Source organism: Mustela erminea, chromosome 13, assembly GCF_009829155.1.
Source record: "Mustela erminea isolate mMusErm1 chromosome 13, mMusErm1.Pri, whole genome shotgun sequence".
NCBI lineage: Eukaryota > Metazoa > Chordata > Mammalia > Carnivora > Mustelidae > Mustela > Mustela erminea.
In genome coordinates this window covers 48,322,778-48,393,650 of record NC_045626.1, presented here as the reverse complement: position 1 = coordinate 48,393,650, position 70,873 = coordinate 48,322,778, and the positions used below count along the sequence as shown (strand labels likewise).

Below are 70,873 nucleotides of genomic sequence, written 5' to 3'. Positions count from 1 at the left end.
CCTTGTTATGGGTCATATAATTTCTTTACAGTTTGCCACCATTGGAGATAACGTGGTCGTGTTATACAATAAACTCTCTGACTAGTAAAGCTGATTATTAAGTTGCTTTCCAGAAAGATTATATATACTTAAACCCACTTGCTTGAGCACTGTAGATTTTAAATGTTGACAGTTGAGAAACAAGGGTTTTGAAACGACTTCTTTCCTTTTAAACAGCTTCCAGTGTGATGAGAATAAGCTAGCTTTTTCCTGCAGACTTAATTCTGAGCCCCTGTGAAGGATAGGGTAAATCACAGGGAAGTGGATAATTTGGAAAACATGCCTGAAGAGAGCATTAGCCCTTAAAAAAAAAAAAAAAAAGCTTTTAGGATAAAGCAAAGGAGCAATAATATCCCAAACAGAGTGATTAATAACACAAAACAACTAATATCATTATGCTCATTGTTGACACTTAATTTATGCCCCAAATTTGAAACTATTTTCTCTTTACAAAAGGTAAAATCATGCCAGTGAAAACGAGGAAATATCTGGGCTAGAAACTAGCCGAAAGGAGAGAGTACTTTAAAAAAAATAAATAAATAACATTCAATAAATGAAATTTTAAAAATTAAAAAAAAATGAACATTCACTTCTGAGGAATAGATGTTTCATCCTGAAACAAAAACTTGATTTTCAAAAATAATATATAATAAAAGCCAAAAGATTACATAGGAAAATAATATATAATAAAAGTCAGAAATTATTTGCTATCATCATAAAAAAAGTTCATTCTGGTGCTTATATTTTTCTTTTTTTTTTTTTTAAGATTTTATTTATTTATTTGACGGAGATCACAAGTAGGCAGAGAGGCAGGCAGAGAGCAAGGGGGAAGCAGGCTCCCCACCAAGCAGAGAGCCTGATGCAGGGCTCAATCCCAGGACCCTGGGATCATGACCCGAGCCGAAGGCAGAGACTTTAACCCACTGAGCCACCCAGGAGCCCCTGTGCTTGTATTTTTCTACAACTGCTTAGTCCACCTCAGAGACTCAGAGACTGGCTGACCAGACTGGAAGCTTTGCTCAGTTCCTAGTACAAGTTCTTTAGCTCCTAACTGTAACGTGTATACATCTCTTTATTAAGTCAGCATTTAAAATGACTATGAGCCATTACAAACATGTAAAGTATTATTATTGCAATAAAAGAGATTAACTATTTAAAATTTAACCCTTGGAAGGACAATTCTATTTCCAGGCTTCCAGTCAAGCAAAGGCTGCAGTACTCATGGAAAGCTCGAGAGATAGAGCTCTGGGCTCTGAGCCAGTCACGCAGTGGGAAACTACTGTTTTAGAAAGTGGGATTTTTGGAGTACGGTGGGAGTGGGACTGAAATCAATCTTCATGTGGGACAATTTTGCTGAGAAGCCTGAATAACTGACCCTTTCTTTATTTTGTGTTTTCACTGATTGTCATGAATCCCAGTCCAGCTTGTTTTCCAATCACAAGCCTATTTATTACATTTTACAGCTTCATGGTTCATGAATAAACACTGTAACCGCCACCAGTCAAAAAGAGGATACTCTGTAGAGTTGGGGTAATGTTGCTTTTATTACTGTGAGGTAGTTGGGAAAGCAGTATTGACCCCACTTTCTTTGTACATTGCTTAGATAGTCTCATGGTTGCCCTTGTCATCTTAGTGCATGATGGGCTAAAGACAGATATCAAAAGTGGAATAAAGCCACCACAGTTTTGTCTCAAAGCATCCCAGGAAGTCATTGGATACCAAAGCTATTTTGTCAAGAGACAAATATAAGTCATATTTCTAGGGCGCTTATGTTTCCCTTCAACAAGGAAGTGGAATGGAGAGGAAGATGAAAGACACATAACTACTACTAAGCGATGCAAGATCTTTTTTTAAAAAATATATTTTATTTGAGAGAGAGAGAGAGATCGAGAAAGCATGAGGGTGGTGGAGGGGCAGAGGGAGAGGGAGAAGCAGGCTCCCCGCTGGCAGGGAACCTGACTCGGGGCTTGATCCCAGAACCCTGGGATCATGACCTAAGCCAAAGGCAGGTGCTTAACCGACTGAGCCACCCTGGTGCCCCAAGATACGCTTTTCTATTGACATTTTCCTTTCTGTTGGTGGTGGTAGATTTGAAAGTTCTAAGCTGGAGTGAAGGTCTAAGTAGCTGGGATTTGGGATAGAAACTGGTGATCTTTGGTCTGGGGCTCCTAAAGGATGGAGATAAATTGTATTCTAGGATGAAATGAACAGAAGTGGAACATTTTCATTTCCATCCTCTGATCCCCACACCTGTATGCCCGCCCCTGTTCATCTAGCTTTCTTAGCTGCCATGCCACATAATACCTCCCTTGGTGGCTGGGGCTGGGGTCAATGGAGAAAGATGGTTTAGAGGATATCGTTGGTGTTCTGCCCATTTCTCCTCTTTACCCAGCTCAATGGACCATGTTTTCATTTTAGTTTACGTCATCACCCATGTATTCTGAAGTGAGATACTCTCAACCCCAACTCTTAGTTGACTTAATCCGATCAGCCCATTTCACTTCCAAGGTAAGCGCACTGGTCTAGGTGTGGGTGTATGGCTTATAGGGTCGCATCAAGGAAATCTCAGGACTCCTGCTTAAAATGCTATGACTAGGGTGCTCTCTTTCTCCGTTTTGTTCCAAGAAGTATGGAACCATTGCAATCCTTTTGCTACCTGATAGAAATGACCTAAGAATGAAGTCAACAGATGGGAGAGACACACACAAGGGAGTGGCCGAGAAATGGAGTGGGAGCTCCTGGGTTAAAATTACACTGAAGCTTGACCCACTCTGAACTTCCAGTTACATAAACACATGAATGTCCTCATTGTCCAAATCAGTTAGAGAAGATTTTCTGTGTCTTGGATTCTAACTATTTACAGAGGGGTGCAGGTGTCTGGTATGTAGGCATCGTAAGGGATATCTCTAGGGACATTGTCTCCCTTCCTTTTTTTTAAAGATTGTATTTTTAAGTAATCTCTGGGAGGCTTGAACTTACAACCCCAAGACCGAGAGTTACACACTCTACTGACTGAGCGAGTCCCAACTGTGTCTTTCTTCTGACATGATTATAAATGGTAGTCAATCACTCACATTAACCTAGAATGTAGATTAAACAGTATACATTTGCAGTGAACAATGCTAGAAAGTAATATTGTTCAGGTATATACAATATTGTATAACAAAAGGGGGAAGGACAGTATTTTTTTTTTAAGAATTTATTTATTTGACAGAGAGTGAGAGAAAGAGAGAGAGCACAAGCAGGGGGTGCAGCAGAAGGAGAGGGGGAAGCAGGACCCCTGCCCAGCCGGGAACCCGATGCAGGACTCGATCCCAGGACCCTGAGATCATTACCTGAGCCGAAGCAGAGCCTTACCCCACTGAGCCACCCAGGTGCCCCGGAAGGACAGTACTTAGGCTCTAATAATCATTTATCACATTATTTCTATGACAGAATTTACTCTAAGTCCAAAATAAGTGATTACGAGTGAACTTTTAGGAATCCTCTGGAGATCAGGTTTCTCACCAGGATGTCACAGTAGATGAAGTTTAAGGTAACTTCTAGCTTTAACATTCTATGATTCTTTGTTATCAGTTCATTTTAAGTTAGTAAAAGAGAAACCCAGTAATAGGGCAGCATTCTTGACTAATAGGGCATTTGAAGATTGTCAGCAAGCTGAATCTCGTTTGTTTTCACAGCAGTTGAAGATTTGCCATCATTATTTTAGCCATTTTTGAAATTCTAGCATACTGTTCACATCTTGCCCTTAAATATTTATATGCAGAGTACTCATTTTTTGATTTGTCAGTTTTTGGAAACCTGAGAGATCCAAACAGGCTCACATTTCTAAGAGCAAATAGTAATTTCCTCCTTCTCTACTCATGGATTTGTCAAAGCAGGGACTTTTTATAATAGTGAGGTATTTGCCATCTTTGGATGGTTTCAATCCAAAAATGTAATGGTTCAAAATACTTTTCCTTCAACACTTAAGTAATAATAGATTAAAAAATAAGTGACTAAGTAAGCCAGAGAGTACCCTGAAATAAACAGATCCAGGCCTGGAATTGTGATTAGGTGAAAACGACGTTACCTCTAGGTACGGCAGGTAATGGACTTCCTTGTGGAAAATAAATGTTACTAAGAAACTCCTCCCCCAAATCTTCACAAGAACTTCAAGAATTTGGAAACTCATACAAGCCCACACTAAAACAACTGTATGTGACCTTTGATGAGCTGGTTATTAGTCCACTGACTTCTGGTACCACACCAGCTTAGATCAGCCCCATGGCCACCTGCCTGGGGGTGGGCTGGTGGGAGAGGGAAGAAGACACAAAGACTGACTGTGGGGTAGCCTGATGACAGCCCCTATTGGTTACACGGCGCTAGTTATGAGAGACCAAAGATGATTTGACCCATTTCAAACTGTTGTCTTAGGCTTTCTCCATGTATCTTCATTTTCAGGAAGTCAATAGATCTCATTATCCTTGAGTCTCAGAGGGTGTGGATTGGAATAGCTCCTTTTTCCGACATTATTCCCATTCTCCGCCCTTTGGTTCCCATTGTACAATCTCCTGCAAAGCCCTGTTCTGTTGCAAGCAGCTGCTCTGTAGGTAAGAGAATGGTTGTTTTATATGCTGCTTCTCTCCCCTGAATGGTGTACTTATGTTATGTCCAGAAATAATGCCTCTTCGGTGAGCCCCTGAGTTGGCGCATGGAGGGAGGAAGTGAGAGGTCTTTTGCTTCGTCCTTATCTCTGGCCCACAGTCCCTGTATCAGTGGAGAGATGAAGCAAGTAAGAGAAAATGTGATACTGATGTTTGTTTTTGATGTTGTGGAACAAAAGCAGCACAGCTGAACTAATGTGGGTCTGGGACTGTGCAGGGAAGTGGGATATTTTATGGTGCAATCCCTTAAAAAATGATTCTGGAGGCAAGGACTTTTATCTATAGGATTCTTGTGAGATGCTCCACCTTTTGTGGTGGCGTGTGAGAATGCATTGGACCTTAATTTCTTTAGCAGGTCTTGCCCTATTTCCCATGTACTTGGGGGCTTCTGCGAAGGGAGGACCCTCAGTGTCAATGATGGCTGGTTTTCTTCAAATAGGGCACCGGGGATCACGCTAGGCACATCCCCTCCAATGAAGAGAAATTCTGACTACTCCGAACAGCACAGTGGTAAACATAGATGACAGTATTCTTAAACTGAGTTCAGCAAAAATGAAAGAACTTGACATTGTATGTGAATGAGCCCTTCAGAAGTGACTCTTGTTACTCTTTCCCCCTTTTTGGTGTGAACTTACCCTATTTTATTTTTGGTGTGTGCCAGTCATAAGTCTGTTTCTTTATGTGATACTTAATGGCAAAAGGCATTGCTCTCAAGACTGAAATTTGTTCCTTTAATACTGGCGTGACAGAAACAAAAGATCTCTGCTTCATGTTCATGAAGACACTGAAGATGCTGCTGATACTTAATAAATTCTTCCTGATTGGAACAACTAGCCATGGATTCTTTTAAAGTGCTCATTCCAATTGGCTTAATAAATTAATGGCTAATACAGAATTCTGAGCACAGACAATATTCTCCCTCTTTTTAAATATTTTATTTATTTATTTGACAGAGAGAAAGAGACATCTAGAGAGAAGATCAGGTAGGGGGAGTGGGAGGGGGAGCAGCAGGCTTCTGGAAGAGCAGGGAGCCCATGTGGGGCTTGATCCCAGGACACTGGGATCGTGACCTGAGCCAAAGGCAGATGCTTAATGACTGAGCCCCCAGGCACCCCTACAGACAATATTCTTAAGTGGCTGAATTAGAGGGGGGAAATGTGGAAAGTATTCTGAAGTTGGTTGGTAGTAGAATACCATGGAGTATCCAGTCCACAAAAACTCACGCAAAGCCTCAGCTTCTTTGAAGAGTAGCCAATTTCCACAAGCTAGTAATGATTTGTGTGTATTAGGATTATTGGATCAGAAAATGACTCATATAGGTATCATTTGATAATCAGCTCTACTCAATATAAAAATCACCTGCAAAAGTTGATGTTCAAACATTCTGGTTGAGGATTCTATTTAGGAGGAGAAGAAAAAAATGGGATTTTAGGAAGTCATATAAAGAGATCGCCGTTTTCAGTGTGGAATGATGTGGTGTTGGTATTGCTGGATTTTATGCTTTGAGTTTGGAGCCTTGTACCTGGAATTTTTGGTATTAGCAAAGGTTACTGAGGTTACTCAGTGTGTATTTAGCCAGTGCTTTGTGCTAGACTTTGTGTGTTAATGGGGAGACAAAAATGAACGAGATGTGATTTGTACCCTTCCGCTCTCACAAACTAGAGGAACACAGGGATGTAGTAAAGATGAGCCACCTGTGACTCGATACTGTGTCTCCATGATCACAATACTGTCTGGCCATAAAGGAGGCAGCGGTAATCATGGGAGTGCCACTGGGTGGGCGGCGGAGGAGAAAGAGGGCCGGTGTGTGGTACAGACACATTGTGATGGTCTTTGCTGGTTTGGGGATAAGCTTTACAATCATTAGAATCATGCCAGTCGTGACTGCGGACACAGCCTAGGAAGCTCATAAGGACAAAACAGGTGCAGAAACCTGGGGCCAAGTGCTTCCCCAAGTGAGAAAGGCTACTGATTTACCAGAAAGAAGAATCTTTTTACGTGTTAGACATTAAAATATTTGCACCCTGAAAGAGTTTCATTGCCTCTGCCACCTTCAGTTTTGCCTCTGATGTAAACATGCTATGGTGGGCAAAAGCTTAGGGCTCCAGGGGTGCCTGGGTAGCTCAGCTGGCTGAAGGTCCGACGGTTGATTTTGGCTCAGGTCATGATCTCAGGGTTGTGGGATTGAGCCCTTCGTGGGGCTCCACACTCAGTGCAGAGTTGGCTCGTCTCTCTCCCTCTGCCCTGATGCTCCTCCTGTGCCCCTGCATGTTCTCTCTCTCAAATATACATACATAAATCTTAAAAAAAAGAAAGAAAGAAAGAAAGAAAGAGAATCCTGGGACTCCATTCACAGAATTGTTGGCACATCTGTCACTGTGAAGACAGCATACTGGAAAGTACTATATACAGAAAGAGTGAGTTTATGATCTTAAATAATCCCGAGTAGGAAATGGCTTTCCCCCATATCTTTAGATTTTTATGCCTTTGATCACCTTCCTAACTTTTTGAGCCCTTGGTACCTCTGCTCTTCCCCCTCTTCTCCCTTCCCCCAAGAGATGGCCTGAACTAGAATGTACATTTTTACTTATTAATTAAACAGCTCAAATCTGCATGTTGAGCCAGGCACTCTTCTAAGCACTTCATAAAAATCAACTAACGGAGTCAACTCACATTTCTTTGGGGTGGCTACTGTTAGTACCACCCTTTAGAGAAAAATGAGCAGTAGAGATCTTTAAAACTCCCTTAAGAACACAACCTCAGAGAGCAAGCTGAAGAGCTGGGATTTGAACCTGGAGACCTAAGCTCTCAATGTTCACCTGGGTGCTTAGTCCAGCCATAGCACTAAAGCGGGGATTCGTCCTGCCTCGGGCCCACCTGCTCAACCACTTGCTCAACCACTCTGTAGGCTCTTTGCTACTTACTGAAGCCTTTTCACTTTGGCCCAGAGCATGGGGAGCTCTTTACAAAAGATGCCTTTGAAATGCAAAGGCTGACAGCTTCATTTGTGGATCCTCACCCTGGCTTTTGGCTGGAGTCTACTGGGCACTGGCTATTAAAAATGGTATAATATTCACACTGTTTTTGTTGGATAATTGCATGCTTCTAATTTGTGGTATTATAAACAGACCAGTAATCTCGTTTAGGAGTAGCCAGAGAAAGTTATTTGATATCCATTAAGTCAAGCTGCTATTTTTATTCACCTCTGTAGAGGTGAGTATTATTTTGGTCCAGAAAAAGCAACATTGTAATATAGTCTAATGGATACCTCCTGACTGGATAGGTTCAGGAACAAACAAACAAACAAACAAACAAAAAAGAGCCTTCTGAAGAAGGTAGGGAACAATTTTGCTTACTTCCCTAAAAGGTAAGCCCAGTTTTCCCTTTAGGTATTACAACAGTTTAGCTTTTTTTACAAAATGAATTTTTAAAAGGGGGGAAAAATCCACACCTTCTTTAGTTCATGGATTTGGAACAGTGATTTTTCTTAAAGACCTCCTTCAACCACAACTGCCTAAAATGTTTACCTTACTCAGAAAAGTCTGCGAGTTCAAGAAAAGTGAAAGTATTAAATCACGTAAAACCAATTTAGTAAATGCAAAGTCCATATAGGAACCATATTATAAGTAAGAATATTCATCATCAGTGGTTGCTTTTCATCAATGTCCTGTGATTTAATTTTATTATGTATCTATAGACAAATAATAGGTTGTTTAGATAGCATCTCCCATGTGAAGACATTTCAGTGGTTTGCAAACTTGAGCCTGAGTTAACTGTTCAGTCTTTGGAGATGAATCATTCCTTTTGTTTAGCCCATTGGTATAGTACTTAGATTAACTTGTAGGTTTGTATTTAACCTGACAGAATCCAAAGAGCCAGATCAGACATGTGCTGGGCAGTCTTTTTCCTGGGGCCTGGACAGAGCTACATGCAGGGAAGAGGGCCTGAATCATTAGTTTGTGATTAATGTTTGTAGAAAAGTAATATTTCTACCATTTTATGGGTGGAGCAACTGAGGCACTACAAGGTTAAGTGGCTTCCCCTCAATCACAAAGCTGTTTAGAAGATCCAGGAAAATCAGGCACGAATGGAAGCTAACCATGATTTTGTACTCAACTCTCACCAATTTTAAATCTTACAGTTTTGAGAAAAGTTCTAGTTCCTGTACCTGCCCACAGGCAGGTTACAAACCGGAAGTTGAAACTAAAATGAGAGGATGTTGCCAATCATTTTCTAGGGGAAGGGAGGGACCAAGGAAGGGTTGCTTTGGCTAACAGCTGCCTTGGGGGCTCTTATCCCCATGGACCCAGCCCTCTCGGACCGGCTGGCTCTCTGCTGATCCCTGAAGGCATCTGTCCATGAGGATTCAATCAGGCTCAGGACTGCTGGCCGGGGTGGGGGGCAGGGGGACTGTAAATCTGGGAAAGCTCCAAGTATTCAGGGTCTTGAACTTTATCAGGTTTGAATGTGTGATTGTGAAAGTAAAGAGCAGAGAAATGACAGCACTCAGTAAATCAAACATAGAGAAGATCAGGACTGTCAAAGACAAGAGAAAAACAGGCTCTGGGCACAAGACCCGCTGAAAACCTGCAGGCAGGCAGAAGACTTTTATGTTCCCTCCAGACTGTGCCTTCTGAAAAACAAATCTCTTCCCCTGTCATTTTATCTAGAGAACGGTATTCTTTGTTTTGTCCCACAGATTTCTTTATGTTTTCATTACTGAAGCTGAGATCCTGTTTTAGAAGATGGGGTGCTACACGGAAAAAACAAAAACCAAACAAATCAAACCCCCAAAACCAACAACCCAGAAAGAAAATCAGTTGAAAAATGGCTGGAACGATGTAGATTTTCCTCTATCAATAATGTGTTCCGTAACTTCTAAGTGATCTTTATTTTTCTATTTCTTAACAAAATGGGATGTTCAAGTTTCCTGCATAGACAGCAGTATCAAACTGAAAGGTACAGAGCATGGGAAGAGTATAGAAGTATAATCAGATGACCAGGTCCATTTAATGAGGCCCCACCCTCCCTTTTATCTAATGCCAGCCCACAGGTTGCTCTCCTTCATGGTCCCATCTGTTAACTCACTGCTGTTGCCAGAAGTTGTTCTCAGGGAGGGGTGCTGCTGAGGACTGGGATACTTTTCTTAAGGATGAGCCTCAAGATTACTATCTTTGTCAAGATTACTATCTATATTGTAATAGACTCGCGTGTACTACAGCAGATTTCAATTTCTTGTGTGACCCAACTGTTCCCCGGAGCTAATTAATTTCCAGGAAAGAGGATGTTCGAGTCTGCTGCTGGCATTTGCAAAGGGGAACGACAAGGAATGTTTCTTCTTCAAAGGAACCAAAAGCCAAGTAAAGGATCTATGTTTGTCTCACCCCACCCCTTTCTACTATAATGCAATAAATAAAATCCTCACTGCTGGTACGCAGAGAATGCCTGAGACCTTTAATGAATGGCAGGACTTAAAGTGTGCTCAAAGTAGTTCTTCCCTGGAAATGAACCAGCTCCGGGGAACAGTTGAGACACACAACAAATTGAAAAATGGTGTAGTACAGGAGTCTAGTACAGTATAGATACTAGTAATCTTTTAATCCCCTAACAATCCTGTAAGGCAGGTACTTTTATCACCCCCATGTTACAGATGGGAAAACTAAGGCAGAGAAGTTAGGGAATTTGTCCTGGTCATACAGAATGTGGCGGAGTCAGGTTTGAATCCTATCTCAGTTGCCTCAGTCTGTGAGTCAGAGTGACTCCCTTCTTCACAAACTCACTGTGAAGCCGACACGACAACATGAGGCAAGGATCAAGCATCTTCCTCCATCTTTGAGGCTCTACAGAAGTGCCAAACTTCTAGACTGTGAATACTTCAAAACTAGTTGCTAACCCTTCTAGTTCTTCTTTGGGCAGTGTACATGCAGTGCTGTGGAGCAAGTGCAGGAAACCGGAGGGCTACATATGGGTACAGAACTCTTGGTCCTGATTCTCTGCATATTTGTAACATAACTGAGTGCAGAGGTCATAGTTCTAGGGGCAAATGCAGTTATTTTTTTATTTGGGGGCACTCCCCCCTTTAATTGACTTGAGGAACATTACCTACTTAGCAAACGTCCAAAAACTTATCTCCTTTTCCGCTTCTCCTTAGCAACACCTAACCAATGCCCCCCCACCACCTCCTAAGAAAAGAAAAAACAGGTCTCTGAGCAGAGACAGCTCTGGGGCAGTGGCATCTGGACTCTGACCCTGGAATTGGCATTGTCTGCCCATCTAGTGATACCAGCAAACTCCAAGGAAAGCCTGGGGCCTGTCTGTCTAGTGTGTTGAAAATTTCTGTATCTCGTTCCCCTTTTGGGGAGTAGAAATGGTCTTTCTCCTTCCGATGTTCTGAGTTTTCCTATCCCAGGAGGCTGGGGTGGGGGTGGTGGTGGAAGGATTAGATAAGACAGCTGGTTTTGGAGTTCACCTTATTTGGAGCAGGGCAATGAGAAGAGAGGGGCAGATTTCACTTCCGGGGCCCAGACCGCGGTGACAGAAACTGAAGAAGTTGGTTTGCCTTCGGAATTCTGACTCCTGTCTCCAACTTCACCATAGAGCACAAGGGGATGGCAGAAGATATGGGGAGAATCTCCCCGGCAGGGAAGTCAGTGCAGTCTCTGATCTACCACCCTGAGGTTCTTACCCACACATACTACAAAGAGGTAGGAAAGGCTTCCATGTGTGTTTAGAGTTAGAGGGGAATGCTACCAAAGAGGAAAAGAAATGATTCAGTGCACAAACTCCCAAAACAGAGCCCCTGGCTCCCCAAGACCACTTTCCAGTCCTGGATCAGGAAAGTGGATATTCCCTGCTTCACCTTTAGTGATCGGGAAGGGATCCCCGCAGGGGCAGGGCCTCAGCCAAGCTGGCAGCCCTCAGCTTTGTGTAGTGATGCCAGTAGTAATTAATAATGATAATAAATACCACACTTCATAACCAAACCCAACCTGGGGATGATTGAACGGCCGGACCTCTGCCTCCCACCTGCGCGCTCTTACTCTGGGAGTCCACACCCTCCCCATTAGCCTCAGTCTAATTTAGCTGCCCAGTTCCACCCACCAGGTTCTGACCGGGGTTCAAAGGGAGTTCTGCTCCCAACGCCCAGTCATGTGAAGTTAACTCGGACCCTCGGCAAACCCGCAGGGAGTGAGGGTGGGGAAGGCAGGGGTGGATGGCCTACAGTAGTATTCAGCATCAGAAAATAATCAAAAGGGATAGTAATTCAGGTCCTAATGAGCTCGGTTTAGTTTTTCTGCTAAGTGCAGGGGGTCTGTTTTCGGAGCCCAGCCGGGTCAGGCCTGAATTTCCACGGCTCCCGGGACCGTGGGGCCTGGCACCCCCAAGCCCGGCCGCCTGGGGACCTCCGCATTCCCAGGCGACGGACGCAGGTCTCGCCGGGCCCGGGGAGATCTGGCCAGCGAAGCGGAGATCTCAAGGCGTCAGGACGCAACCAGGCCGCGGGGAGGGAGGCCGGCGCCGTGTGGAATGTCTTTATCGGGATCAGAGAGCCACAAGTTTCTCCTTCGCTGCTTTAAGCGATCACGGATAGACACCTTTCGATCTTTTGTCAGACATCTTGGCCCTTAATAGCTAAATTTATTTGGTTTAAAGCGGCCGTGGGAGAAGCCGGGAGGGAAGATCTTTCGTCGGTCATGGGTGGCCTAGATAACAGGCTTTAAAAGAGGGAGGGAAGAAGAAAGTAAAAAGGTTAATGGATGAGGGGAGGGCTAGGAGGCGCCCAGCGTGGGGCTTTTACAGCGACCCTCCTCCCGCCGCCCCCTTATCGCGGCCCTAACTTACCCGCGGCGTATGAAATACATTAAATCACGTAAACAGCGCGCAGGGAGGAATGCCACCGCGATGACCTCTCGCGCGCCGCCGCCGCGAGCCCACCTCCGCGCCGTGCTGGCGGCCGCTGGCTGGGGGCGGCCCGGGACTGCGGGGCCGGGGGCGGCCGGGCCCGGCCTGCAGCCGCAGCGCGCCGGGACGCTATGCCGACCGCCCGCGCTCGGCGAGTTCCTTACCCGAAGTGACAGGCGGCGGGAAAAGGGGGCGGGGGACGGGGAGCGGGGGGGGCGGGAGACCCAATTTTCTAGGCTGCGCCGTTTTCGTGCCCCCCCAACCCCTGCCACGATCTGATATTTCTAACGTATATTTTTGGGCTTTCAAGAATTAAAACAAAACAAAACCACCCGCCGCCCTCCACCCCAAACACCGTCAGGACTTTCCGCAAGCGCCTGCACTGGACTGACAGCGGCTGAGTCCGAGAACAGGCCGCCCCACGACGATTGGGCCCGGAGGATGGCTGGGGTGGGGGGACACCAGGGTGACCCCTGTCCTTCGGCAAAAGCGTCCCAGGGACGGTAAGAAATCCGGTATAGGCGAAAAGGCCCTAGAGATGTGGCTTTGTAAAAACTCAAGTAAGTCACAAATTCTCAAGTGTCGCTGGAGCAGCCGGGAGCTTTGGGGAACGGACGGCGTAATGAGCTTAAGTTTGCAGGGGTCAAGGCGTGTCGTTATGCGGGCCCCCGCCCGCGTGTCACAGCTCCTCTGGAAAAAGAGCGTGGCTGGGTCCCCAAACATCCCTTCGCATTTAGCAACAAAGCCTCCGCCCCCTGCCCAATTGGCTGCTCTATTCTGGCTGGATTCGAATCGCGAATAGTAGTGTGGCGGCGCGCCCCAAATAAATCAGCCCTGGGGACAGGTCGCGCCCCAGAGCCAGCAACTCTCCGAGGATGAGGAGGTGGGCTCGAGGACGGAAGGCATACTCCGGAGGGACCACTCCTTGAGTCTAAATAGTCGGGAGAGAAAGAATTTCGTTTAAGATTAGCAATCCCTCCACCCCCAAAGGAGATAGGCAAAAGAAAAAGGAGAAAGAAAAGGAAAGGAAAGGAAAAAGAAAAAAGAACCACGAAGAAAATAGAACTGTTAAGAGCCTATTTACTGGTGAACTATGGGGGGACTTCTCCAGTTCTTGGGTTCCTCCCTAGTTTAGGGTACACTTCTTTCCTCCGCGTTCCCTATGATGCCCGCCTTCCCAAACCAACTGGGGTACTCAAAGGAAACTCACAGCGCGGGACCTAGGAACCCCTAGGGGGTGGCTTTGAAAATATGCCACTCCTCCCCAACCCGGGGGAGTGGAAGTTTTCCCCGGGGCCAAATCCAGTGCTTTAGGAAAATGGTAAACTGGATGGGTCAGGCTTTACTTGCCTTTCCGCCTGAAGAAACACTGCGGATTTAAAAAGTTTTAATTTTTAGTTAACTAAAAAGAAAAATATTTTACTATCCATTCTCTCCTTTAGTTGGTAAACCAATCTAAAAAACTGCTACCGTACAAAGGAGCAAATTACAACCTCCCACCCTTGCTTTAGGCAGTGTTAGAGAGACTGGAAATCGGGAAAGTTAAAAAAAAAAAAAATGCCGGGTCCCTTCTTGAGCCCTTAGAAACGACAGGCTATAGTCAGCGTTTGCCCCGCTGCTCACCTCTGTCCCAGCGGTCCCAAGGCCAGTGCACCCTCTCACAACCGCTGCGAAGCTGCGGGAAAAGCAGGTCCCTAGAGCTTTAGCTGTTGTCCAAGGAAATTCACACAGACACCTTCATACTTGCTAATATAAAGAAATACAACAGGAACCAATTTCGGAGCTAGGTCTCCTCGGGGCTCAGGCTTGGAGGCTGTTCACAGCTTAAAATCTAAAGAGAATTTTTAAAAAACTCATCTCTATTGGAAATCACCTCACTGCGATAATTAAGAAAAAAGCCAACTGCTTTCCAGAGTAAAACCGAAAAACATTTCAAAAACAGCTGAACTCAAAGGAAAGTCAAATGTCCACAACGTTTCCGTATCTGCTGACAAATGAGCTTCTGAAAAGCTCAAAATTTGGTCGGAACTCAGGCAAAAGCCAAAAGAGAAGGCTTTGGAAGCCTTGGTTGGAGTTAAGTGGGAGGTGGACACCGGGTCATCTCTTTTGCTAGTTCCATTCGATCGAATTCAGGTTAAATTTTAAAGTCCTGAATCCTGCTCCAGTGCCAATCTCTGTTCCAGAGTTTTCCACCTTCACTCTTCCAGAATTGTGGCCACATTGAAACTGGGAGCCACCACAGTGATGGGGAAAAGCAAAGAGGAACGTAATAAAAGTGACTAAACTGGATGAGAACGGTTTATGGACCGCCGTAACAGCAGTTTAAAATTCAAAAGTGTTTAGCAGCAATTTACAACGAAGAATGGAAAAAAAAGATTTCTCGCCAACTTCCTCGATTTCGCTTTCTTCTCCTCACTGCCAGGCCCTGTCCCCTTCTCCCCCTAGGATAGACAGCTTACAGTTCACATTTATGTTGAGAGAAAACATACTTTTAACGACGAGGTCTCACAATCTCTCAGAATCATTATTTTACATTGTCCCTACCTACTTACGCCGGTTCAACTCTGCTTAAACTCCTCTCCCCTCCCCAACTGGAAAAACGCAGAATCAAAAACAACACAGAAACAAAAACAACACCCCCCCCCCCCAGAACCCAAAATGCTTCTAGGGAGACTGACTTTTAGAAAATCATTTAACATCGATTTACCTGGGAGAAAAATGTAAAATCCATCCCCACAAAGCAACTCCTGCTGCCCTAGTTAAAATTCTCTCTCCGCGGCCTTCTGGGGTCGCGTCTGTCGGAAGAAATCTTTTTGTGAGCGAAAGGGAGCGGAGACATATATCACTACTCCTGCCGCGGACGAACCCGCAGCCGCGCGCCTCGCTGCTGACAGATCCGCGCTGATAACCCCGCGACGTTCATTTCCAGTCCCCTTGCCGGCTCAGCACCGTATCAGTTTGTACACAGTTGTGATAACCATTTGGAGGGAGCGAAGAAGGGGTGTGTATGTGAGGGTGAGGGTGGGGGCGGGGAAGCGGTATTTCCCGCTGGGTCCAGGGAAGGTGAACCCCCTCCCCCCTTTCCAACGACTTATCCGGAGACTTACCTGAAGTTTTCTCCAGGATAAGCTCAGAGCAAACGGGACACGAAAACTTGGAAAGCACCTTGGAACGCGACTGGGGTGTAAGCCCTTTTCATTACGCGCACCTTTGGGGACTAGACTTTACGTATACCACTACCCCGAATTAAAAGTTCCCCAAGGTTAGCTGATGTGTCGACGTAAACGTCCCGAAACCTCCTAGGAATTTAGTCTGTTCTTAAAAAGCAGGGCAGATATAGGGAGCTGGGCACTAGAGTTCCTTCTTTCCCGTATCTTTGGAACCTCGATCCCCGACGGTCACCACGACCCAGGGGCTCGATTAGAGGTCGGTGCAAGTTTAAGGTAGTTCACATACAAAGGCAGAGCATTAAAAGCTCTTTTAATATGGACTGAGGAGCGGGGAAGGCCCGAGGAGCAAAGCACTTTCCCCCTTATTCTGGAGGCACACTGACCCGAAAGCTGGAGCGTCCCTCCCGCCTCGATGGTGGCGCTGGGCTGTGCACTGCCAACTCCTCTCGTGCCACCCCCACCCCCCCCGCCCCCGTGAGTGCGTGTGTAACTGGGGGCGGAGGAAAGTGCTGGGCCGGGTGGGTGTAGGTCGCCAGCCAGGTCAAGCGTTCCGCCACCTCGGCGGTTCCCCGGGTGTCCCAGGACTCGGCGCCCCCTTGATGGACTGGCCCCCCTCCGTGGAAGGTACTCGCAGCTCGGCCCACACCCGCAGGCTGCGCGGCGCTCATTGTCTGTTGGGGTGGCGCGCTCCCCTCCCCCCGCCGCCCGCGATCCCCTCCCCACCCTCTTTTCTCTCCTCCCCTCGCTCCCTCCTCCTCCTACTCCTCCTCTTCACCTCCAGCGCCCAGCTGCTCTCACAGCGCAGTTCCGACCCACAGCCTGGCACCCTTCGGCGAGCGCTGTTTGTTTAGGGCTCGGTGAATCCAATCAGGAGCGCAGGCTGCAGTTTTCCGGCAGAGCAGTAAGAGGCGCCTCCTCTCTCCTTTTTATTCACCAGCAACGCCGCGCAGACCCCGGACTCGCGCTCGCCTGCCGGCGCCCACAACCTCTCTCCACGCCCGAGAGCAGTCTCCGTCGCGGCCGTTCTCCATGCGCAGCGCGCACTCGAGGTTCGGCTGCTTTCTCGCTTTCTCGGGCTCCCCTCTTTCCTTCCCTCTCCCCCCGCACCCGTCGCGGGCCCCTCCGCCCCGGGCTATCCGACACTCTGCGGGCCGCGGTTGGCTATGGGGTTTTCTCCCTTCTGTCGTGGCTGGCTGTAGCGACTCCAGGTTCCCGGGACACGATGGACCAACTTCTGCTGTCTCTTCCTCTCCCCGAAGCGCTTATCTGCGCGCAGCCTTATCTCCGAGTTATCTGGCGCAAAGGGGCGGGAGCCGGCAGTCAGGCGGGCAGAGAGATTTCTTCCATGCTATCTAGCCCGGGTCTGTGTGTGGGCATTAATTTGAGTATGGTTATCTCGGAGGAGTCGAAGCAATTTGGAAAAGCAGTTCGGAGGAGGCCCGTCCGGCTGCATTTCGTCTTCCTATTCCACTCCCTCCGAGTCTCCCCGTCTTTTCTTTCTGCTCTTCTCTTTGGGGTAGCTTCGGCCGCGGGGCGGTCTCACGCCCCCCCCCCCTGCATTTCCCCCTCCTCCTTTTCCCTGCGCTGCGCTCCACCCCGCTACGTCCGATTCCGGAACGGTCTGGCCTTTCGGCGGCTGGGGATGACCACGGGGTGGGCGGGGGTGGCCCAGCCGGCGTGAGCGCACGCGCTGGTGACTGCAGACGCCAGCCTTGTGTAAGGTGTGCGGCGCCACGGGGAGGAGGGTTGGGCGTGAGACTGCGGCCCCGCGGGCACCCAGCAGTGCCTGGGCCCGGAAGGTCAGAGACTCGTCTCCGCCCCGGCGCCCCACCTTCCCTGGGCTGGATCGTACTTCTCTCCGAAGCTCGCGTTCTGTCCCGTCAAGCTCAGGGAAGCTCTGGGAAAGCCAGTGTGAGAGAAGGCGGCGGTTTCGTTTTCGGGGACAGGTTGCTTTTTTTTAGGCTAATGATTTTTGCGCGGGCAGACCTCACACTGAGGCATTCCAGGCGGGGGGCATCCGTAGGGAGGCGGGAGAAGGCAAAGCCGACAAGCACAACTACTTAAAAAATTCTTTTGTGTGTCAGCGGCCGAGAGGGAGCCACTTCGGGGGCGGAAGAAAAACGGCGGCTAGTCTCACCGTCACTCCTGGGATCTGGCGCGCGCAGATGGAGGATGCTGCGGAGGGGGGTGGGCGGGAAGGCGAGGCGACCCAGGCGGTGCAGACGAGGGAGGGCGGATATCCCGGTCCTGGGAGGATCCTGCGGCGGCTGTCCAGGCTCCGATTCCCTTCTTTGCCCATCTCCCGCGCCCGGGGCATCAACAGGGTATTTGAGGATTCCCATAAGCTAGAAAAGGCAGTGGGAATGAGGTTTTATGCGGCCTACGGTTCTGGTAACTTTTCTTCCCCTGTTTTGCCTCCCCTCCCCCCGCCTCAGGAGCTAGAAGTTAGCTTGGAGAGGCGCCGGACCGTGGATGGCCTTGACTGACGGCGGCTGGTGCCTGCCGAAGCGCTTCGGGGCCGCGGCTGCGGACGCCAGCGACTCCGGAACCTTTCCAGTGCGGGAGCCTTCCACGCCACCTTCCCCCATCTCCTCCTCTTCCTCCTGCTGCTCCCGGGGTGGGGAGCGTGGCCCCGGCGGCGCCAGCAACTGCAGGACGCCGCAGCTCGACACGGAGGCGGCGGCGGGACCCCCGGCCCGCTCGCTTCTGCTCAGCCCGTACGCCTCTCATCCCTTCGGGGCTCCCCACGGACCTTCGGCGCCCGGGGTCGCTGGCCCCGGGAGCGCCCTGTCGAGCTGGGAGGACCTTCTGCTCTTCACTGACCTCGATCAGGCCGCGACCGCCAGCAAGCTGCTGTGGTCCAGCCGCGGCGCCAAGCTGAGTCCCTTCGCACCCGAGCAGCCCGAAGAGATGTACCAGACCCTCGCCGCCCTCTCCAGCCAGGGGCCGGGCGCTTACGACGGCGCGCCCGGCGGCTTCGTACACTCAGCAGCCGCCGCCGCCGCAGCCGCCGCCGCGGCCAGCTCCCCGGTCTACGTGCCCACCACCCGTGTGGGCTCAATGCTGCCCGGCCTGCCGTACCTGCAGGGGGCGGGCAGCGGGCCCGCCAACCACGCGGGCGGCGCAGGGGCGCACCCCGGCTGGCCTCAAGCTTCGGCCGACAGCCCTCCGTACGGCAGTGGGGGCGGCCCGGCGGGCGGCGGGGCGGCGGGGCCCGGGAGCGCCGGCTCCGCCGCGGCGCACGTCTCTGCGCGCTTCCCGTACTCGCCCAGCCCGCCTATGGCCAACGGCGCGGCTAGGGACCCCGGGGGCTACGCTGCAGCTGGTGGCGGGGGAGCCGGCGGCGTGAGCGGCGGCGGCGGCGGCAGCTTGGCGGCCATGGGCGCCCGCGAGCACCAGTACAGCTCGCTGTCGGCCGCGCGGCCGCTGAACGGGACGTACCACCATCACCACCACCACCACCCGAACCCCTACTCGCCTTACGTGGGTGCACCGCTGACCCCCGCATGGCCCGCAGGACCCTTCGAGACCCCAGTGCTGCACAGCCTGCAGAGCCGCGCGGGAGCCCCGCTCCCGGTGCCGCGGGGCCCCAGCGCAGGTAAGGGGAATATCTGCTGCGTGGGAGTCGGGGCCTAAGGCTCTGGAGTGGACCGGGGTGTGGAACACCTATTTGACGTCGGCCTTATTCGAAGGGCTTTCCTGTTTTCGGTGCCTAGAGGTCGGCCGAGCCCCAGGGAGGATTTGCAGAACTTTGGCAGGCCTACCCCCAGAGTCTGGCAGTGTCGATGAGGTGCTTCTGTTTTGTGGATTGTTTCGGTTCCTTTCCACGAAGGTGGTTTAGGTCGCGTGTACATCTCACTGCCTTGGAGAAGCTCGAGGGGCTTGAAAAGTGAATGGGGTGGGCAAATTGGAAAAAGCTTGGGAAGGAACTTGTCACCGTCTCTAGTTTGCCTTAGTGGAAGAATGAGATTCTTGCGGGGGGGGGTGGGGGGGGTAAGTTCGGGAGGGTGTTGGGCAGTTGCTTCACAATCCCTTCACATAATAGCTTCTCCTAGTTCAATTCTGTAGGGGTGAGGAATTGTGTTTCTTTTAGGGAGGGTATTTAAGAACTCCGCTGTGGAAAAGATGCTAAGGAGGTAGTTGGCTTGGTCCTCGGTGAGAGAGGGAGGAAGAGAATACCTGGACTGGTCAGCCTTGTGACTATGCTGAAGGAAAGCTGGTGGAGGGGCCCATTTGCTGGACATGGTCTGGAATTGGTTCTGCTGGTGGCCCCTGCCAGTCCTGGGAGTCAGGGATCCTGGAGGTCCCACATCACTCCCAAGTCCAGAGTTCAGTCTGCCACTTAAGGTTTTCCATGCCACCGGTACCTTTCTTCCAGTGTTTGGGGGCAATCCGGGTGACCTGGGAAAACACAATTGTCAAAACACCTGGAAACACCCCACTGTGAAAAGTGTGGTTTTTGTTTTGTTTTGTTTTGTTTTTTTTTTCCCTTACTTTTTGCTGAAGCAGAGATTATGAACTGTGGTGTCTGGCCCGACGAGGCACTCGGGGGATGCAGTGTTTTGGGTTCTTCTAGGAGCTTTCATGGGTGTCTGTCTTTGTATTTAACCTGTTTGATAACATGACAGACTTCCAAGAGAAAATCTTGTTGGGGACGGCGGGGGCTAGTTGTTAAGAGTGGAGGCGTGAGAGAGAGGTGGCAAAGAGGCAGGAGACATGTCAGCCTAAATTAACCTACCTGGTGTTTGCACACTCCAGGTCTGGGCTTTTCCGGGGAGCCTCAGAGTTCCTTTTTGGGACGACAAATCTTTCAGGGGCCCAAACTAGTGGAGTGAAGTGATGAATTGCCAGCCTTGTATTCAGAAGGTCTACTGGAAAATGCCAGGGGCCTGAAAGCGAAGGATGTGACTTGAATCCTCCTCCTAGTAACACCGGGGGTTGGGGGGGGGTGGGGGGGTGGCAACAGGCTTTTTGGTAGCAGGTTCTTTTTTTCTGTCTCCTAAGATTCTGATCTCAGAATTCTTTCCTCTTTTTCTCTGCAAAAGTGGCCCTGGAGACCGTCTTGACCGTCGTGGGGAGTGGGTGTGGAGGACCCTGTTGGAGGAGAGACTCGAGAGCAGAGCATTGTCCCCTGTTGGGCAGCATAGGGACCCATGGCTGGTTCCCAGCTGGAGCTGAGAGACTGGGAGATGAAGATCTTCAAAGAATTGGGGGGGGGGGGTGCGGACGGATTAGGGTGAGGCTTTTTGTCAGGAATCCAGCTGGGAATCCAAAAGGGTGTGTGAATTGGGTAGGGGACACCTCCATTTGGAGCCACATTCAGCAGCAGCACCTGTTTCAGGCGGGGACACACCTTAAGTGTGGTCTCCCTATCCCTCTCTCCATAGTCTTTGGCATTTCACAGGCCTGAGAAAGAGAAGTAGTCCCAGAAGATCTAATCAGAGTCTTCTGATGGTCAAAGTAGCTTGTTTTGTATAGAAAATCATTTCATCATTTCAGAAGCAGTATGCTGCAATTGCGGGCGAGTTAACAGATTTCATTTAAAACCAGCTTCTTGGGGCGCCTGGGTGGCTCCGTGGGTGAAGGCAGAGGACTTCAGCTCAGGTCGTGATTCCAGGGTCCTGGGGTGGAGCCCTCCATCGGGCTCTCTGCTCAGCGGGGAGCCTGCTTCCTCCTCTCTCTGCCTGTCCCTCTGCCTACTTGGGATTTCTGTCTGTCAAATAAATAAATAAAATCTTTTAAAAAAAAATCAGCCAGCTTCTAATACCACCAGTTTTTCACTGAACTTCCAGATAGGACATTGCAAAATTAGAAAAATATTCTGTAGATCCAGAGTATGTTTAAACAGCAAGTACCAAAAATTCTGGGGAGGGGCTTGGGAACACCCAGCTTTTACATAGAGTGTTGAAAGAAGGCAGGAAGCTACTGAGAGAGAATCAGCTGGTCTTGGGGGTGGGGGAGGCGAAAGACCTAATTTTTGTTGCCCTCACCAGCGTTCTAAGAGCTAGAGAAACCTTGACCTCCAGTGGTTCTTCTCCCGCTTCCTAGCTAGATTCTTCCTTTTCCCACTCGGATAACAACCATTTTTGAAGGTACTCTTTTTAATTGATAAGGGCAAACAGCAGGGCTAAAACCTGAGCCCTCAGAGTTTTCAGCCTACACAGTGCGGAGGCTTTCGGGAACCTGCTGGATTTTGGTGGTGGGTGGGTGGGGGGTTCCTGGGGTGAGTCTTCACAGTGATTCTGTCCCTGAGCTCAGTGGCCTCCTAAATCCCCGCCGAAGTGTGTTCCATTCTTTGGGTCCCGGGATGGCATTCGCTGGTGCGCTCTGCTCCCCAGAGCCTTTTATTTTCTCCGGGTGGCGGGGGGTGGTGGGGGGGAATCAGTCCTGTTGGGAGATGATGCATAGGGGGAAACTGGTGAACAAAAACGTCAGCACTTCTTAAGATTTTCTAATTTGTTAGAGTTTTTCTTACGTTAGTCCCTTGTAGATGGTAGCTGCTGGGTAAGGGGTAGCGGTCGGGAGAAAATGGGAGCTCTAGATGAGATTTAATTAGACATAAGCAAACTTCCTAAATTTTCCTTAAGCAAAGTCGAGTTTAAAGTTTTGTCTTTGGGTTTTCAGTTGACGAAAGAGATTTACCTGGAGAGTTCACAGACTTCTCCTGGGAGTCTTTATTGTTTCCAGCCTGGGGGAATCAGGAGGCCAGGCCTAGGGCTGGGTTCTCCAGGGAATGCCCCCACTCCTCTATCGAGAGGGTCTCTGATAGGTAACATTTTAAAGTCAACAACTAAGACAAATACCTTGTTTAACTTCAGTGTCCTTGAAGTCCTGAGCATTTTACTGATTACCGTAGTCAATAGTGGCTTTTAGGGGGGAGAAGAATAAATCTTTGTGATAGTGTTGTAAGTTGCAGTATCCTACAATAACTTTGAACTCTAGTTATGTAGGATGCTAGTTTTCTTTTAAACTTAATTCTCCAGGAGGCGGGAGACTTGTTTTCTGGGGTAAATAGATTAATGGAATTAAAAGAGTATTCATGCCAAAATTTAAATATCTTTACAACTAGTAGTTGATGGTAGAAACCAGCTGTAAACTGCTCAGGGATGAGAAGAAAAGGTTTGCTAGCACACATTTTCAAATGAAGCTTTAAAATGTAATGTTTATTTACTTTAAAAATTAATTCTGAACCGCTTCAAGAAAAGCCAAATTTAGATATTTAAATCCTCTATAAATAACCCTAAACAGAAGTATTTTTACTTTTATGAAGTGTCTTTTTAAAGTACTTAATAAGTACCTATCTCATTTTAGATAGTATTTATTCATTCATAGTCAACAAATTTAAGCGGAAATAATAAATGTTACAACCATTTACTCTTGATTTTTTTCTCTTACTAACAGGTTTAAGTTAGTTGTAAACACCAAAAATGAACCAAATAGTAACAAAGTGACAAAATTTAGGTATATTGTAAGTTTAGTGTATGAAAATACATTTCATTGAGCGTTTTATGTATGAAAATTTTATTTAGTGATGTTCTGAGTCAGTAAGATACCAGCTGTTTGTAGATAGAAGCAGTTAGACCTATGTGGAACTCAAAATATATTAAAGTTTTACTTAAGTCTTGTGGTATGAAAAGAAAACTTAACATTTATCCCTGTGCTTGTTAATGTTGGTGCTTTTTTCCCCTGGGGAGACCTGAGTTACAGTCAACTGAGAAAGTGCCCAAGAACAGTATTTCTAATTTTACGAGTCCTTTCTTTTTTTTTTTTTTTAAATTAGAGAACAGGAAGGGTGACAGACAGTAAATACTTTAAAAATTACTTGGGATAAAAGTAATAAGGTTGCCCGACTGTGTCCCAGGATATTTGTGGGCTCGGTGCAGGGGTCAGTGATCAGTGTTGATACTGTATGGTCGGCTCGGTTTGGCAAGGGGCACACTAATGATGGATTTCAGTTTTGAGACGCTTGGGAACAGCCGGAAAGGAGGGGTCAGGGGACCCAGACCGACTTGTCCGTAGCTTCTCACACCTACGAGGTCCTTGGAGACTGAAGGCAGATGGCTGGGGCTCGGCCTGCAGCACCATTTCCTGCTCTTTCCTGGGGTTTCACTGGGCGCGCCCCAGGGCTGCAGAAGTATTGGACAAACGCTTGGTAGCGACCACGGCCGGCTCCTGACTTGGCTGCTGAGCAGAGGGAGCCATGGGGAAGGGCGCGGGCGGGGAGGCGGGCTGCATGTTGCCAGCCCTGGGGCCAGGGGTACCGGGGGGTCTTCCGGGGAGGGGCGGGAGCGGCGCGGCCTCACCCGGCCTCCTGTCCCCTCTGTCGCCGCAGACCTGCTGGAGGACCTGCCCGAGAGCCGTGAATGCGTGAACTGCGGTTCCATCCAGACGCCGCTATGGCGGCGGGACGGCACCGGCCACTATTTGTGCAACGCCTGCGGTCTCTACAGCAAGATGAACGGCCTCAGCCGGCCCCTCATCAAGCCGCAGAAGCGCGTGGTGAGTGTGAGCGCCGACTTCGCCTTCGGCCGGGTCCTGAGCGGCGCTCCTGCTGTGGCCCGGGCGCTGCCGGCTTGTCCCGGGGCGTCCCCGCGGGAACAGGTGCGGCGCGGCCCGCGGGCGCCGCGTCTGCCCGAGCGCGGGGACACACATGCCCCCTTCACACCCTCGAGCTCCCGAGTGCAGGTGGCCCCGAAACCAGCGTCTGGGGAACGAAAGATAGCCTTTCCCTCACACTTCCACCCAGGGCATGATGTCTATAAATGTGGAGGAGGAAGGTGTGGGGAGCTCCCATTTTAAAAATAACACACAAGCCTGTATTGATCTATCTCTAGATGTACTTATAAATGCACTAGAAAGATTCTGAAGGACACATAGTAATGACAGTAACCTCCGGGGAGGAAAACTGAGTATACCAATTCCGGTCAGATGAAGCGGGGAGATCTTTTCCCCCCGTCTACTGGTAGGTCTGGTTTGGATTTTATTCTTGAAGAACCGTGCTTGTTTATTCCCCTGCCCCCTCCCCCCGAATATGACAGTCACAAACCCACACTCGCTTTCTCCCCCACAGCCTCATTCAGGGTTCCTTTGATGCTGTTCTTACACCTTTGGGTCTCATCTACCTCTTCTCCTGTGAAGTGAGACAGATTTTAGCCCCCAAATTCCCTCCCGTCTTTTGGATTGCCTTTGAGTTTGATGAAAATTTCCACTAACTTGTGTTACTTTCGAAATCTAGCTGTTCAGAACACTACATAGAACTTAAAGGGGGAGAAAGGCAGTCCTAGGTGCTTCTCAAGTTGGGATTTTCACAGTCCAAATGCATTTTTTTTTTTACTGTTTTAAATTAAGGAATTCTGATTTCTACAGGAATAAATCTTAGAGTTAGGTGTGGTTTTAGGAGAGGGCATTTACCGCTGTAGTGATTAGAGAAAATAAATGAAAGTGTTCGCAGGCCCCACTGTAGGGCTAACATTTGTTTAACCAAGCATTCATACTCTTAATACCTTTTAAAGTAAAATATTTTACAGTGAGATGCCAGACATTTTAAGTATCCAAGTAATTTATTTAATTGTTATTCTCTAATTAGCAGGAACAAACGCTACACATGTTGTTTGTGTTAAATAGATTAGGGTGATATTGCATCACAATGGAAGTCTGACACCTTAAAGAGAAGCAATTAGTTTTATGGTTGTTTTGTTTTTAATGCATTTAAAATAAAGTGGCTGAGGCTAATTTAATGTATGTGCCTTAAACTTGTTACAACCTCCCACAGCTTAAAATAGTCTTCAGAGGGCATCCTGCATTTCATTTCAGCATCTGCCTTCCTATGGTTTTCATTTCTTAACGCATCATATTAAGAAAAAGTAGTGGCCAGAAAATACCCGGGAAGTTTGTTGTTTTCATGTCTGAACAGTGAAAACGGATTTTTTTTTTTTTTTTTTTCCTGGAAAGGTACATTGAACTGAGTTCTAGCTGAGTTCAGCAAGGTCACCTTTTCTTGAGCTTGAGGGAAAAACTGGTAGAACTCCCGAGTAGCTGATTAGGTTCTAGTTGGATTCTAAATTTGATCTAATAACATACATGTTTAGAAGTGCCATTTGTTTTGTGCACTTACCAGGAAAGAGTTTTTAACATCTCCTAAATCTGTTGGTCTTCCTTCTGTGTGGCAGGTGTCTTGGCTGTGACCAAGGTCAGCCATTGTGCTTTGTAAATGGATTATAAATGATACCAATTGAAGGGCGTGTTCATCAATTAGTTCTTGTGGGCTTCTTATTTATGGTTTTGATGGATCTAGCTTAGTTCTCAGAAGGTTGAACCCAGGTTTGTTTAGCCAGCAGTCCAGAACCAATCACTGTGAATTTGAACTTGTAATACATTGCAAAATAAGAGATTTATGGTGTAACTTGAATTCCTTGTCAGTGATGAATATAACTGAGATCACTTGTTACAAGGAACTTTTATAACCCATTCACCTTCATTTCTCATGTTTATGGAGACTGGCTTCACTTATGATTTGCAGTTGACAGTCATAAAATTCTTTGTTACAATGGCAAATTCTGATAACAAGGTTACTTCACGTTGGCTTCAAATTCCACTGGAAACTGTCATAAATGACCTGTTTATAAAATGAACCTCCTTGTCCCTAGTTCGCTGATTCACATTCATGAAGAGAAAGGCGTTCTCTCCTAGGAAATTATTTTATTTTAACCATAAAAGGAAAAAGAAAGCAGCAAGTCCCGATGTGTAAGGTTTTATGTTTTCTTCATTTTAGCAAAAACAGTCCCACAAATGGTTGCCTGTCAGGCAAGCATGTACATTTCAACCAAAAGTCAATTTATTTTTTCATAGCGTTGAGTTCCTAAGCTAAGAAGTTTACCAGTGTCTATGATTTGTGTGTAAAGGATAGTGCTACAGTAATACAATAGGATGTGAATTGCAAAAGAGACGTAAATGCAAAATTCAATGTTTTTTAAATACGTAAGCAGAGGATTTGATAAATCTGTCCTTAAACCTGTGGCTATTCAGTACACCCTCAATTCCAGTTTTTATTGTACATCTTGAAAACTATTCTTTTCTGAAATTGGTATAGCTAACTTCTGAATTCTGTCAAAAAAACCTTTGACTTACATTTGTCCTTGGATTTTTCCTCACAGCTTTTTTACTGAAGTCATGGTGCTGTTTTTTAGTTGCCTATCTAGGTAGTTTTAAAAACAAATTTAGATTTTGGCATTTGGGGTAAGAACTTACACTACTAGTTTAAACTCTCCTTCTTTATAACTCACACATAATTCAGATGAGATAAATTCCCTCTAAGGATGTTAATGGGCATACAGGGAACATGGAAATCAGAATGACAGTGCCTTTTCTGATAATACCAGTTAATTCTTCCATGAGCAAAAGTTGGGACTCTACTAACTGGATGAAAATACATCCCTATTACTGTAAGACAATGCCAGCATTAAAACAGTGCTGTAACATTTGCTTATCCTTTGTAAAAACAGTACAAGAGTGCAGGTGGCAGGCAACTGTGATAATTAAGAGATGTATTAGAATACATTTCTTTATAAAAACTCTGTACATTTTACAAGATCTATTTCTGTCTTCTGTCTGCCTGTCTTCTGTAGTTTTGGGGTTACTCCTGTGCATATACCTGAGAAATAGACCCTGATTATCCCTAGCTTCCATGTGGAGTAGAGACTGCCCAAAGACACTTGCGACACTGGAGTTGAGGGGAGGTTGTGATTGAGTTTTCATGACACATCCCAGACCTCTGACAGCAGTGAGCACAGTTAGTTGGCCGATATTGTGACTCAGTCTCTGCATGAATATTCCTGGAGCAACCCAAACACTCTTGGGGGATAGAGCACCCAATGTGATTCAGGAAGGTCATCTAATTAGTTTATACATTTTTCTCAGGGGACCTTCTATTTTTTTTTTTAAATACAATAAAAGGTCCACGCTTATGACCACAGGGAAAGGATACATTAATGTATGTAGCAGATGCGTAGTCACTTACGTCTGTACACTTACTTTTTTGTGCTACTTTTTAGCCTTCTTCCCGGCGGCTTGGACTGTCCTGTGCCAACTGTCACACCACAACCACCACTTTGTGGCGCAGAAATGCCGAGGGCGAACCTGTGTGCAATGCTTGTGGACTCTACATGAAACTCCATGGGGTGCGCCACCTGTTTGCTCTTGTGTATACGTGTCTAGTCTCTCATTTGTACGTGGTGTCCATTAAAAAAAAGTCAAGGAGAGGGAACGAAAGTGAGGAATCTGATGTTCTCTGTGCACGTTATTGAATTGAGGATGTTAATTAGAATACAATTACCTTATATACCAGTAAGAAACAAGAAAATGCTGCCAATTAAACTGTCAACACAAATCCATGGTAAGACACCCCAATTGTAGAAATAATAAAAAGTACTTCCAAATGGAACAAAAATCTGCATTTTAGAATCAAACGTAGTAGTAACTTTTTTAAACTGTATACTCAGAAAAAGCATAGAACCAAATAGAAATGCACAGTTAACTAGTTTATATCTTGACTTTTAATATGATCAGGTCCGTTTATGCAAAGGAGCAATGAGATATATTCGGTAGTCCTAGTTAGCAACATCTTTTGAAGGATAGCATGAAATACTAAAAACACAGTCTTAAAAAGGAAATTAACCTTGTATGTGTAGGAGGAAGAGAATACACAATCTCCTTGAAATAAAAGTGCGTACCCAGCGGTTTTACTCTGCAATTGAAGTTGTTAAAAACGATAAACAGTTAAGTTGAAGGAAAAATTTTCCCTGGCAAATCATTTCATTTTTCTCCAAAGGAATCTGCATTTGATAGGGAAAGTATAGTCTGTACATTTTGGGATCTGTTGAGCATGTATAAAAATTGGACTGAAATCGATGCCAACTTCTTTTAAATGAGGGCTTTCAGTACTGATGTTGAGTTCTTCGGTTAAAGTTGGATTTTTTTTCAATATAATATTTATTAAACTTAAAGCCTGTATGAAAATTTTTTTAGGTGCCTCGACCGCTTGCTATGAAAAAAGAGGGAATTCAAACCAGGAAAAGAAAACCTAAGAACATAAATAAGTCAAAGGCTTGCTCTGGTAAATAAAATGCATTTTATTGAAAGGTATTGGCCAACTGTGAGCCTAAAATATGTGTATATTTATGAGGTTAATTTTGACTGTTGCAGGTAGTAGCAATAATTCTGTTCCTATGACTCCAACTTCCACCTCTTCAAACTCAGATGACTGCAGCAAAAATACTTCCCCTACAACACAACCGACAGCCTCAGGGGTAAGTGTGAAAGCAGCGCAGCAGTCTTTCAAAGCTAGTGGGTTGCTCTGCTGTATATTATCTCAAATTTTATCTTATCTGGTAGTACAATAATCTAAATCAACAGTTCAGTTTAGTTAGCTGATACCTAAGAATAGTTTTCAGAGGAGATTACATTTGAATGTCAACAAAATGACAAACTTAAGTACTTTACAAACCTCTTAATTAAGATCTATATCGGTTTTTTTATGGTTAAATTAACCCAAGTAAAAGCAAGAAGTTTTGGTTTGAAGTGCTTGAAGTTGTTTTATTTCCAGGTTACTGTCTGAGCTGCTGTATATATGGATTTCTGATGGAGATCAGAACAACTATGAACTCGGAGGTTTTATGGACGTCTGTGCCCGGGGCCTTTACATTGCTTTTGCTTATCATAGGGACTCCCATCTTTTTTCCCTTTGTTCTCTTCCTTCCTTACTGTTTATTTATTTATTTAAAACAAAGCTTAGCATTATGTATTCTCTGGTGACGTATTTACTGATCATCCTTTACCTGCTGGCCCCTTGCTGGGGGCTCTGGCCTTGTAGTGCGCCTTCTTGATAACCTGGCTTGCTTCAGCCTTTGCCCAAACTTGGTTTGTGAGGTTTGTAAGTAATTCATGCTCTTAAGGGTAAGGATGCTGGGGGCTTTGTGAGGATCCCAGTTTGTGTAAAGGCGTGATTCCTACCCTAAATTTGTTTTCCAAATTTACCTGGAATTCTCTTGAAGAACAACCAGGCCTTACCCTAGGCCTCCCTGGGATCCTGGGGCCGATCTGGGCCACAGGACTTTACAGCAGGCCCTGGTGATACTTTTTTTTTTTTTAAGGATTATGCTAGTTTAAGGCAAAAGACAGGCATTAAAACCCCTATTTACTTAGTAATTGTTTTTGTTTGTTTGTTTTGTTTTTTACAAGTAGCTTTGCCCTGTTTGGGGTACTTTGAAATGCTACAGATTCCTGGGCTCCACCCTGGATTTTCTGAGTCAAAGTCTGTGGGGTGGGGCTTGGAGAATTGTGTTTTTGAACCAGCGCCCCAGGTGAAATTGAAGCTTGTTACCCTCGAGGTGTTTTCTGACCTGGGTTTTGGAACCACAGAGCTGGTTTCTTCTTGTCGTATTTTCAACAGCTTAGACAAGTAAAAATGAAACTTTAAAAAAAATTAAATTTGATATTTCTGTTGGTCCTCCATCCCAAATTGTTTTTCGGCGTTTTCTTTCTAAGAAGTCAGTTCGGAATTTTCACAAGGCAAAAAAAGCCTTTCGGTTGTTTGTTGCAGATAGATGTTAAATAACATTTGTAGCCTTTGTAAAGGTGAACTCTGGTGCAAGATGATGTTGGTGGTTTTTTGTTTGTTTGTTTGTTTGTACAGAGGGTTAGGTGTAATTTTAAGAGTCTCCAGTGGTAAATAGAACAGTTACTTACGTGGAAATGGAGAAATAAAGATTATTTATACCTTATGTTCTAAGTTCTCAGCAGCACTTCTGTAGCAGCTAAATGAGGCAGAACGAGGTCTAGGGTTTTGAAAGCTCTGGGGGAGCAGCCATCCAGGTTTTTGGCTTGGGTGTCTGTCTGTTCTGCGCCAAACTGCGGATGGCTGCAGGCTTCTGGTCGCTTGAGTTTGTCTGGGTCGGCTGAAGCTTGGAAAAAGCCAGATTTGAATGATAAATGGCACAGGAATACAGGTATTTACCCAACAATGGACTTGGGGATGTGTCGTTCCTTTTGCTTTCCTGGTTTTGTGATGTGAAATTTCAAGAAGAGCCCTTTGTGAGGCTGATCTGTCCTCCTCCGAGGGAGGAACAGTGGGAAGTCAGTGATGGGGTCTGGTTCTGGCCTTGCTTGCAGGAGGGACCTCGGGAGCTGTGCTGGCCGTACCCCAGCGGCTTGGCTGGGCATTTCATCTCCCTTGAGAGCCTGCATGCTGGAGAGAGCTTGCTGGCCCTCGCCCTTCGGAGGAATGCTCCATTCTTTGCTAGAGGCCAGGCGGCAGAGCAGTAAGGATTTTGGAGGTTGGTGGAGTTGGAGAGCAGTTCCGTGCACCGTCTTGTGCTGTAAGACCCCCCTAGCACTCCTTAGCCCTGGCAGCCTCTGCCAGAGCCAGCCCTGTGAGCTGTTGACTGGAGGGCAGGGTGTGTGTGTGTGTGTGTGTGAGAGAGAGAGAGAGAGAGAGCACCCGCTTATGTGAACCCAAGCCACCTCAAAGGTTTCCTGACACCTTTTCCCAGGGCAGTGGTGCAGATTGCCTGCCCCCCTCTCCCTACAGGGACCCCACTGCCCCAGGGTTCACTCACCTGTTAGTCCATCACGGATGGCTCCAGCAACCCCTCTTTGACAGGGCTGTCCTGGAGAACAGGCCCACATGCCTTTGGGAACTGTCCCCCTCCAGCCCCTCCATGAATAATGGTCATAGACCCAGGCAGTCTCCCCAGGTGACTACCGAGGAGTGCCAGTGTGTGTGCCCCGTGGTTCCTGAGGACCTTCAGAGCCTTCTGTGCATGGGTTGGGTCTTGGCGTGTCTCTGCTGAGAACCTTGCTGGGGGAGTTGTCTGTGAGCTGCTGGTGGAAGCATTTTGGGAAAGGTGTCTGTGCTGACAAGATGTGTCATTTTCCAACCAACCATTTTGGTCACAGTTTCTATAACATTGGAGGCGGCTGGTGAGGTGACTGGATGATTCTAGGATTTGGGGAAGTGCTGTAGGTGAGAAAAACAGTTCCATGCACGAGCAAGGTTGTGCCTGGTATTCAGCACGCAGCGCCCTGGTTGGCTCAACGCCTTTAAGCCTCGTTTGATGATGGGCCCCTCCCATTGATCTCCAGTGGCCCCCGTGGCTGACGTGGTGGAAATTTGTAGTTCAGGGTTATTTCACTTGCATAGGGTCATCAGAGCTACAAAACAAAGGCTAATCTTAGGCATACTCCCAGTGGAAGACAGGAAGGGGAGGGCATATGATGTAAGTGGCAACTTAATGATCGGAACAGCAAGGAAAAATCAAAAGATGGTTGCAGTGGTCCACAGCAGACCTGCTGTTCTTTTAACTCCCCCCGCCCCTCCAGAAAGCAACATAGGAGATGGTCAGAAGTATAGCCTTCCCAGCAGGCTCCTTTAAATCCTGATATTCCTGCCCTGCCCTGCATGTGGGGGCACCAGGTTCCCATGGCTGGTTCCTGAGCTACCCTGGCAGGAGCTGAGTGTTCTGGAGGGAGGGTAGTTGTCTGCTGCTGTGAGCAAAGGCTTGACAAGTGTCTCAGGGTCACATAAACATTTTTGCGGTACTCTGAGGCCTCATGTCTTCCGTTACTTACCTACGATAAAGCTACAGTGCTTTAGCTTTCTTTCTGTATACTTCTAATTTGTGTTTCAGTTTAGACCTCTTGGAAAAAGAAGACAATCCTCCTGATGGTCATCAGGTTGCTGACTTGGCTACCTTATGACACAGTTTTGTGCACTCTTTTTTTTTTTTTTTTAATGACTCAGTTTCTCTCTCTCTTTTTCCTGTGTGGTGTGTGTGTTGGAGACAGAGGGAGGACAGTGTGATTTTTTTCTCTTGAGATTGGGAAGGCTGACTGCCATGCAGTTTAACATTAAAACAGCCTCTGTCTTGTCCTTTCAAATTCTTGTGTTTGTTAAGAAATGTGTTAAACTTAAATTTTGGTAGGCAGTTGATCAGTTTTGTGCTTTTTGAACTTTATAGATACATTTTCCAAGAAAGGTCTTACGTGGTAAAATTTTCTTACACATAGAGGTTTACTGAAAAATAGGTATTTGGTTGACTTAAATAGGTAACATTTTCTTTGGCATTTATATTCTCTGGTGGATTGATTGTAAGAATATTTAAATCGTTCCTTGAATTCCATTTATTGACTAAATTACATCTTAACAGGTTGGTGGGTTTTTTTGGGGGGGGGTTGTTACTTCGGAGGCAAATAGGAAACATGTTCTGTTCTAGCAATTCCCAAATTACATTTATTTGTTTTCCAAATAAGATTCAATAATGTATAAATATTCTTACCCCTCCTGTGATTTGTAACTAAAAATTAATAAAACTGGAGAATTACTCTACATATATGTAAAATACATACATTGTGTATGTGTAATAGATATGTATACTCTGTAGATATCATACATAACTGTATGTATATGTTTTGTAGCTCAGTCCCCAGATTTTATAGATAAAAGGTATTTCACAATTTCCTTCATGACAGGAAGAATGAATTTGGGGACGAAATTAGCAGTAAGACGTAATGTCTGGGAATGAGAAATCAGTGAACACATTTGCCTGCCTAAAAGTAGTTCCATAAATAATTATCTAAAAAAATTAAAAGCTACTTAAGTTTATTATTAAAACTGCAACTGTAATGTCGAAGTCATCATGAAACATCCAGCATCCAGCATTGGAACAAATGGAGATGAACTCTGTTGGACTAATCCTTGCTTTATAGTCCTTGCTGGATTTAAAAAAATAACTGTGCCCTGGAAGGTGGTGCTTACAACGGAGTAAAACAAGGTACCTGATCTCAGATTGTTGCTAATGTGGGTAGGGGTGGGGGAGCATGTGTAGAGACTGAGCGCCAGTCAGATGTGGAAGGTGCCTTAAACGAGGGTCACCTTGAGGCAGGAATGGAAAGGAGGGAGCGGTTAATGCTGACCACGTAGTGGGAAATGGCTGCTCAGAGTGCATTTGAGTGAGTGGAATAGGACTTTCAGGGCAAAGGAAACGCTGGGTTGGAGCGCTCCAGAAAGGAGCTTGGGCATCTGCGCTACTTTGAGGACACAGTTCTAAGCTCCGGTGTTGGCTGGAGCCTCGGGTGTGGAGACGATGGGGTGAAGACGTGGAAGGTACACCTTTGAAACAGGCAGAAATCCATAAAGGCACCCTTAAATGAGGGGCTCAGAGTGCCTTCATTTCTAAATGGGGACTTGTCTAATCCCGACGTCTGTCTCTGTGCTAGAGTCCCACAGTTAAAGCATTCTTCAAAGGATTTTGGTAATTGATGTAAAAAAATGCTAGCATGCTCCTGCTTTGACATTTTACAAGCAGGGTTTCCCCTCATCATTAGTAAGGAAAGGACTCCCTTCTAGGAGCTGGTGGCACGCACTGGCCTCAGGGCAGACGCTGTAGGCCCCAGCCCAGGCCCTTCGTTCTCTGTGCCCATGGCTTCTGAGGGCGCGATGGTGTGGGCTGGCTGCCTGCTGAATGTTCTCCAGAGCGGACACCTACCAGGCATGGTGTGTTGGCGATAGGAAATGTTTCTGTACCTTTGTGGTGCATTGCTGGTAATAGACAGCTTCCACGAAGAGAGGCAGATGTCCTCAGCCTGAGACAAAGACCCCATCTCAGATTGGAGGCTGGCTGATCTGCCCCTTTGCGGGGGGTGGGGGGGACCTTTACTGCTGATGGGTCATTTTCTCGATACTAAATAGATACTTCCTTCCTGCCTCATTTATTCTCTGGGATGCTGTGTGCCTAGATAGACCTGTGTCCCGACTGCTGTCCCTCCTTGGTGATAACTGTATTCAACGACCTGGTCAGAAAAAAACACTGCTTCTGGCTGTGTTATGCTAAAGCTCGGGCTGTAAGGGGTTTGAAAGAGTTAATGTGCACTCCAAGTGCTGCCAGGGTATCTGGGTGTCCTCAGAAGGCCTTGTGAAGAAAGGCTAGGTACTTTGTAGGTTAATATTTAAAGTTCTTTTTAATAGATGTTACGTGTTAATATTTGAATCCTATGCTGAAAATTGGAAAATGCCGCTTCCCAGTCATGTAGCTTGCTTCCGTCTTAGCAAATTGAGACAACACTGTCCTCTTCTCCAGGTGATTGGATCACACTGGGATTTAACTGTGGCATTCTGGTTGGTCACAAAATAATAATTCTGGTTATTATTGATTATTCCTACAATAGTTAAGTATCTGAAAGGTACATTCATGAAGGACTCAACATGTACCGTATGAGCTGTTTTCACTCAGAGAAACTGGACTCTGCAGAGCAGTTCTGAATGAGGCTTCTGGAGGGGGACAAAAAAATGACTGCCCATCTCTTCAGTTCAGTATTTTTTTTTTACAGGAGCCTTTAGGTTGAAGGAGAGTAGGGCATTTTATTAGTGTTAGCCCTGCATTTTGTCGTTGTACTCTTGCTCTTGAGACGCTCTCTCCCTTGTCCATATACTTCATTTACAAGATACTGGACATGGAAAGCAGAAACCTTCTTCTCCAAGTACTTTCTGTGTGTCAGGCATTCTGTGTACATTCTCTCTTTTATTAATAATTATCATTTCACCTGTGGTGGTCCATTTCCATTTTGATTTGGGTAGTGGGGAGTTGGACTCTGGAAAAAGTAACAGACTCAAGGTTATATACGTACTAAGAGGCAGGATTTGGACCCAGGTCTGGCAGTTGGTGTTATCACTGGCATACAAGATTTATTTTTTTACTACTAAATTTTAATTTAAGTTCAGTTCATTAACATGTAGTATATACTAGTTTAAAGTGTGACATACTCGAGTAAGACGTGATAGGTGATGTGAAATCTTCAGAGAGAAGACCTACTTCCCTAAATCTGATCTAATTTTCATTAGTAATTTGAGCATCAAAAAACCGTCCTGCAGGTGGGAAACAGGTGGGAAAATCTCACCAGAGAAGTGATTTGCTTGTAACCAAACATAAGGCACATTGTATAGATTTTCATGTCTTTCTAAGTAAGTTGTCTTACAGTACTAAGACTGTGTTAATTGGATAATAAAAGGATAACAGGTAGTGAAATTTAGCCTAACGTGATTATTGTAAAGGCTCTCTCACAATATCAAATAAAAGGTCGTAGTACAGAGATCCTTCTAATGGTGTGTGATTTCCGTCTAATAATCGTGAGTGTCACGTTAGTTGGAATTGTGCACAATCTTCAATTTGCCTTCAGTTTGTTTTTATGAAATCATTGAAAAAGCATTTGGTAGGCAAGTGTCCATTTCCCCGCAGAATTTATGGCCCGCGATACTCTATTCTAAATGAATAAAAAGAGTTAAAAAGTCATTAATCTCCCACCAGGGTCTGAGAGAGTGCTGCAGTTAGGTTTTATGATTGCCTCATTTATAAGCCAGGATCCAGAGGGACTCCATAAGGTCACAGGACCAGCTGGTGGTGAAGCCGGGGCTGGAACCGATGTCTCCTGCCTCCCCGTCCCGGGGCCGTTACCGCTCCCAGGGAGTTGACCAATCATCACAGTTATTAATATCCCACTTGCCACTCGCTACAAGCCATGAACGTAAATATTTTGTTGGCATTTTATCTTCACCCTCCCTATGTGCCAGGCTCCCTTTCTTCTTCCAGTTCCTTCTAATAACTCACGTTCCTGTCTGACCACATTGGCCTTTGCTGAGAAAGTCACACGCCAACCTGGCAGGGAACATGGAAGCATGTGCAGTTCGCATACTTTCATTTTGATCTCAAGGCCTTTTCTGGACGTCCCCCTCTTTGTCTTGTCTGCTCGGCGCCTGTGTGTATGTGCATGCCTGGGTGTGACGGGGAGAAGAGTGAGGAGGAAGAGTTCGAGATGCATTTAATACCCAGTGCGTTTATATATGTATGAGGAGTCAGCCCAACTGTATCATCCTTGAAATAGTTTCTAATACATATATCCACGCGATTTATCACAGGACTGTGGTGTGTTTAATAAGTGACTCATTATCACAGTCTGAAGGCCCGAATGCTAGGTGAGGAAGAAGTGTGGGCAGGCTGTCCTGCGCCTTCTCATGGCCTCAGGTTGGTTAGAAGGCTTCATCTTAGAACACACATTTCTCTGCAGATTACAGATTTCCTTGTAGTTCCCCCCCCCCCCCCCGCCCTGCCTCTATAAGAATATACAAATTGTCACAAAACATGAAATAATGTTACGGGAAAACATGGCCAAATTTAAGAAATCCTGGCTTAGAACGCTCTGAAATGTTATTGCTAAATGAATCTTCGAAGAAAATGAATTCCTTTACTGGAATGAAAGTAATTTATTATGCCTTTCGTGGGTGTCTGCCAAAAGAGTTACTAGCAATATGAGGATCTAATGGATATGAATTAAATACAGTCTGCTAGCTAGCTTTGTTCCTGTTGAGATCTACCTGTTAATTTTTTTCTGAAATTTTAATAATTTTAAAAAAGCATCTCCAAACACAGGTGTCAGAATATGCGATAATTCATAATTCGGCTCGGGTTGCACCATAGCCAGTGCTTGGAAATTGTGGGACTGAGCACAAATAGATGATTCTGTTGACCTCAGATTTTAAGAAACACTTGAAAAATAAATGACAGGTATTGATCTCTCTGTGTTCTGTTGGAGTCTTGTGAGTCAATAGTCCCAAGTCAGTATCTGAGGATGTTTAAATTTGCTTGCTATGCTGCTGTTTTTATTGTTAACGTGGCCTGGTTTCACTGGAACTGGGGCACACACTTGGGAATCCTATTTTATCTTACTAAGGACACACACACTTTTAATTTAAAGCACTGATGAAGCTTATTTGCTGGATTCTTGGTGAAGTCTCGGTAGGGTCTGAAGTTTATTCTGGGGGTTCACAGATGAGCAGCTGGAAGGAGACAAATTCAGGCATCCAGGCACTAGCTCCAGCTGTACGTGTGACTAGAGTAAGCTGCCAAGGTTTTGTAAAGCCTCTGTTTTCCTCCTCCTAAAGGGAAAAGTAATTCCTACCATCTGGTCCTCAAGACCATTGTGTAGTGTAAGTGGGAGATGCCCACAGACCTCTTTGAAGCCCAAGAAGAGCAGCACTATTTAAACATAATCTTGGAGTTCATGGCATTGTTTTTTTTCCCCACCCCAAGACATTAGAAATAACTCCTTACGTTTCTAAGGGGGGAAATTAAGAAATGTAGACTCGTGGTATTAACAAAGTAAGCATGGGTTTTTTTTTGTTTTGTTTTGTTTTTGTTTTTTAAGATTTTATTTGAGGGGCACCTGGGTGGCTCAGTGGGTTAAAAGCCTCTGCCTTTGGTTCAGGTCATGATCCCAGGGTCCTGGGATTGAGCTCTGCATGGGGCTCTCTGCTCAGCGGGAAACCTGCTTCTCCCTCCCTCCCTCTCTGCCTACTTGAGATCTCTGTTAAATAAAAATCTTTTTAAAAAAGATTTTTATTTGAGAGAGCATGCAGGAGTGTGTGTTGAGGGGATGGGGAGGGGCAGAGGGAGAAGCAGACTCCCCATTGAGCTGGGAGACTGACATGGGGCTCAATCCCAGGACCCCGACATCATGAGATCGCAACCTGAGCTGAAAAGGCTTAACCAACTGAGCCACCCAGGCGTCCCTAAAGTAACCATGTGTTAAATATTTTTGTTTTTCTGATAGCCACAATTTTTCATTCCTGTGGCACTTAATGCTTACCCTTCATAATGCTGTATTGCAAATGCTGCCGGCTTCTCCGACCATGGTCTGCTTTTGCCGATTAAGATGGTGAGATTAAGATACTCATCCAATTTGGAAAGGCAGTTCTGTTACAAAAGATCATAATTCACCAGGTTTAAATCTTTCCTCAGGATCCTTTACAACTTTGACTACAATAGAGTCATACGTTTTGATTCATTTTAGAAGATAAACTTTTCCTTTAGAATGCCAGTGACTTCAAGTCATGCTCCCCCCCACCATTTACGTTTGTAATCAGCTTTTTTAAAAAAAGATTTTATTATTTATTAGAGAAAAGAGGGAGAGCAGGAGCAAGGCAGAAGGAGCAGAGGGAAGGGGAGAAGCAAGCTCCTTCGTCACTGAGCCGGGAGCCCAGGGCAGGGCTCCATTCCCACGACCGTGAGACCATGACCTGAACCAAAGACAGACATTGAACCGACTGAACTACCCAGGCGCCCCTGTAATCAGCATTTTACTATTAGTTCAAGGTCATTTCAACTTTGGGCTGTGCCTTTCTTCACCGTTAAAACTTGGCTATTTGAATGTCACTTTTCCCCAGGGTAGGTAGTTGCATAGAATTGCTCTTCCCTCCTTAAAAAGGGCACCATCCTGGTGTATGCATGGAACCTAGCCTACTGAGGTCCAGAAGGGGCGACAGGACCCAAGAGGACAGCCAGTGAGATCTCCATGGAAGAATTTGCTTGTTAAGTCACACACAAAACATAACTAAAATATTCTGCTAAAAGCTGAATTAGGTCAGTGGCTGCAGGCACAATGACTTTCTTTGGGAGAGGAGGTGCTTAATGTTCTTTCGAGTTGAGTTGTTAATGGGAGACATAAAGGGTTTTGTTGTGATTGACAATTTTTAGGATTTTTAAGGGTCCTGATAGAGATGGAACCCGAGTGTGTGTATCTTCTTGTGCTATTCACCTAAACTCTAATTGATGAGCCACTTCTGTGTCTCCCTCCAAACTGAAATAAGTACAGATTTTAGAGTTAAAGTTCACTTAACCTGAAAGTGTTTCTTTTTTGTTGGAATATGATTTTATTTATTTATTTATTTAATTTATTTATTTTTGAGGCAGGCCTCTGGAAAGCATTGTGAGAGCCTAACCTAGAGGTTACAAAAGCAGAGAAGAGAGCATTGGCAGTGAGGGATGGCTGGTTTTCCCTCACAAGAAAATGCCGTAACCACAAGCTTACTTAGATGTGTAGGAAGGACAGACCAGAGGCCACAGAAGCCAACAGTCTGAGTTCTAGCGAAGGAAGCAGTGTGATGATCATCAAAAGTCTCAGCTTTGGGAATGATCGGAGTCACTCACCTCAACCTGCCTGGGGCTCTGTGTGTGTGTTTCTTCTGCTCAGGACTCCGTTAAGAGAGCTTGTAACACAGAGGACTGAACACATTCCAGTAGTCTCCTTTTTGGTTTCCTTCCTTTCAGAGATGAAATTGATGTTTGTAACTCACAAGCTAGAAAAGCCGTGTTCTGGAATGGCTGTGTCCTCCAGAGCTGCTTGGGGAGCTGTCTCTGGGCCTGCCTGTAAGGGAAATGTGCAGTAGTGGAAAAGATAAGAGACCGGACAGGGTTGGTGAGAGCCCCCTGTGAGCCAGACACTGCTGGGCACTGACTTCAGGAGTTCATCATACTAGAAATCCTTGACTCTTCAGGGGACGTCCAGGGGGCTCAGTCGGTTAAGCATCTGCCTTCGGCTCGGGTCATGATCCCAGGGCCCTAGGATTGAGCCCCATGCTGGGCTCCCTGCTCAATGGAGAGGCTGCTTTACCCTCTGCCTGCCTCTCTGCCTCCTTGTGCACTCATTCTCAAGTAAATAAACTAAAATAAATAAATAAATAAAATCTTGACTTTCCCAGATCATATCCAAAAGTTGTTCTCACAGGGGAAAAAAAAAAATCCGTGTGATCTAAAGATGAATTGTGCCTACTTCACAGGCTAGTGGACATTTTCCATGTGGCTGCCTGGCAGAAGCCTGGGTTGTTAGTCCCTGAAATCATTTATTCCTTGAAGAGGGAGATGGCCAGCCCAACCACTCAGCCGGGTCTCCTACCTAACCTGGCCTGAGTTCAGTGCTAAGCCCTGGCCGAGTCTGGAGCTGATAACACATTCTTTCAACAGGAAGTGCCTCCATTTTCAGTTGTCAGTGGGAGGGTGGAGGGCAGATAAGCCGTGAATGGAAACACAGAACAGATTTCTGCCCCACCCTCATAATGCACTTTGATCAGAGAAAGCGAGGCTCTCCGCCTGCGTGAGCTGCCCGCCCAGAGGAGGAAGGATGGTTCAGCTGTGGGCATTGTGGAAACGCTCGCCTCAGAGCTCCTGCAGGAACGCTGCGGGTGAGGTGGGTTTCAGTTAGTGAAGTGCCGGCTTATTTCTATGTTCAGATAACTGCCATCTGAACTAGGGTCCTTCCAAGGGTCTAACTAGATGTGGGAAAACATACTCACCAATCAGAATTTACGCTTACAATTTTCTGGTGTGTTCCGGGTCCAGGGTTCTAAGTTTTCTCTTCATTTTTCCTCCAAGTTGCATTGATTTTGGATCAGGTAGCTCTTGAACTTCATCAAAGAGGGAAAGACAGTTTAGACAAACAATTAGGACAAGCCAGGTTTCATAAAGAGAGTTGTGCTGATTGTGCATTTTTCACACAGAATACTGGTCTCAAGAGCTCAGATTCTCCCATTGTATGTAGTGTGTTCAGCGTTTCAGCGTACCTGGGGCCACGTTGCACCCATCAGCCAGGGTCCAGCCGGTGGCAGGTGGCGTGGATGGAGATGCCTTCAAGGGGTGCATGGGGGTCCCTTCTGGTCCCACTTAGTGCCTCCACTCAGATTCCTCCGTATTTTTTCATGCTACTTTATGACTCTTTCCAGTCTGGCTCATCCCTCAAGTGCTTGTATTTCTGGTGCTGATGTTTTCAAAAGCCTTCCCCAAAGTTAGACTGCCTTGTGCCATTCAGTTAAAATATTCAAAGGAAGGTACTGATGGCTGATAGATGGTCTTCTGTATGCACATGCTACTGGGTTCCCTTGAAATACTTTTCATATGTGCATAAATCGTAATGATGACAGTTTATATCCCTGCTGTTTTTCAGTTAACACTGCATTACAGGATTTTTTCCACTTCGCTGTGTGATCTTACTATTTTTGATAATTGCATAATAATTCATTGAGCGGATGTACCTTGCTTTTCCAAACCATCCCTTATTATTAGGCACTAGATTATTTCCATGGTTTCCACTATTGTAAGTTAACCTGCAATGGATGTCTTCCCCTGTGGAGCCTTTCCCTTCCTTTGAATTCTTTCCTTACACATTCCAGAAGTGAAATTACAGAGCTAAGTGGGGTATAAGGTTCTTGGTAGCTTTGCTAACTGCCTTCCAAGGCCTATACCACATTATAGCACTACTGGCCATGGATGAGGGGACTGGGGTTATCACAGTCTCATTTCATTACTATGATCTCATTATGTATCATTACATAAACATTTTTAATTAAGGTATGATTGATACACAAAAGCTGTATTTGGCAGTATTTTATGTTTAAATAGTTATAAATAAGGTTCTCAAGTGTTGGCACAAGCACTTGTTCCATTTTGTTCTGAGAAAGTCGTCAGATGTTGCTTTTGATTTCAGATGAGCTGATAGGGGTCGCTCATGTAATTCGGGGTTTGCCTGTCCTTTGATGCAGGAGTCCTGGTCTGCCATAGCTTAACATTTTTTGACTGAACAACCTAGATAATAGGTACTTGAGTTGGTAGCTTTTGGAATTAATGCTCAAGTGTTAATTAAGAATAATGTTCAAGGTACTAGGATTCTTTAATGTAGTTTATTTGAAGAAGGCCCATAAGCCTTTTGAAAGGCTAAGGGGGCACCTTTTTTTTTTTCCCCCTTTAGAGTTGTCAGTAACAATTTCATTGCTGAAGTGGATGGTTTTCAGTTAGTTCTGAATGAATTCCCCTTCTGCTTCAGCTAAGTGACGGTGGTATCTCACCCGGTGAAGGGCAGACTTGGGGAGATTAAATTAGGTCTGTGCTCCTTAGCAAGAATAATAAAATACTGACAATATTGTATACTTGGGTCATCCTTCCTGTTGTCAGATAATGTTGGCAATGCTTTATGTATGTTAATGAATTTAATTCTTGTAATAACCTTAGGACATAGGTGCCTCTTCTTCATTTTCTAGGGGTGCCTGGATGGCTCAGTTGATTGTCCATCTGGCTCTTGATTCCGGCTCAGGTCATGATCTTGGGGTACTGGGATCAAGCCCCACATTGGTCTCTGTGCTCAGCGCAGAGTCAGCTTGTCCTTTCCCTCTGCTACTTCCCTGCTTATTCTCTCTTTTTCTGTAAAATAAAATATTTTTAAAAATTTCCATTTCCTAGCTAAGAAGCTGAGGCATAGAGAGTTCTAAGCCTGGCCTTCTGGTTTACCTCCCATATTGTCTCCTTGCCTCCTTTGCCTATCCTCCTGTTTCAGAAGGCCTCTGGTGTGTCCTGCGTGCACTGCAAGGCATCACCATGCTGATCTTGTAGAAGCACTGACTCCTCACAGCCTGATGGGTGATGTGAAGGCAAGTTTACCCAGGGAGGAGGCTTGGAGAAGCGGTGACCTTACTCAGTAGATGGGTGAACCAAAGCTGCATGCGGTCTGTCCCCAGGAATCCTGCCCCTCTGATTCCTTTTTCGACCTATTGCCCCACCTCCGTATCTCAGTCACTCATTTGTCATTGATGATAGGTAGTTGATGATTGTTGCTTTCCAGTGTGTATGTGGCCTGGGAGCTTGTCCAGGGATTGAGTGTCTCTTTGGGGCTCATGGTCCTGGTGCCTTGCTCTCAGAAGCACCTTGCTAATGTTTCCTGTTGCTGCCTGACCTCTCTGTTATCTCAACATGTCTGGCGAGGCGAGGTAGCCTGCTTCCTGGGCCAGTCCAGGTACGCTTTTTGTTTCAGAAAACAAACTTGGCTGTCGGATTTAGTGCTTTTTCTGGGATTAGGTAGGTCAGTATGAGGTTGGATGAACGTGACAAATCATTTATAATTGCACTCTTTGTATTAGTTGTCTAGTAGCTCCCTTCTCAGATAAGTCCTTTCATAATAGAACGTCACGCTTTTGTTTATTATTTCTTCAGGGGGTGAATCTGGGTCCACATTGGGTTTGCTCACAGTGGAGTTTCTGGACTTAATGGCTAATGTGAATTACCATATTCATGGGTAACCAAACGCATTGCTTTGGTGTGTTCGAAAGGATTATTTCAGTCATTTCAAAACCCATTTTAAGTTTCAGTCATCTTAATGACTTCACAAAATTTGCTTTCTTAGGCACCCAAAGCCTTCAGTTTAAGTCTCATGTTGAAAAGAAGTTAGAGTGTGGTGGTACTATTGTGACTGGATTTTTACAAACCCTTATTTTCACCAGGAAAGGGAAGGATTGGTTGGTTACCTGTGAGGGGTGGGATGGGGAAGTTGGGATGGGCAGTTAGGAATTCCCACGGCCAGACCCCCTGGAGCTCTCCTTCCCAGCCTCATGAAGTTATTGTGAGGATGAGAGAAAACCAGGTGTTTAGGTCTATGAAGAGCAGAACCACATTGACTTCCAGGCCCTTAGTGGAGCCAAAGGGGCTCAGAGTACCTTCTGTTCAGTGCAGCCTGTGTCTGGTGCCTCACGTTTGTCTAAAGTAGATGTCACATGAGCTCAGCCAGACCAAGGGATGTTTTTGATTCTGCCTATGTCAAAAAGCAAATACTCAGTATTTTATGGGCTAAAACCCTGGAAGCTAGGAAGAAATAACAGACTTCTGAGTTTTTCAGGAGGAAAAGCTGTCATTTAAGTATGGAATCATGGCTAGATTTTTTTTTAATCTTCAGCTTTTACTTATTTTAAAATACATGAGAGGGAACACAAGCAGGGGGAGAGGCAGAGAGGCAGGCAGAGGGAGAAGCAGGCTCCCACTGAGCAGGGTACCCGATGCAGGACACTGCCCAGGACCCTGGGATCACGACCTGAGGCAAAGGCCGAAGATGCAACTGACTGAGCCACCCAGGCATCTCTTTTTTTTTGTTTTTTTTTTAAAGATTTTATTTATTTGACAAGAGATCACAAGTGGGCAGAGAGAGGGGGTTGGGAAGCAGGCACCCTGCTGAGCAGAAAGCCTGATGCTGGGCCTCATCCCAGGACCCTGAGATCATGACCTGAGCCGAAGGTAGAGGTTTAACCCACTGAGCCACCCAGGTGCCCCTATTTTTAAATTTTTTAACAAACTTTTTTTTGGAATGATCTTAGGATTATAGAGAAGTTGCAAAGGTGATGCAGAGGGCTCCTCCTATACCCCTCACTCAGTTTCCCCAGGTGCTAGCTTCTCAGGTTTCAGGATGCTTTTGTCCAAATCATGGAAGGGACATTGGTCTGTTGACAGACTGAAGATGCTGCCCACCCCCCCGCCCCCACCCCCCAGGGGCGTCTGTCTCAGACTTGGCCTAGCAAGGCTCCTCTTCATGCCTTGTAGGTCTTCAAGCCTGCTCTGGACTGCGATTCTCCGTGAGCTCATTTAGTCTGTCTGACTTAAGGCGAGGTTCTGGGCTTTCAGGCCGAAGGGAAAGGGCCAAGCAGACACCTTGCTGAGTAGGGAGCCTGATGCGGGACTGGATCCCAGGACCCCACTCGGTGCCCCTAGATCCTTAACTTCTTAACTAGGCACAGCATGCATATAAAATCTGAGGGAAACACCCTGTGTTTCCTGTACTTGGCTGTCAGCACTGCATGTCGCTGGAGGGAACCGTGGAATGTTCTGCAGGTGGGAGTTGAGGCTGATGCATGTGTACAGGCCAAGTTCTTATACTGGAGGTGGTATGTGTGCCTTAGCTCAGATTGGTAAGGATGCTCCAGGAAGACGTTGTTGTTGTTGCTGACATACTGGAGCTTCTTCAACCTCCAGGGGCACTGTGTGTGAACGGGGCACTGTCTCTCTGGGTATTGTTCACGACACTGACCCTGACCTCGGAGCCACATGGAGCTGCCTGGGTGTCCTGCTAGTCATGGCCAGATTTCTTTTTTTTTTTTTCTTTTTAAGTCAAAGGCAACTTTTCTCAACCTGTAGTCTAAACATGATTTTAGTTCTTTTGGTTAGATTCTACTAAGTTACATCATGTTTTCTATTTGGCTTTTCTCATTTGGATGGAGGGAAGGAATGAAACAAGAGAACAGTGACCTTTGGCTTCAACAAATCATGGCCACAGTCATGACAGGTACTGGGTGTTAGTATTTTCTTTATATTGTGCTCTGCTTTCAAAACGGCCCGTTCTCCTTGCAAGAGTTAAAGGTAAATGCGGTAGATACTAAAACCTGTGTACGCAGGAGTTAATTTTCCATGAAGTTGGTGCTCAAAAATTTCATTTATTAGGCCTTGCTAAGGTGCATAGCTTTTCTATCTTAGACTTTCTGGCATAAGCACTAAGTGGTGGCTCTGCTGTGCGTGCGTGTGTGTGTGTGTGTGTGTGTGTGTGTGGCGGGGGGGGGGGGGTCGGCGTACTCCGTTTTCTCTGTAAACGTTTAGATTTCGTGGGCATCACGGAGACCTGTTCACCCAGGTGATGTGGTTTGTCTCACTCTCAGAAAGGAGAGTTCAGAGTTCGGTGCTTTCTTACAAATAGGCCTCCCGCCTGGGTCCAGCTGTGCATTTTGCTGGGTGATTGCTGCCATGAGCTCCCAAGTTCACAGGAAAGTGTTTTAGGAGTTTACACGGCCAGGCTGAGGCCAATGGCTCCGTGTTCCGGCTGGCCCCACTGCCCATCTCCTTTGACCCCAGGTTTTTCCTTGCAGGAGAGTGCCGCCTGACAGACTTAACGGATAACTGACTCTCCCCTTCTCTTTTCACTCTCTGTCCCTCTCTTCCGCCAGGCGGGCGCCTCGGTGATGTCTGGCACAGGAGAGAGCACTAATCCCGAGAACAGCGAGCTCAAGTACTCAGGTCAAGATGGGTTGTACATAGGCGTCAGCCTGGCCTCTCCGGCCGAAGTCACATCTTCGGTGAGACAGGATTCCTGGTGCGCCCTCGCCCTGGCCTGAGCCCACTGCCCAGGAGCAGAAGGCCGCATGGCCTGTGGGCATTGGGTCAAGCCAGCCATACCAGGGGGAGCATGCTGATGGAACATTCCTCTGATGCGTGATTTCCGTGCCTTTACTTTGAAAGAGATGTATTTTCCTTTCCCTCGAGGCCTGCTCTGCCTTACCACCCTACCCCCGTCTCTGAAGAGCCGGAGAAAAGACGGAGAGCTTCCAGGGAAGGGCTGGTGCAGCCCACAGCCTGTTGCCTCCTCCCTGTCCACGGCCCCTTCAGCCAGCCTGCCTCTGGGCCTGCCAGGGGCACCTCATGTCTGCCGCGCCACTTCCTGAAACTGGGACTAGGACTGGGGCCTTGCCTGCGAAGGAATATTGAAAGAAATTTTTTTTTTTTTTAAAGGTTTTATGTGTATTGCCCCAAATCATGTGCTTCTTCTGATTGGTTTTGGTTGTTCCAGAATTTCTTCGTACCTTTTCCACACCTGAATTTCACCTGCTTTCATGGAGAAGACCATTTGAGGCCATTTGGTACATACACCTCTGGAGGCTGAGTCAGAACTGTGACTCAGTTCGCAAGACTGCGTTAATGACTAACGTACACTGTGACTGACGTTCTCTCAAAGTGCATATTGTGTGACTGATCTGCAGTCAGTCGGGATTTGTAAACAGGGTAGCAAACAAGATATTTTTCTTCCATGTAAACAATAATTTTTTTAAAAAGTGCAATTTGCGTTGCAGCAATCAGTGTTAAATCATTTGCATAAGATTTAACAGCATTTTTTATAATGAATGTAAACATTTTAACTTAATGGTACTTAAATAATTTAAAAGAAAAAAATGTTAACGTAGACATTCTTAGCCGCCTTCTACAACTGCATCCCATTTCTATATTTCCAATTGCGAAAGAAAAAATATTTCAAGAACAAATCTTCTCTCAGGAAAATTGCCTTTAACCATCTGTTAAGAATTTTTATACAAGAATACCAGGATCCCCTCTTCATTCTTACTGTGGAATACGTGCTGGAAAAATTGCAACAAAACTTGACTACCTAACAGATAACATTTGTAAATACTCTAGGCATCTGTACACACTACGATGAAGTCTATAGCATGACTGACCCACAGGCAGGTTGGTTTACATTAATTTTTTTTTTTTAAAAATGGGATGGCGTATGGAAACATTGCTCCAAAGTTTCAAAAATAAAAAGGGTATTGTTTTGTCTTCTGTACAGTGAGTTCCTTCCCTTTTAGTTTCATTTGGATATTGTATGTGGCTAGAGATACTCACATAAAACAAGTGCACGTGGTGTTTGCAAACTGCCTTTCGACTTTCAATGAATTGTCCTTTTGGAGCTGCTTTCTTCCTTCGTTTATTTGAAGTTGGCACACGGAGTTAGCGCCTTCAGTTATCATTGGGGAAATGACTTTTATAAGTGAAAAGGACCCATGTCTATGACAGTATCTGAGATGATAAGCATTGTATGTAGGGACTCATCCTTGAAAACATTTAGAGAGTCCAGAGTCTTTAAAGACACTCTTACAACCCAGAAACAGAATTGTTTGCCCTTCTAGTTCTCCTCTTGCCACTGAAGTCTCCCAGCTCATCTGAGGTCGAAGTCCTTAACACTCTTCCAGAAGGTAGGAGGTGATCTGGACAGTCTCTGGATTTCAGAAAACCAGAAGACTGTTTCACAACAGAAAACCAGGATTCTGACATTTCATTTTGGCTCCTGAAATGTGGGACATGTTTTACTTCTTTCTTGTGCGCTGATAGTCACTCTACATTGAGTCTTCCAAGGGGGCGGAATTTTGCTTTGTGGTGGGCAGTAATGCAAGTGAGACTCTGAACGGAGGGGTATGTGTGTCTGCGGAAGCCACAGAGTCCCACATGCACCCTGCTACCTCTACAGTGGGCTGGAAGAATGATCTGGTAGAGTCAGACTGCCAGGCTTCAGGTAGGTCCCTCCTTTAACTGCACCAGTGGCTCTCTGACCTTGGGTGAGGTTACCCTCTTCTCATTTTCCTCCTTGTTAAAACCAGTCCAGTTAGCATATGACTCCCAGGATTAAATGAGAGAACCCGTATGAATTGCCCAGAGCAGTGTGGGCACAGAGTAAGCATTAAGTGCTGACTTGGAGGGAGGGTGGCAAGTGCTTTAACCACATGAGGGTTTGGAATGCCTTACTCTCTGTGGGGTATTCAGAAGTTCATGGTCTGTGAGGGTATGGTGTCCCTTGACTCAGCTTGTACTTTCTGAACAAGTGTGGGGTGAGTGAAATGGGGGATTTCCTCAGCCCAGGGGGGTGGCAGAGTTGGAGGGATGGACGGAGGAGGCGAGGCACAAGAGAGACCGTGCCGAGTTTGGCTGACTATTTAAAAGAACAGGGTTAGTCTGAGAGCAGAAGAAAATCGTAACCTGACTACTTCTTTCCTATTCTTTCTCTTCTGATTCCCATTACTTTCAGTGCTTTCTGGTGGGTTGGGAGTTCATTAAAGAGGGAATAAGTTCAGAGTAAGAATTGAGTTAAATAAAATAAAATGAGTTGTTAAGAGTTGAGTTGGTTGGAAAATGAATTATTCGTTTTGGGGCTTTCAGATCATCTTTTTTCCTGTGGATGGTGTTAGATGTTGCTGCTTCCAAACCCAGCACACCATTGGGTTGCTAAAGCTCACCTTTTTTTTTTTTTTTTAAAACACAAAAGGGAAGGAGTTGAAGCTTTCATACAGTACAAGCAGCAAGAACGAGGGGAGTGGGGCTGCTGTATGCGTATGTGTGTAGCCTGTCCTAACACCATGAACTCTCCCAAAGTAGGCCTTTAAACAATAACTTTCTCACCTGTGATTGTATAAAGAACTTAGATAATTTGTTTCAAATAGTGATGTCAGCACTATTCCGGTAGAGGGTGACCTACAAAAAACAAGTCCTGTCTCTAAAGGGAGGGCGTTTAAATAGATGGTGCATCTCAGCCTCAGGACCACATTACCATGGGTGGCAGAATTACTGTCGCCTGTCCGTTTCAGGCCACCTTCTGTAACCGAAGGCTCTGTCTGGAGTCTCTTTCCGGGGTTACTATGGTGTTTCCCGGTGCCTGAGGGAGGGTCAGGAAAGCAAAGGGAGCCATTCATTTCCCCCTGCAAATAAATGAACTTCTTGCTCATGGGAAATGTTTTCCCCAGTCCTTGGAAACTTGATGCAATTTAAACCCATAGCTAGATGAGCTGCTGGGAGGGCAATGCAGTAAGTCTCCGGTGGTTGGGCTGGGTTCCAGGCTACTGGGAGTTCGGGGCAGTGTGGCAGCTGTGGTGCGTTCAGTTCTACGTCCTGGCATTTTCCATGGGGTCTTCGAATCTGGGACTCTGACGAGGAAATAACTGTGTAGGCAAGGCCAGGTCGGCAGCAGGATCAAACACTCATTCAGGGCAAGGCAGCTCTTGCTGATGAAAATGCCTTTTGTTTCTGGGTTGAAATAACCAAGTCAGCTTGGCAACAGTCGTTACCTATCCCCTGCTCAGAAGCTCTGATGGGCAGTCAGATATGAATTTAATTATTTTAAGTCAGAAATACCAATACGTTTTTTAGACCAGATTTTTCAAAAACAGGGTTTGTTGTAAAAATTTGGTACCTACAGCTCTGGCCGCTGGAGGCTTTGAGATGAATTTTGTGTGGCCGAACTTTCTGCTGCAACGGGGGTGCTCGGGTGTGCGAGACAAGGTGGGATCCATCTGTAGGACCTGCAGAGGAATCCTATGCAGATGTCAACTACTAGGAGGGCTTGAAAGCCTCAGTAAGTTTGTAGGGGCTCTGGATAAAATTTATGGTTGATACTTAACGCAGAGGTTCTCAAGGAAAGTTAGGAAGGGGCACGTGCACGTTGAACCCCCGAGGTAGACCTTAGAGCAAGCGACCACGCTCCCATCAGGTACTCGCATCTCCCAACACTGCGCCCGAGAATGAGTGGGACGGCTGGTCTGCGCTGTGCTTTCCTGCTTGGGAGCTAGCCCAGAGAAGCTGCTGTTAATTAATACTGTCCTAGTTAAAAGAGAAACTCGCTTGGAAGCTTTTTTTTGTTTTTCGTTTTTAAAGAGCGGACATTTAAAAAACAGCCTAAAACAGCAATTAAAGATGAAATAATAGTATTTTAATTAGTGGAGGGGCTTCTATTTCAGTCATCAGAGGTTCAAACCTGTGGTAAGGTAATGATCTTGGTATCTCTTCACTTTGGGGCAAGTCATTTCCTCCCTCTGGACCTGTCTCTGAGCAACTATAAAATGTGAAAATCAGGCAGCATGGCTGCTCGGAGGTCCTCCCATCAGCATTTGCTGCCCACGGGCCCAGGGCTGAGGCGATGGTGTGCCTGTGGGAAGCTGATGGAGTTGGACTCCCTTGTAGCTGTCTTCCAGTCTCACCACCACGGGTTCTGGTCTACAGAGTGCACGTGCTATCTGCCTGCTGCCTTAAGCCAGAGGGTGAGAAGCCTGATCATACTCAGGAACATAGAGGCTTTGTAAGAGGTACTGCCCTAACCACTCATGCCGAACCTGCTTGGTCTGGGGCCCCGACACAAAACTTAATACAGCGATATGGACCCAGACCGGAAAATGGAAACGTCTGGCAGCTGAGTCGTCCGCAGAACAAGGAAAAAACAGCTTTGCTTTGCTTGGCCCATTGCTACAATATCTTGCAGTTTTGTTTTTTATTTCTTGGAAACAACCAGCTTTTCATTGTTTGCTTTTTGTGTCTTCTCTTTAGCCATTGAGAGTTTTCCTGCGGGTCATTCCACCCGTCTTTGGGGTTTTATCTCTCTCTTTGTGAATTCTGTTCCTTTAACACTCCAAAACTGGTCTGAAATAGCAAATGTTTATCTAGCTCAGACATAACGAGTTTCTGTACAAAGTGTTGCACATATGTCCATACATGTAATCCTCATCCCAAGGGAACGAAGTGGTGCTATCCCCATTTTACAGATGTGTCTGCAGAGGCACAGAGAAGTAACTTGCCCAAGGTTACATGGTTGCACAGCTAGGATTTGAGCCCCAGCAGTCCAGCTCCAAAGCACGTGCTCTTACTCTCTCCATCATACTATTTCTCATCTCGATTTAAAGGGGAAGAAACTGAAGAACGCAGAAAGGAAGCCAGAATTGCCTGAGACATGATGCTAGGTGGTCCTCCTCTCCCTCAGCATCTCAGAAATCCGTTATTGTGATTTGCAATATAGGTCTACCTGGATTGAAGACACCTAGTTAGTTAATGTATTTCTAACCACAACACGTTTCTTTAGAACAGGGAAGGTAGGGTGTAGTTAGCCAGAAAATAAGGGAAAGAGTTTGAAGGAATTTTGAGCAATTTACTTATGGCACTCCAGTAAGGCTTGTTAATGCCCTTACCTGGCACAAAAGATGAGTAAAGCCTTTTGCAAAGTGTAAAAAGCCGGCAAAGTTATTAATAGTGGTTAAAACCGAACACGAGAGAACAAGGAATGCTTCATTGTGGTGCCAAGTCTTTCTATGCCTGGTTGTGCCAAGGAATTTTTTTGTTCAGAAAAACTTGTGCAAGATGTTGGCAGTGGTGTCTTGGGTTTTATCTTTTTAAATAAGTGTTCATTAGTGCTTACATCATTGTTGCTATTATTACTTTGCTAAGTGAACATTACTAATGATGCTCTCTGTTAGGGGTACTCAGACTTCTGTTTGCATGAGAATCATGCATTGTGTGTGTTAAAATTGCACAGCCCCTGACTCCTTCCCCAGAGAATCTGATTCTGCAGCTCCTGTAAGGCTGAAGATTGTGCATTTTTTGGCCTTGCATTAATTATAAAATTGCTTTAATAGTATAAAATTCAAAGGTTAAAAATTGGAATACAGTGAAAAACAATTGCCCTTCTTATACTTTATTCCCCAAGCCATTCTGTTCTTCTCCCAGATGTAATTTATTTCTTGTATTGATTATATGCACTGACTATCAATGCATACATAAGCATATACAAGTATATATACTCATTTTTTTTTTTTACATACCTAGTAGCGTACTAACTGCTTTTTTCACTACTATGGGTAGTTCATTATTTAATCAGTGCCTTACTGAAGAATATTTGTTTGCAGTCTTTTGATATTTGAGCAGTGCTGCAATTATCCCTTATCTGTGTGATTTCACTCAGATGCAGATATACCTATAAGGTAAGTTTCTAGAAGTGGCATTACTGAGTCAAGGGGTATCTCTACTTTTAATTGGTCCTACAGAGGTTGGTTCAGTTTGCATTCCCCACAGACAATGTACAAGACTGCATGTTTTCCCATAGCCAAATACGTTTGTTAGCAAACATTCTGATTTTTGTCATTTTTGCATCTCTTGAGTTTTGTTTTGCATTTATCTTATTGTGAATACGGTTGAACATTTTTTCCTATGATTAAGAGCCATGTGTGTAGTCTTCTATGTGAATTCTTTGCCCAATTTTGTTCGTATTCTTTACCCATTTTTTCTACTGGGTTACTGGTTTCATTGATTTGAGAAGCTCTTTGTATATGAAGGACATTAGCCTTTTGTCTGAAATACACTTTAAAGATATTTATTCCTGGTTTTTCGTTTGACTTTGTGTATACTTTTAAAAGAAACCATGATGATTTTTTCTTTTTTAAAGGTATTTCAGTTTATCAATCTTGTTTTTTATGGCTTTGGAGTTTTGCATAATATTTAGGAAAGCCTCCTCCACTGTTAAGATTTTTTTAATCTCGTGTTTTCTTCTAGTACTTTTATGGTTTTGCTTTTGAGGTTTACATTTTGTTCCATCTGGAATTTTTGTTTTTGGTGGTTGTGATATGTAGAATATATATTTAACCTTATGTTTTTCCAAATGGCAACCGAATTGTCCCAGCATCATTTCTTGAATAATCCATTTACCTCCCGCTGATTCAAAATGGGAATTAAAAAAATATGTAGATTCTCCTATGTATATGTATTCTTGTATAAATTCTTATGTGGATATATATAATATAAATTTTTATATATATTTGGCTCTATTTCTGGATCTTTCTATTCTGTATCAATGATCTGTTTATTCATGCTTTGATCCCAAATTGCTTTACAATTTTATATATCAAGAGGGCTAACTCCTTTTCATTAATCTTTTTTAAAAAATGAGAACTTGATCACTATTTTCACTTTATTTACCATACAAACTTTAAATTAGACTTGTTCAGTTAAAATAAAAAAAAACCTACTGGTATTTTTATTGGGATAATAACTAAAGTTTTGAATTAGGGAGAATTAATATCTTCTTCCTGTCCAGGCTGAAGTATATCATTCCATTTGTTCAGATATTTTTTGTTTGCATCCCCCATTAGCATTTTAAACTTTCCATTTAGATCTTGTACATGTTTCTAGTAAAGTTTATCCCTAGGTGTTTCATACTTTCTGATACTAAGAGTCTCATTTTTCTAATTAGTTGTTACATATGCTAAGTGTATATTGAGCTTATTTCCCAGAATCATTCTGAATTTTCCTATCCTCTTTCAGTTTATTCTCTGTTTTTCTGAGGGGACATGCAGTTTCTGTTTGCACTGCTGGAGGCCTGGGTATTGGTGGGAAGCCCTGATCTTGGTGGCTTTCCGATAAGGAGATACATACCTTCTAATGTACTTGTTCACTTAGAGATCATGGATTCATTTAACTTTAGAAATGGAAGGGACCTTCCTGAGGTTCAGCAGAGGAAACTGAATCTTGAGAGGTTAAGTCGTGCTGGCCTGCGGACCCCGGGTTTCCAGGCTTCTGACTCAATGGCCTTGGCTCTGGGCTAGGCTGAGAGGTCACTAAGTGAAACTAGAGGACCAAACACTGTGAGCAAAAATTTGGCCTTTGGCAGAGGCTAGTAACTTCTACTACTCTAAGCATTGCTTGCTTCGTTAATCAGTTTAGAAATTAACAAGCTACTGAGACTTGGGCCAATAGAGTTGTTCAGAGATTGCGTATGTCCCCAAATACCTGCTCAGAGTTACCTTTAGGGAGTAGCACAAATGACCATCAGTCTCCAGTGAATCATTAGGCTGTATTTGCTGGAATAAATGAAAATATTGTGAGAGCAGGAAATCGGGACAAACACCTAAACTTGCTAACCCAAACAGCTTCCCTTTCTGAGCCCCTGGAGATCATTTATCACCAAATGGACAGATACACTCTGCAAAGTTTTTGTAGGCCTCACAGCTTGTAAATAAGAGACTGCATTCTTTATGCTCCCTTGTTGAATCTGGCAGAGGGAAGATCTCTGGCTTCAATCCGCTGGGCAATGACCAGTAGCTAAGCTGGCTGAGAGTGATGACTCCAGTCGAATGAACTTTGTAAACCCTGTGTATTTAATTTGGAGAACCGTACACTTTGAGAACACAATCCATCTTACTTGTGGTAAATCGTATTGGGAGCACGTGTTGTGTGTATTACCTGTCATTTATAAAGACCTACTGAATACCAGTTGGTCTGTGGGGAACACACTGGCATAGATTATGTAATATTTAATGTTTCTGTAACTCTTAATCATCCCTATGCTCTTTCTTACACACTTCTTATTCCTTACCTACTTTTGACCAGGACTTTTTTAAAAATTTTTTTCCCCATTTACGTTTTGTTGAATACTTGTTATTTCTCATACTTTGATACCACTAGATTCATTGCTGAAATTTCTAGTTGAATCCTTCCAGGAGACATTCCTAGAAGGTGCCTCCTTTCCTTTCCAAATGAGTGAGAGGTTCCTTTACTTTGGAACTGACCAGAGAAACCCTTTGGTTGGTGGCTGTATCTTCGACGGGGGCCGTGCAGGAGGCTTCTCGGTTCAGCTGTCCTTCCTTGACCAAACTCTTCAAAGCAGTTGACATTGTGGCCTGCTCCATTTTCCCTGAGATCTTTCCACGTTTGACTTTCCATGATGTTACAAGTAAGTCAGAAGTGCGATGAGCGGGGAAAGAATGTGGCCTTCGGAGTCATGCAGTCAACATGTTTTGAATCCTGGCTCCACACATCAGGTCTGTGGCTTGACCAAGTTGCTTAAACTCTCCAGGCTGCAGTGTTCAGTGTTCAAAAAGAAGAGTGATATTACCATGTCAACCTGGCTTTGTGAAGCTTTGCGAAGGGAGGAACAGCATTTATAACTCTGAGCATGGTTCTACTATACTGCGTTTATGAAGTAAACACTCAACCGATTTAGTTGCTTTTTATTTCCCATATGCAACCTAGAAGAACCACATTCATTCATTCATCCTCTGTTAGGGTTCTCCAGAGAAACAGAACCATATATGCATAGGTACATGTACATGTGTGTGTACTTTTGTATGTGTATTTGCATGTGCATGTATATATTATCTCTGTGTGTATATTCTCTTCTCTCTTCCCCTCCCTCTAAGGAATTGGCTCATGCAGTGATGGGGGGGCGCGGATAGCAAGTCTGAAATCCATAGGGCAGGCCAGCAAGCTGATAACTCCGTGAAGAGTTGATGTTGGATCAACACCCATTTATGATAAAAACTCTCAACTAAGTGGGTATAGAAGGAATGTACCTCAACAAGATAAAGGCCATGTATGACAAGCCCTCAGCTAACAGCACACTCAGCAGTGGAAAGCTGGAAGCTTCCCCTCTAAGGTCAGGAACAAGACAAGGATGTCCACTCTTACCACTTTTATTCACCATAGTGTTGGAAGTCCTATCCAGAGCAATTATAAGAAAAAAAAAAGAAAAGCCATCCAGGTTGGAAGGGAAGAAGTAAAACTGTCACTATTTGCGGATCACATGATATATATAGAACACCCTCATGAAAGCCCTAATGACTCCATCGAAAAATCAATAAACAAATTCAGTAAAGTTGCAGTATACAGAGGCAATACACAAAAATCTGTTGTGTTTCTGTACACTAATAAACTACCAGGAAGAGAAATTAGGGAAGCAATTCCATTTATAATTGCATCAAAAAGAATAAAATACCTAGGAGTAAATTTAATCAAGAGGTGGAAGACCTGTGAACTGAAAACTACAAGACATGAATGAAATGGAAGACATAAATGAAAGACATTTCATACTCGCAGAGTGGAAGAATCAGTGTTGTTAAAATAAAGGTAGTCAACATACTTAGTGCAATCTCCATCAAAATTCCAAGGGCATTTTTTCACAGAAAAAGCAAATAATCCTGAAATTTGAATGGAACCATGAAATACCCAACCAGCCAAAGGAATCTTGAGAAGAAATTTGGAGGCATGCTCCCTGATTTTAAACTATATATTATAAAAACATAGTAATTAAAACAGTGTGGTATTGGCAGAAAAGCACGTAGATCAGTCGAACAGAATAGATAGCCTAGTAATAAACCTGCACACATAGGTCAGTTGATTTACAACAGAGGGGCCAAAAACATATAATGGGGAAAGGTCAGTCTCTTCAGTAAATGATGTTGGGAAAACTGGGCAGCCACATGAAAAGAACAAAACTGGACCACTGTGACACCATACGCAAAAACTAACTCAAAGACTTGAATATAAGAACTAAAACCAAAAAAATAAGCATAGGTGGTAAGCACCTTGATGAAGGTCCTCATGATGGTTTTTTGAATCAAACCCCAAAATCAAAGACAAAAGTGAAGATGAAACTAAGAAGCCGCTGCATGGCAATGGAAGCCATCAGACAAAATGAAAAAGCAATCTAATGAATGGGAGACTATATTTGCTAATTACATATCTGATAAGGGGCTCATATCCAAAATACATGAATAACCCATACAGTTCAGTGGCAATAAAACAAAAAATCTAATTAAAAATCGCGCAGATCTGAATAGACAATTTTCCAAAGAAGACACGTACATGGCCAACAGATGCATGTGCAGGTGCTCCGTGGCCCTAGTCAGGAGGGAAGTGCAAATCCAAACTGCAGGAGATACTTCCTTCCACCGGTTGGAAGGGCTAGCATCAGAAAGATGATAAACAACAAGTGTTGGTGAGGCTGTGGAGGAAAGGGTACCCTTGTGCATGCACTCTCGGCGGGAATGCAACTTGGTGCAGCCAGTAGAAAAAAAGGGACTGCGATATGATCCAGCAGTTCCACTTCTGGGTATTTATCTGGAGAAAGATACATGCACTCCCTGTTCACTGCCGCGTCATTTACAATAGCCAAGATACAGAAGTCATGTAGGTGTCCATCAGTGGATACAGATGGAGACAATAAGAGAGAGACATCTGTGAGTATTACTCAGCCATAAAAAAGGAAATCTTGCCATTTGTGAGAACATGGATGTACCTTGAGGGCATTATTCTAAGTGAAATAAGTTGGGCAGAGAAAGACAAATAACCATCTGATCTTTCTTACATATGGAATCTAAAACAAAAAGCCCTCCGCAAAAACCCAAACTCATAGATGCAGACAAGAGATGGGTGGTTGCCGGAGGCAGGGAGTGGAAGGTAGGAGAAATGAGTTGAAGATGAAAAGTAAGAGTTGATGTTGGAGTCTTGAGTCTCCTTTGTAGGGTAGTAGTCTGGAAACTCTGGCCCCATTTCTATGCTGCATTCCTGAGGAGGCGTTTCTTCTTTGGAAAGTCTTAAGGCCTGCCATTGACTGGATGAGGCCCACCCTTCATGCAGGGTAATTGTTTAACTCAGCTTACTGCTCATATGTTAATTACATCTAAAAATTATTTTCAGAGCATCGTGTGGACTAATACTGGGGACTTCCGTAGGCTTGTCCCTGGGTGGGGACCGTTCTATACGAGGGTGTTTTCCTGAAGGGTGGGAGCTGTTGACTCCCGTCTGCTGAGACCGAGCCTGGCTTGCCATGGTCTAGCTGTGTGACTCTGGGCAAGTCACTGGGTTCTTCTGGGCTTCTGCTTGGATGTTTAGACTTCACGCACCTTAACATTTTCTTCTCCCTTTTAAGACCGCATTTCTCTGCTCCTCTAGTGTGGGTACAAGATTCGCAGAGACTTGTTAGGAATTCACAGCTTGTGATTGCTTCACTTTTTGGATAGGACTGTGTTTTCAGATGGTATTAAAAATTGACATCACATGTTTATGAACCAGAAAAGGGGTGTCGTCTTATCATGGTGATGTGATGATGTCGTTCATCTAGTCAGTGTTTGAGACATGTTTTTAGGTTAAAAAATACTTTTAAAAAAAGTATGCCTCATTAAAAAGACATGTTCCCAGCACAAACTCCGGGTAATGACAGGTAGACTCACCTTCTGTATTAGCTTCCTTGAAACTTAGGGAACTATAGAGGATCCTGGGAAGAACCAAGACTTTGGAAGAAGACAGATCTCGACTTAAACCCTGCATTTCCACTTACGGCTGTGCAAACGTGGTCGTGATATTTGACTTTCCTGACTCCCTCCGTGTATACTTATTTGTAGAGCGAGAGTAATGGGATGTCTTCTGGGGTTGTTGTGAAATTAAATGAAATGCTGTATGTGAACTGACAAGCATTGTACTTGACACCAGGTAAACTTGAAATAAAGATGAACTCCTTTCTTATCCCCTCAGTTGTCTCCGAAGTTCTGGAGACCAACAGTGCCACTTAACTGTGAGGCAAGAGGCTTACTTTAAGGGGTGTGGAAGAATTCTATCTGCTTAAAAAAACACAAAAAGCCCCCAGATCCGACCTAGGGTGTGGTTACTATCTGAGTCTATCAACTGAGAAAGGAGAGGGTTAGGCCGCGGAGTGCCTTTTTTTTTTTTAAACAGGTAAGCTATACTCGAGGAATCAGCCATTCTTCCATTCTAGGAAGAAATGATTAATCATTACAGGAAGTAGTTTTGTATTTTATTTTTTTTCCTCAAGTACCTTACCAATGAAAGTAATTACGACTAGAAACTTAGGTTGAGAACAGTTTTGGGAGAAGTAAGAATGGAGGTGGGCATCCCTGGTTTGGAGTTGACCTCTTGGAGTTATTTAATCCTGTTACGGTTTTAATCCCTGTCGTGATGTCTCCAAGGCCACAAGGGGCTTGTATATTGAAAAATAAATCTGTTTAATGCTGCTTCCTAGCAAAAGATTTAGAATACCATCGACAGTAGGAATAATGACAGATAATGATGAGTAACTAAAAATGGGCCTCCATGGGTTGCTGGGAAAAAGTTCTTTTCTAGCTGTGGAAGATGGGGAACGTCTGGTGCTTCCGGAACCCAAGGCTGGTTCATGCTGCCCACCAGCAGGGGTGAGCACAAGGGCCTGACCGTTTCCTTTCTAGCAGATTTATCCCCAACCAAGACGTCCTCACCCTGTAGTTCACTGGTTTCATTCAAGCTCCAATTTGATGTTAATTTCCATTGACCAGTTTCTTTCAGCTGTTCTATTCTTAAGTTATTCACATGATTTTTTTCCCCCTGAATGTGATTTTCATTGACCCCAAGTGGCTGCAGTTGGCAGTTGATGTCACCATTAGACTCATGGCTCTTGGGATTGGTTACTACAAACCAGTCAGGTCAACAGACAGACAGGTCAACCGCCGGCCACTTGCTTCAATTCCACTTCCATGTGGAGCGCACAAAGCTGTTTCTGGCAGGGCTGATTTTAACCAGGAGCCAAGGATCTGGGGTTCCTTGCTCTTCTTTTACAAAAAGTAGAAAGACAAGCTCGCTTTTGCCTGCGGTGGATACTTCCCAAGACCTGGAGCCCAAGCAGCTCTATCCAAGCTGATGGCCGCCATTTATATGGTGAGAGAAAGAATGAGAAAAGAGCGAGAATAGCACTAAAGATACCCGTTTCTCTAGAACCTACGCCCTTTGGCATCCCTTCCAGTGCTAGGCTGGGTTCCAAGAGGCTGCAGTTTGTGGCCCGTCCAACAGCTTGTCTCTCGCCTGAAACAGGTGGGCCGTCAAGAGGGAGTCCTCTGTTCCACTGGCCTGATCTCTCTCTCCCTCAGGCAGTGGAGGACAGGGGGCCTGTAGCTCTCAGCCTTACCCCTGAACACACAGAGACAGAGACTGCCCTGAGTCCTGTTCACAAATTCCCTTCTTAAAGAATTGCTGCTCACATTCCAGCAGGGTCAGGAAACAGGAAGCCACATAGAGGAAAGAAGTACAGAGGGAGAGACCTTGCAGAGAAAAGATCAACTCCCAAATCTGATCCGCTAATCGGCTCATTCTATTAACTTCAGGTAGGGTAGGCAATGGGAAGAGAGACGTCTTTAATTAAGTATTTTTATTTCAGTGAAATATATAACCCAAAGAGCATATGTATCTGCATATATTCCATCCAGTTCAAAGAATAATCATGAGATACTCGGGTACCCACCACACAGCATAAGTAGTGAAACATTACCAGTATTCGTTAATCCCTTGGGGGGCTCCAGGAACAGATTTCGGTGGTCAGGTAGGTATGTGAATCCACCATACATTTACATTTAAATATGCCAAATTATCACCTCTTTGGGCATTCTCCGGATAAGAATGGGTTTTATTTTATTTTTTATTTTATTTTATTTTCGAGTAAGCTTTATGCCCAAAGTGGGGTTTGATCTTACAACCCCGAGATCACAAGTAACATGTTCTACCATTGAGCCAGCCAGGCAGCCCAGATACAACCTGGTTTTAATGATTTAAGGGATTCCTGACTTGCCCCACACCTATTTCATTAGCCTCTGCCCCACCCTAGCCACCATTAGAGATTTTCCCTAACCTTTATTGGCAAAAACCAGGTTCATAATCCATCTAGAGAGGCCTGATTCTATGAATAACATCCACTAGCTACCTGACTCTTCCTGAAGTCTGCAGAAGTTTGAGCCAGGACTTTACAGACTTAAGAAGCCGTTACCCTTCTTTCAGGGGAAGGGGCTGGGAGAGGAGGTTGCAAGAGGATTTTCCTCTCTTTAATAAACAGTCACCGAGGCTTGCAACAAAGATCTCTTTTCTTCGGCCTTTCCCAGAGGGATACAGTAGAATGATATCGTATGTTCTGTAGGGGCAACCTCAGGAACTGCAGGCTGAGTGGATGGATGGTGCAGGAAGGTGTGATCATATTAAGAAAGACATAGCTGAGAAGCCCTTCTGAGCGATCTGCCTGCCTCTGAAGGTCCAGAAGCTTCTCCCATTGCTTATCACTCAAAAACAGGCTGTGATGGTTTTGTCACTCACATCATTTTCTGGGAGTCACCGGATACTGTTTCTAGGATTTTTAGTGCCCTCCACCCCATTCCTATAGCACGGACTGCTGGGCTGAACCTGGACCTAGCTTCGGCTGCCTCCTCTACAGCGCTTTGAGAATCATCTGGATGTGAGACCCAGATAGATCAAAGTCTGTATTCCTTGGTCTTGTTTCAGAGTGACTTTTCCTTTATTTTGAGTCTCCTTCCCAGAATTCCATTTCCCTATACCACCAGGTGGAGCTTTTTAGTTCTGGACCCAGAGGAACTTTTGGTCTTGGGGTTTTTTTGGGGGTGGGGGGGAGTGGAGGATCTTTTGGATTTGTCATTGTCACTGATGGGCAGGATCCAGGCAAAAGAAGAAACTCCTCCTTATTCCTCTTAGGAAAATTCAGGCCATGGTGCAGAAGGTTATCCTGAGAGCCTTGGTTACTCCTTGGAGCCTGAGGGTGGGACCTTATTCTGAGTCTCCAATGGTTTGTAGAGGACCTCAGATCCATTAATGATGGCCAGAGGCTGAGGTCACTAGTGAGTCAGGTGGAGACTGAATTACCAGCTAAGAGCAGGTGATCATGACCTAGGGCCTGCAAATATTTGGACTTACTTGAAAAATACATGTAGGTAGGTATGTACGTTTTTGGGGGGGAAGGCCCATTATTTTCACCGTATTCTCAGAGGCACTCGTGACTCAAAGTAGATGAAGCATCAGTGATCGCTTCTGATTACTCATTTGCAATCAAATGAGAAAAATAGGAGCTACAATAGAATTTTTCATAAACCTAAAATTCGTAAGAATGCCTTTATTTTGGGGTTATGTCCATTCTATTTCTTTCTTTTTTGGGGGGCATCGATATATTTTGGTGCTTTTATGGGATAATGGTGCTAGTGAATGGTAATAAACACAGGAAGAAGTTCTTTCCTGACAAAGTCAAAAGTTAATAACACCCCCAGTTACAATTTCTTTTTCCTTTTTCTGGCCTGTGAAATCCCGCATCTTGGGAACCACTAATCGAGAGCCTTGCTGTTACAATTGTATGTGGTTTCAGAGTGTTCTGTTGTCCATCACTCTCTACCCCTTCTCCCCTGAACATGAGTTGCCTGTTATTATGCGCACAGTTGTCTTAAAAAAAAGTATTAAAAGATAAACTGAGGCATGTTAAAAATTTTAAGACTTGAGTTGAACAAAAAATTGATTGGAATGGGCCCCAACAAATAGGAAGTGGCTAGGAGTGCTCGTAAAGTCTTAGGACAAGAATTTTATAGAAAAGGGGCGCCTGAGTGGCTCAGTGGGTTAAAGCCTCTGCCTTCGGCTCAGGTTCTGATCCCAGGGTCCTGGGATCGAGCCCTGCATCTGCTCTCTGCTCAGCATGGACCCTGTTTCCCCTTTCTCTCTGCTTGGCTCTCTGCCTACTTGTGATCTCTGTCTGTCAAATGAATAATAAAATCTTTAAGAAAAAAAGAAAATTTTATAAGGAAGATGCAGAAGCAAAGCAAGGAAATTATTTGATTGGCTAAAAGCTTAAGTGGTTGCCCAGTGTGGAAAGCCTAGTTGGCCATTTGTGATTGGTTGTCCAGGTTTGGGTTTCTTAACCTTGAGGCATTTCCAGGCTTTGGGTTTGATTTGCTTATGTAGGCTGTTTCGGTGTTGGAATCACCTCAGTCTGATGGCCTTCTCCTTTAATTAATGTAACCTAGTCAAGCCCAGTTACTTGTGGTTCTAAGAAAATGTAACTATCACTTTGGGAAGATAACCTAATCTTCCTGGGCCTTAATTTTCTTTCTTTACTTTTTCCATTTTTTTTTTTTTAAAGATTTTATTTATTTATTTGACAGCGAGACACAGCGAGAGAGGGAACATAAGCAGGGTGGCAGGGGGTGGAGAGTGAAAGAGGGAGAAGCAGGCTTCCCTCCGGAGTAGGTAGCCCAGCGCGGGGCTCGATCCCAGGACCCTGAGGCAGGGCTCCATTCCAGGACCCTGGGATCATGACCTGAGCCACCCAGGCACCTCTGGGCCTTAATTTTCTTACTGAAATCAGAGTTGGGCTGGTACTTCTTAAAATTTGGTCCAAGTCTAACGTTATATAGTTCACATGAATACAGACCAGAGCCTTGAGGGGAATAGGGTAGAGAGAAAACTCTCTTTTTTTATTTTTTCACAAAAACCACAGTGGGAAGGACACCTGGGTGGCTCAGTGGGTTAAGCCGCTGCCTTCGGCTCAGGTCATGATCCCAGGGTCCTGGGATGGAGTCTCACATAAGGCTCCTTGATCAGGGAGCCTGCTTCTCTCTCTGCCTCTGCCTGCCTCTCTGCCTACTTGTGATCTCTCTCTCTCTCTCTCACAAATAAATAAATAAAATCCTGAAAACAACAACAACAACACAGTGGGAGAAAAAACTGGGGGGATCTGTTTAAACTTCTGGGTTACATGATTCTGTTAACACATGCTAATCTGGTTTTATGAGATGTTCTTAATGAGATTGCGTAGCTTTTGTCTAAAAGGGGTTAATACGCTTTTTAAACGAAGGTGGGTATAAGCAGAACTGATCAAAAGCAGATACAACAGGGGCACCTGAGTGGCTCAGTTGGTTCAGCATCCGACTCGTGATTTCAGTTCAGGTCATGATCTCAGGGTCGTGAGATCAAGGCGCGGGTTGGGCTCTGCACTCAGGCCCAGGTCTCCTTGAGATTTTCTCTCCATCTGTCCTTCCCCCTGCTTGTGCATGCTTTCTCTCTAAATAAATAAACAAAATCTTTAAGAATAAAAGCAAATGGAACACTGATAAAAGCAATGAAAATAAGTAATGGTGATTCCTGCTCAGTTCACTGAGTATCAGCTCTAACTGAACTTCGCAGTCATGACCTCATGAGATCCTGCAAGGTAAGTTTGATCATCTCATTTTTATAGATCTAGTCATTGGCTGGCTAGCCAGGCAGCGGCAGAGCTGTGATCTGAACCCAGAGACACTTAACTTGAAAGCTCCCAACCCATCGAATACACCTCAAATTCAGTTTCTCTTCTCAGGGTTGGGTCCAGTGTCCAGGGGCAGGGATATCTCCTAGGAGGCGGTTGGAGCATCTTGGGTGCTGCCCGCCCCCACCACCGACCCATTCAAGCAAAAATCTGGATTTAACAAGACTCTTAGGGTTATATATTTATGGGAAAGTTTGAGAAGCAACTGGTTTAGGCAACTTGATTTTTTAAAAAACTTGTCCTACATGATAATACACATCAGGTGTTCCTTTGCTTGATGGTTCAAGGAAAACCTCCTACTGAGGATGAGAGAGCGAAGTTCTGTTTTTAGAGCCTGGAGTCCTTGCTTACTGACCGGTTTGTGAATTTCTGATCTCCTCTTGCCTATTTCCTTCCTTGAAAACTGAATATATCATAGAATATACAACACCAAGAGTGAATCCTATTATAAATGATGGATTCTAGGTGATGAGGAAGTTCATGGATTCCAACAGATGTGTCAGTCTAGCGTGGCTATCCATCGTGGGGGCAACTGTGCATGTGTGGGGAGACAGAGTATACGGGAACTCTCAATTTTGCCGTGAACCCAAAACTGCTCTAAAAATATATATTTAAAAAAAAAACTGACCCAACACAATTGAGTATGTGAGCTGGTAGGCTTTGCCAAAGATGGGAGAGCCAGAAAGATAAAGCCTGTTAAATTCTTTTTTTATCCATTTGGATAAAAGGTGCTTTTGAAAGAGAGGGTTTTGTCAAGTGCCATGATCTCATCATCTGGCAACACCGGTAGGAGAGGAGCCAAGGGAAACCCAGGGCGTTGACGTGTGGGTGATTCAGGGGCCCACACCGCTGACAGTGAGCAGCCCCTGGTTTGGAGTTGGTGGGAGGGGGCAGGGGACATGCTGTTCCCTTTCGGGTTGCGCTGATCAGTCATGAGAGCCTGGAGGCTCCCACCTTGGGCTTCTGCCTGCCCAGAAGTGCCAGGCGCTGGCTTTTGCTTCTCTTTGTTGTTTTGGGCTATGTTTCCCCCTTTGTTCTTCCATAGATGGTTGCGATCTGTGGTGGTAGCTCTTTCAAGGGCTCTGCTGACACTGGGCAGCCCTGGATCTCCGTGTACGGACATTCCTGCCCACTCCCCAAGCTGTGCCCTCACAGGCAGCATCTAGGGGCAAATAACATGCCCGAAACACACCCTTTAATGTGTTTTGCTTGTGGTTTTGTGTTTTTTTGTTTGGTTTATTTAATAATATTACTAGCCTATGTATAAAGCTTTATAAAACTTTTCATTCCTGTATCTCATTTAGTTCTTACGACGGTATCTGGTAAGCGGGTGGGTGAGCAATGGTATTAGAGAGGCCGTGCGCTCGTCTTCTGGACTGAAGAAAGAGAAACTCAATGAATGAAGTGACCTCCTTCAGCTCGGAGCCGCAGGGCGACGTGGGTAACATGGACCATGGTTCCGGGACCCTTTCCCGTCCCGAGGTTTCTGGCCACCTTAGGCCCTGGGGTCTCACTTGTGCTGCTTAAGTACTGACAAAGTCAGCTGAAATAGGGGATGCTTTTCTTGGTAGCCATTGAGGGAGAAGATTAACCCTGTGTATTTGTGTTTGTGGGATTTTCCCCCAAGTTACCACTTTCTCAGGAGATTTAAGATCCTGGGAAGGAAACAATAAGCAAAATGATTCTTTAGGAGGACCCTCTCCCCTTCCTCTGTTTGTCTGTACTGTGGTGGCCAAGCACTTACCCAAACCTTTCTTAATTTTATCCATAGTGCTACATTTTAAGAAACAAACTCCACAGGAAAACAAAGCTGAGCGAAGTGGCTGGCCTCCTCTGAGGGACGCCCAGCCCAGGTCACATGAGGAGCCATGACACCCTCGGGAAGCCGGGCTGCTGCTGACAGGATGGGGTATCAGAATCACAGGCAAATGGTCCAAGTGGCTGTTCAGTATCTTCGGCTTTCACAGCTTCCCTTCCAAGCCAGTAATTCCCTTGAGTCCCTTGAGTGACCTGTGTTCCATGCTCAGGTGGTCCCCCGACCCCTCCCCAGCTGGCTCCTTCCCTAGCAAATGTGAGAGATGGCTGATCAGTGCCCCTCAGCCTGCTGCAGCCGCGTAGGCTATAGGTGGATGTTTAAGCTTTTTTTTTTTTTTTTTTAAGATTTTATCTATTTATTTGACAGACAGAGATCACAAGTAGGCAGAGAGGCAGGCAGAGAGAGAGGAGGAAGCAGCAGAGATCCCGATGCGGGGCTCGATCCCAGGACCCTGAGATCATGACCAGAGCCGAAGGCAGAGGCTTCAACCCCCTGAGCCACCCGGCGCCCCTGTAGGTGGATGTTTAAAAAGAACAACTCTCCTCCCACTCTGCTCCCCACGAGCTACTTGGATGAACCCTGGAAGGATGTTTCCGTTAATGAAACCACCGTAGCATTGAAGAGTTTTAAACTGGAAAGGTGCACGTAGAAGGAATGCCGAAAAAGTCTGAAAAAAAGGTAAAACCTATCTACCACGACCATCCGAATGTGACTGCAGTCCTTGTTTTTCATATTTGCATTTTTCCTAGTCTTGCTCCACGTTATGTGTGTGGGGAGGACCGTGGCAAGTTCGTGGTGACCTAGCCTTTTGGTATTGTGCTTCTCATGTTCACCACACTCACATTCTCCATGTTGATATACTGCCTTAACGATGATCTTTTCCACAGTGTGTCTGCACAGCACTTACCACGCTGACACCTTCCGTGTGCTAACCAGTCTCGTTTGATGGACATTTTGATTGTTTCTAGTTTTTCTGTTATTGAAATGGCCAGGAGCATTCTGGTGTGTAGAAACTTGGTCCTCTTTGAATTTGTCTCCTCTAGGAAATACCGGTAGGGACCATTGAAAGAAGGTTGCTGGAAGGATGGTTCCAGTCTTCTGCTTCTGTCCCCACTGAAGGGGATGCGTTCAGTGCGTTTAAGCCATCTCCCAGGGGCCACTCTCTGAAATACTTTCTCAGTCCCTTTAAAATATCCCTCCTCGGGGTGTGTGTGTGTGTGGTGGGGGGAGGGTTTGCTCCTGGTTGGCACAGGGGGTTAAGTGTTAGACTGTTGATTTCGGCTCAGCCTGCGATCTCAGGGTGGTGAGACCAAGCCCCACGTCAGGCTCCAGGCTTAGCGAGGAGTCTGCTGCAGACTCTTTCTCCCTTTTCCTTGACTCCTCCCCCTGCCAAATAAATAAATAAATCTTAAAAAAAAAAAAATGATCCTGCCTCAGTTCCTGCGTATGCTTCTGCCTTCTTTTCCTACTCTTCCTTTTCCCAACCATCATTCTTCAGCCCCCTGTCCACCCCGTGGACTCTCGGTGAGGATCGATCACCCCATCCTCAGAAGGGCCTTCCCAGAGTGATGGATCCTTCTCGCCTATCCCAGCTCCTTTTTGAAGAACTGCCCTCTGGGGGATGGAGAGGGGTAAGAAGAGCTCGCATTTGAATCTTATCAGCCCCTGCATCTGATGTCTTGTCTAAATATTGTTTCTTGTCCTGCTTATGTCACAAGCCCTCAAGGCAAGGGCCATGCCTCTACATGCCCGCCTAGAGAAGAGAAAGCATTGCCGGGGCTCTTATGTTGTCGCTGTGAGGTGTTAGTGACTGGAAGACGGGAGTAGATGTCTTGGGAGTAGAAACTGTGCTACAAACGAATGGGACTTCCTGGGAAGACCACTAAGGAAAAGGTCTTAACAAGAAGGGGGGTGATTCTGAGGTTTCACCAGTGTGTTCAGAGAAGAGTTGGGGGTTTCTGCTACTGGGAGATCCTGACATCCAAGTAGGCACCTGGATGGGGTGCTGCGCACTTGGACAACACTTGCTGGTGTATTTTGTGTCCCAAGTTAAATTCAGGGCCTTGGACAAGGGAGTGACACAAAAACACGGCTGAGTTTTCTTTCAGTGACCTTGAGCAATGGGACTGGAACTTCTTGACAGTTTTGATGTTTTAATATTTGAAGTTTCTGAATGGAGGATAAACTTTACAGAGGATGTTTCAAGTCTAAAAATCTCTTGTTGGGACCATCCATTCCCTGTGACATCAACAGAGGGTAAATGGTTATCTTTTTGACTATTTTAAGATATTAGCAATACATACCTAACCTCCCTTGATGATTTCAGTTAAGGTCTTTCATTAGTTATGTAGGAATTACAAATAGGATAGAAATCAAAATCCTGTGTGGTCAGGACCTTTCACATCAGGTTTTCAAGCAACACAGATGAGCAGGATGTTTCTCCAAATGGGTGGTTTTTTAATGCAGATTATGTCTTTGGATTGGAAATGTGTTGATGGTTATGAATTTGTGAATTTTAAAATACAAATCGCATAGGAAAGATGCCTATAACTCTGTTTACATATTGTTAGGTAGCTCAGCAAGCACTTTAATACACATCCTCTCAAGTCTCGTAACAACTTGTGAGGTAGATGTTGGTCTACTTCTATTTTATAGACGTGGACATGGAGGCAAAGGACAGTAAGGGATTCAAGGCGATAAGTTGTCGGATCAGAATTTAAGCTCAACATCATTCGTCGAGATTCACCTTGTCTCTCAGGGAAAATAATAATTTCTGGTGTAATCGCATCCTTTTTCTGTCTTTATGACTATTCAGTGATTTGCCCTTATCATCCTTTCTTATTGCCTGCCTCGTGGGTATCATTCTTGTGTCATTGAAATTCCAGAGAATTCCTTGGACTTTGTATTGGTGACATAGCCAATACCTGCAGCCCAGAAATGGCAGCCTCGCGGATTTTCAGGAAACAGAACTGGAAGAGGGGAGGAAAGGGAGCCAACTCAGCTAAAAGCATCCCTTAGACACCACATGAAGCCCACAGGATGCATTTAAACAGAAATGTTCTGATGGGTGAGTTGAAGGAGACTTGACACTACGAAGTCGTGTTTGGAATGCTGTAACTACCCCAGAAATACTGTGGGTGATGCTGCCCTAGGAATGCTGATTGGAATCTCCAGTAGATCTAGGTTCTCCTTGCCACGTTTTGGTTCCCTACCAGGAGCGAATACTTTTTTCAGCCTCTAATAGGCAATCCATAAGTGTTCAAATTACCTTTTAATTAAATTACATGAATGGTCTACATATGTTTTTAGAGTCCACTGTTACATTCACTATTACTACTTGGTACATCCACTATTACTACTGTGCGACTTTGGGAAAGTGACTTCATCTCTCTGTGCTTCATTTATGAAATGGAGATGGTATTACTCTCTACAACATAGGGTTATTATGTGGATTGATTGTTTTTATTTTTTTACTGTTCTCTTTCTTTTTTTTTTAAAATTAAATTTAATAGCTGACATACAGTACAACATTAGTTTTTGATGTAGAGTTCAGTGGTTCATCAGTTGCACATAACAGCCAGTGCTCATCACAACCCATGCCCTCCCTAATTTAATGCCCATGGCACAGTTATCCCATGCCCCCAACCCCCACACCTCCTGCAACCCTCAGTTTGTTTCCTGAGTCAAGAGTCTCTCATGGTTGTCTCCTTCTCTGATTATTTTTTAAATAAGAACCTTAGTAAGGGGTCAGTAAATGTTAGCTATTACTATTAGTAGTAGTAGTATTAAGGCTAACTTTTCTTCAGATGTGTTATAGATGCTAGGTGTGTCCTTCAGTTGTTACTGAATTTTTTCATTTTTTAAGAATTGTAAAATACATATAACCTTAAATTTACCATCTTAGCCCCCCCTTTTAAAAATATTTTATTTATTTACTTGACAGACAGAGATCACAGTAGGCAGAGAGGTAGGCAGAGAGAGGGAGAAGCAGACTCCCCGCTGAGCAGAGAGCCGGATGTGGGGCTTGATCCTAGAACCCTGAGATCATGACCTGAGCCAAAGGCAGAGGCTTTAACCCAGAGCCACCCAGGCATCCCCATCTTAGCCCTTTTTAAGTGATTTTAAGCCACAGCTCTGTGGCTTAAGTCTCTTCACACTGTGGTGCAGAATATGTTATTTTAAGTGGGGAGCAGACCAGGGAAGGCATGGTTGCAGATGGGTGTGGGTGCTCTGTTCGCAGCATTCAGGGTCCTGCTCTGGGCATAGCCCAGTGTGGAGAGCAAGCAGGGTGACCAGGCCATACGGAGGAGAACCAGGCAATCGTTGTCCAGCTGTTCTGTGAGCAATTGAGAGGCTGACACTCAAATATTTATGTCGTGTCATCTCTCCACTTTGTTTTTATCCACTTCACGGGCTTCATTGGCTCAATCAGTTCTTTGATCCTGCAAAGT

At 45.2% G+C, this 70,873-nt stretch overlaps 1 protein-coding gene and 1 long non-coding RNA gene across 8 annotated transcripts; one reads left to right on the top strand and one right to left on the bottom strand.

The window, feature by feature from the left end:
* Window positions 1-12,291: 12,291 nt before the first annotated feature.
* On the bottom strand, window positions 12,292-16,622 carry LOC116571448. 3 transcript variants are annotated; one of them, XR_004277892.1, is made up of 4 exons: window positions 16,533-16,622; window positions 15,295-15,382; window positions 12,528-14,418; window positions 12,292-12,400 (listed from the first exon to the last, which is right to left on the bottom strand). It is a non-coding gene; the product is annotated as an uncharacterized LOC116571448 (long non-coding RNA). The 3 variants fall into 3 exon arrangements; XR_004277893.1 differs by lacking the exon at window positions 16,533-16,622 and adding an exon at window positions 15,695-16,495; XR_004277891.1 differs by lacking the exon at window positions 16,533-16,622 and having other exon boundaries at window positions 15,295-15,686.
* A 765-nt stretch (window positions 16,623-17,387) lies between these two features.
* Window positions 17,388-49,090, top strand: GATA6 (GATA binding protein 6). Of its 5 annotated transcripts, none has more exons than XM_032309401.1 (7): window positions 17,388-17,478; window positions 18,193-19,355; window positions 24,090-24,256; window positions 27,808-27,933; window positions 28,781-28,868; window positions 28,958-29,061; window positions 46,377-46,932. In XM_032309401.1, the coding sequence occupies exons 2-7, from the start codon at window positions 18,230-18,232 to the stop codon at window positions 46,542-46,544; spliced, it is 1,779 nt and encodes a 592-aa protein (XP_032165292.1). In that variant the 5' UTR covers window positions 17,388-17,478; window positions 18,193-18,229; the 3' UTR covers window positions 46,545-46,932. The 5 variants fall into 5 exon arrangements, with proteins under 5 accessions (XP_032165292.1, XP_032165291.1, XP_032165289.1 ...); XM_032309400.1 differs by having other exon boundaries at window positions 17,474-17,556; window positions 46,377-49,090; XM_032309398.1 differs by lacking the exon at window positions 17,388-17,478 and adding an exon at window positions 17,594-17,668.
* Window positions 49,091-70,873: the final 21,783 nt, after the last annotated feature.

Bases quoted from the DNA above. Each gene is read 5' to 3' on its own strand.
- GATA6 (XM_032309400.1), top strand. From the start codon at position 18,230: ATGGCCTTGACTGACGGCGGCTGGTGCCTGCCGAAGCGCTTCGGGGCC. The intron at 27,934-28,780 runs GTGCGCCACCTG...AAATTTTTTTAG, and splicing joins TCTACATGAAACTCCATGGG to GTGCCTCGACCGCTTGCTAT. The intron at 29,062-46,376 runs GTAAGTGTGAAA...CTCTTCCGCCAG, and splicing joins CACAACCGACAGCCTCAGGG to GCGGGCGCCTCGGTGATGTC.